The 71,026-nt window shown below is 44.7% G+C and overlaps 2 protein-coding genes and 1 long non-coding RNA gene across 7 annotated transcripts; 2 read left to right on the forward strand and 1 right to left on the reverse strand.

Annotated features, from left to right (window-relative positions):
* The first annotated feature begins 733 nt into the window (after nt 1-733).
* Nucleotides 734-34,382, forward strand: NOSTRIN (nitric oxide synthase trafficking). 4 transcript variants are annotated; one of them, XM_053287019.1, is made up of 15 exons: nt 734-794; nt 10,962-11,045; nt 12,341-12,403; nt 12,604-12,685; nt 14,678-14,740; nt 17,449-17,547; nt 18,585-18,710; nt 20,521-20,619; nt 20,707-20,832; nt 24,832-24,940; nt 25,674-25,762; nt 27,538-27,663; nt 28,779-28,893; nt 30,961-31,086; nt 32,862-34,382. In XM_053287019.1, the coding sequence occupies exons 2-15, from the start codon at nt 10,975-10,977 to the stop codon at nt 33,011-33,013; spliced, it is 1,446 nt and encodes a 481-aa protein (XP_053142994.1). In that variant the 5' UTR covers nt 734-794; nt 10,962-10,974; the 3' UTR covers nt 33,014-34,382. The 4 variants fall into 4 exon arrangements, with proteins under 4 accessions (XP_053142994.1, XP_053142992.1, XP_053142991.1 ...); XM_053287017.1 differs by lacking the exon at nt 734-794 and adding an exon at nt 10,111-10,148; XM_053287016.1 differs by lacking the exon at nt 734-794 and adding an exon at nt 10,455-10,524.
* An 831-nt stretch (nt 34,383-35,213) lies between these two features.
* SPC25 (SPC25 component of NDC80 kinetochore complex) lies at nt 35,214-49,349 on the reverse strand. Of its 2 annotated transcripts, none has more exons than XM_053287020.1 (7): nt 49,194-49,349; nt 48,074-48,222; nt 42,218-42,283; nt 41,108-41,254; nt 37,270-37,365; nt 36,259-36,357; nt 35,214-35,419 (listed from the first exon to the last, which is right to left on the reverse strand). In XM_053287020.1, the coding sequence occupies exons 2-7, from the start codon at nt 48,216-48,218 to the stop codon at nt 35,295-35,297; spliced, it is 678 nt and encodes a 225-aa protein (XP_053142995.1). In that variant the 5' UTR covers nt 48,219-48,222; nt 49,194-49,349; the 3' UTR covers nt 35,214-35,294. The 2 variants fall into 2 exon arrangements, with proteins under 2 accessions (XP_053142995.1, XP_053142996.1); XM_053287021.1 differs by lacking the exon at nt 49,194-49,349 and adding an exon at nt 49,146-49,165.
* A 56-nt stretch (nt 49,350-49,405) lies between these two features.
* LOC128341023 (uncharacterized) lies at nt 49,406-52,015 on the forward strand. The gene is made up of 3 exons (XR_008314150.1): nt 49,406-49,829; nt 51,279-51,324; nt 51,823-52,015. It is a non-coding gene; the product is annotated as an uncharacterized LOC128341023 (long non-coding RNA).
* The last annotated feature ends 19,011 nt before the right edge of the window (nt 52,016-71,026 follow it).

The raw sequence follows: 71,026 nt of genomic DNA on the forward strand, positions 1-71,026 counted from the left end.
AAGGTGCCTACTGCTAGTCAGTCTCTTGGTCTCTCTAGCTCAGTATCATTTATGCTGACTGGCAGAGGAACTCCAGGATTTCAGGCAAGGGTCATCCCCAGCCTGACCTGTCCTGGGTGTTCTCCATGCAGCAGGCTTTACTGCAAGTTCACTGCTAAGCTTCACTGTGAACTCAAAGTTGTTCCAAAAAATTGATGCAAATAGTGGATTTTTTTTTAAAACCCCAGATATAAATCGGGCTACACTAACGTGCAGTGGAAAACCTGAATTTTGTGTGGAGTGCTCCCCAATAGCTTGCAGGGACTTCAGGGTAAATCTGTCTGATATGTGAACGCAGAGAAGATGCAAGTGAACGGGCTTAAAAAGCCCTGTGTGGAGAATGCCTCGGAGATGAGAGAGGGATTGAATCTGGAACCTTCCAAGGGCAAAGCACAAAGTGCTGTGTGCCACTGAGCTACAGGCCCTGAACAAATTGTTATGCGAAAAAGTGTACCATTGCCTTGCATGTCTCATTTGCTGACACTAGCTCTGTGTAAATACCAAAATTGTAAAAAAATTCCTGTTGTGATGAATTGTTCTTCTGCACACTCTTCTGCTGTTCTGTATTCTCTTCTCAGAACTGTATATCATCAGGCATATGTTGGCAGGCTGAAATGCTGCCAGATCTTGTCCCTGCACAGGTGTCTCAATATTCATCTTGTGTTTCAGTGTGACAGAGCATACCAAGATCTGAAAGAGTTTTCCAAACACGGAGATAACTGCTGCAAGCAGCTCTTGTCTGTCCTTCAGCAGAGGTATGTATATACACTTCCCTGACAGACTCAACAGAGTTCTCTGCTAAAATGCTGAATTATTTTCCCAGATAATGGGAAGGGAGGGAAGCTGCTATCCTGTGGAACAGATTTTAAACCACTTCCCAACTTTCCCCTGAGTGGCTTGTTGAACAGCTTGTATCTGGTTTAGCCACATGTTTCTTTGAATCAGACTTACTCATCCAGTTATTACCAGGGAGTTTCCTGAAAGAAACAGCAGGGGGAATTTGGAAAATGCCTGACCAGTTCCAAGGGAACATTATGTGCGTGGATGCTCTCCCTTTTGCATAGAAACATAGGAAGCGGCCCTTTACTGAGTCAGACCATTGGTCCATCCAACTCAGTGTTGTCTACACTGACTGGTAGTGGCTCTTCAAGTTTTCAGGCAGAGGTCTTTCTCATCTCTAGAGAGACAATCCTATAGATTTTCTATCTGGAGATGCAGGGATTGAACCTGGGACCTTCTGCATGCAAAGCAGATGCCCTACCACTGAACTATGCTGATAATTTATATCTGAATTTAGGTCTCCAATCTTTGTGGGTCCGAATCCCATGTGTTTTGATGTTAATCTGAAGGAAAATCAATGTGAATTTCCCAAAAGGCTCTTAAACTCACAGATTGTCTTTTAAAAGCCTCTGTATAGAAACAACCTGTGAGGATTACTCATTTGAACCAGTTTGTTTGTTTTTAACCAAAGCTCCATGTGTGAGTAAGAATGGACAGAAGTCTCAGCTCCTGTTCACAGAAATGTCGGGGGCTACATAGGAGGTTTCCACATGGCAACATTCATGTGCTCATGTTAAAATATCTCCCTTGAGCTTCAAACATTTTGGGCCACTTTGGACATAATGCAGAACCAGGATTAAATCCTGGCTTCGTGCAACATCCCTGAGTTCAGATCCTAGTTTTGGTGTGTTTGTTTGTTTTGTGTAGAATAAGCTAGGGTTGCTTGGTTTGGATGAAAAAGTAATCCTCTTTTGTACTTAGCCAGAATCAGAAGAAGAGGAACAGTAGTACTTCTGATCTTGCATGGGCAGTGGAGGGAGGAACGCACACCTGCTGAGGCATGGGAGCATTGCCCCAAACCAGGATGGAATCCTGGCTCCCTGTTACTTCCAAACCAGCATTGTGACAGAAATGGCTCTTATTCCTCATGGTCTTAATTTTCAGAGCAATTGCATGGTGAGAAGTTATGGCAAAGCATGTCCAAATACGTGTGTGTGTGTGTGTGTGTGTGTGTGTGTGTGTGTGTGTGTGTGTACAAGCAGAGTGGCACTACTAACAAGTACTTGAATTATGGTGGTGGGGGGGAGGCAGGAGAGTCCTTAATAAAACCCACAAGACCCACCCCAGTTATCCCAAAGTATGTCCCTTATAGCCTCCAAAATGGAGCCATAGCTCAGTGGTAGAGCATCTGTTTTGAATACTGAAGGTCCCAGGTTCAGTCCCTGGCATCTCCAGGTAGGGTTGGGAAAGACACCTGCCTGGAATACCATGAACAGCTCCTGCCAGTCAGTGTGGACAATAATGAGCTAGATGGACCAAGGAGCTGGAGTGGGGAGGTGGTCCGTATAAGACAGCTTCTCTTTTCCTTCCTGTGTTCCTCCAGTAGCCAAGGGGGCTGTCACAAAAGCTAGGAGGAGGTCTCAGGCTTCCTCTGGCCCTCCTGTAACTTGAATGTTGCTGCTCATGCCATTGTGTGGAAAAGCACAAGCAGCCCAACATTGCTTGTTGCTCCAAAATAAAAACGCATTAAAGGACATTTATACTCTGCGGTTGATGGAGCCATTCCCTTGGCTGCATGCTTTGCTGGTAAATACAGCATATGAACTGGTAACCCATAACTGTGGTTTACTAAGGTGTATCACTTATATCTGAGAAAAAGTAATCTTTCAAACCACTTTTTTCTTTCACCTCGAAGAAGCATTTTCATTCAACTGACGGTTTGGTTTGTGAGCAATATTCCTGCCTTCAGTTCTGGCACACACACTTGTGATTATGTAAGCACAACAGGAGTAGCCTTATATCACTCCTGGGAGTTTTTGTAAGCACCAGCCTTTGTAAACTATTTCCATGTCCTTTTAACATCAGTTTTATTGATATTATAATAAGAGGTAAACCTTCTGGGCTGGGGACTCGGGGAGATCCCAGAGGCATGCAAAAACTTACCGATTAGTGGCTCAGCAACTTTGCTCTTTTATGATCTTGTTACCAGCACTTTGTTAGACAACGTATCCAAAGTATAGCCAAGTACCATATATTTTCTGTGAATAAAAATGAAGAAAAAATATGGGGGGCGGGGATCGTGGACTAGTTTAGATGATGCTTTAGATCAGGGATTCTCAACGTTGGGTCTCCAGATGTTATTGGACTTCAACTCCCATAATCCCCAGGCCCAGTGGCCTTTGGTTGGGGATTATGGAAGTTGAAGTCCAAGAACATCTGGGGGCCCAACGTTGAGGATCCCTGCTTTAGATGATGCTTCAAATTACCCAGCCACCTAATGGCGCAGTGGGGAAATGACTTGACTAGCAAGCCAGAGGTTGCCAGTTCAAATCCCCGCTGGTATGTTCCTAGATTATGGGAAACACATAAGTTGCTGAAAGGCATTATCTCCTGCTGCGCGGGAGGAGGCAATGGTAAACCACTCTTGTGTTCTACCAAAGACAACCACAGGGCTCTGTGGGTGCCAGGAGTTGACACCGACTCGACAGCCCACTTTACCGTTACTTTCAGATGCCCCATTCTAAATGAGTGGGGGAGGAGCATGGACATGGACGCCCCCTCCCCCACATGTCATTCCATTGCTGTCTAATTATGCTGGAGGCCTCAATGCACAAACAGATGGCCAAAGAACAGTGCTCTGGGTGGGTGGGGGATGTTTGCGCCCACACTTCTCCCCCCCATGTTTAAAATGGGCCAGTTCAAGTTTTGTCCAAAGCAGCCTGTGGGACATCTGATAGCTAGGTCTAGCCCCTCCCATGTCAGCCGACAGTCTTGGCAATCTGTGTGTGTTGTTTGATGGGCTTTGCTTGCTCCCTGTTAGTACCTTCATATGTTATGTGCTAAGCTAAAACAAAAGTATATGGAATTAGGATGTGTCATCGAGCTCTTGTCTTTGATTTCACAAGAAAGGGAAAAGTATCTGCTATCCTGAATTTCCATAGTCTGCAAGTGGTTATTTCAAGTACTCTCTCTAAGGACCCTTCCTTATGGAACCTTTATTGGCATGGAGGCCCCTGCAGCACAAAACCTTTCATAAGAAGAGGTCAGCAGGATCAGACCAAAGATCCATCCAATCCAGCTTCCTGCTTCCCACAGTGACCAACCAGATGCCTTTGAGAAGCCCACAAACAGAGCTTGAAGGCAATAACCCCACTCCAGCAATTAGTTTTCAGAGAGGTATACTGCCTCTGCACATGGAGGTTTCACATAGCCACCACGAATAGTAGCCAATGATACTTATACTCCATTAACTTGTCTAGTGCCATTCTTAAAGCCATCTAAGCGCTTGGCCATCTCAGTAACATTGTGTGTATGAAATCACATGGGAGGAGTCCACGTTGCAGCTCCTTCCCAAACTAGCATTGCTCCAGTTCCTAGGAGTGGCAGTCCAAAGGTGTGACAGATTTGCAGCATGGGCTTCCTCTTCCATGACGCTGGACTTCCAACCTTACTGAACAGCCATGTGGGCAGGTGCTGTGCTGCAGCAGCTCAAGTGCCTCTGAAGGTGGTGTCTGCAGGAGCCCTCCATGTTCTATAACCTCTCACAGAGCACCAATGTTCCTGAGTACAATCTAGGCAAAGTTAACCACTTTTACACCCTGTTGACTTCAACCGGAGATATTCTTAACTCCTAAGCATGTGTTGGAATCTCCTGTCTACATCAGTGGGACTTTAAAATGCTTAACTTGAGTGCGATCATGCCCCAAGTTGGCAGATGCACTCTTTGCAGCAACCACGGTTGATTTTTTTTACAGTCATAAACAAATTCCAGTAGATTTATTGAGATGCATTTCACCCAAGAAAAAGCTTTTAGTGGTGACTGGTTATTTCATCTTGGAAACCTAACTCATGTTACTGTCAGGCATTTTGAGTAGACAGCAAGTATTTCATTAGCTGTGTGTTCCAGAGAGAAATTGCCATCCCAGAAAAGATTTGACTTGCATCTTAAAACATTGCGTCTCCCTTTGCATACGAGAGAGAGAGAGAGAGAGAGAGAGTTTTTCACTGCTTGTACAGCAAAGCAAAGGGACTTCAGCAGCACAAGACCTGCATTCTGTAGAATGAGATCTCATTGTTACCTTGATACTACTTGGATAATGAAATGCTCCCAGATATCTCATGTGATGAACAGATGGATGAGAGTCTACGTAGTCATGTTCCCACTTTCAGCTGCAAGTCCTCATCAGATAACGATGATGATTTATTATTATTATTTTGCCTCGCTTTTCTGCTTTAAAATCCTCAAAGCAGCTCACAACATTAAAAACAAATAACAAGGGAATTGCGCAAACATTACAAAAGACTAAAAACAACAGTACAATAGCAGTAAAACAGATGTAAACAAAACCAGCGGTTTATATCCAAATTAGCAGCTCAACAAATGCATAAATTACAAGCCTGCTGAAATGCTTTTAAAGTATTTCATTCATTCATTCATTCATTCATTCATTCATTCATTCATCATTCATTTGATTTCTATACTGCCCTTCCAAAAATGGCTCAGGGCGGTTTACATAGAAAAATAATAAATAAATAAGATGGATCCCTGTCCCCAAAGGGCTCACAATCTAAAAAGAAACACGATAGACACCAGCAACAGTCACTGGAGGTACTGTGCTGGGGATGGATAGGGACAGTTACTTTCCCCCTGCTCAGTAAAGAGAATCACCACGTTAAAAAGTGCCTCTTTGCCAAGTTAGCAGTGGTTGGTCTTTAACCAACACTTGAAGTGACAACTCTGAGATTATTAGAGAAAGGCCTTCTCAGTGATGGAACCCAAATTATGGTGCTCCATCTTCAGACCTATTCGCCTAGGTGGTTTCCAGACAGCGAGCTTTACACTGCAAAAAGTGGTATAAACTGGGACATTTTGTGGTACCGATTTAAAACCGCAGTTGAAATCCATTGCCTTCTACAAAGGGCAAATACAGCTTTTTTTTTTTTTTTGCAATGCAGATGCAACATTATAGGGCTGTAACACAGCAATAAAACATGAAAGAAGGCATTGGAAATGTGAATGACACTTTGCTTACAGTGCAGGAACTTCGATTTCAAGACACAGGCAGTATGGAAGGACACTTAAGGGATACGTTGTGACACACTGGCAGCGTGCAATCTGGAAAGCGCCCTGGTACCTTTGCTATCTTTTAGGTGCCAGGTGACATCCATTCTCTTCTCTTGTGCCTTTAATGGTTTTTAATGGTATTGGAATTTCCCTTAATTGTCTCTTGTGCAGTCTGTATTTGGGCTTATAATCATTTGCTCTGCTCTTGTATCTGCTACTGCAGGTATGTAGTGTTCTTGTTTAATTGTATATTGTCCTAATTCAGTGCTTAACATTGCAAGCGGCCATGAGGCCATCTGGCAGAAAGAGGGACAAAATGGCTGTCTTAAATAAATCATGAGTAATAAGAAGTGGAATTCTGTACATGGATGTATGAACCAGCCCATGCATGGGGTTTGTGACTGATGCATGCAAGTTATCATTTTGTTACATGTGCCCTTTTGGCCACAGTGAGTCTATGCCTGGGACTTTGTGGGACTGTTTTGCAGTTTGAGCCCATTTTTTTGGATTGTGTGGTCAGCCTGGTTGCCTGTTCTTGATTCTCTTTCTTGCAGCTTTATCCTGTTCCTTTTTAAAAGCATCCTGTTCTGCTCCAGATATTGATAAATCACATTCTAGTAAAAGCCAGCAGGAGCAGCTGAGAGACGCAAACCAATTTTCTCATGTAAATTACATGAACATTGATGGCAAACGGGGCGTAACTGATTCATGATGGTACATTAGCAGAACACTTAGGAGAGGTGATGTCTGTTTCAATACAGCACTGTCGAACGGCATGAATTATGAACCAACGTGGGGAGCGCTACAGCTCCGAAATGACAGTGAACTACTCTCAAGGTTCCGGGATCTGCTCCTAAATTTGTGCATCATCAGAAGAGGGTTTCTGAAAATCTGTTCTTTAAAAATTGTAAGAAAGGCTTTCCTTGTAGAGCATCCCATCTAAGAGTCTATAAAGGGGGCGAGGGGAAGGTCATTTTTGAAACACAAGGTATAAAATCCATCTGAACCCCTCCTGAGTCAAAATAATCTGTGATGTTAATAGAGATACACCAGGAATGAGCATAAATCTTTACTGTTTGTATTATCATGTTCAAGGTTCTGAGTGGCTGGATAGGATGCTTTTCTTAAATTGGCTTACATCTAATTCTGTAAGATCTTATGTCTATTTAAAAAAAAATGTTGGAAATGTTGTTATCCTTATGGAAGCATACTCAGAGCATCTGCAAGTGAAAGGGAGATACTGGCAGACTGGGGGTAACCTGCAGATACATTGCTTTCACAAAAATCTGGAGGGGGGGGGAACCTAAGTAGGCCAAAAAAAAGGAAAACCACTACCCAACTGCTCCACCGAAGCATGAATGTTCAGACTCAAAGAGCACTTAACAGACAACTAGGTGGGTGGAGCTAATGGAACCCAGTGACAAGGAGGATGGAGGGTGAGCTTGAACAAAAAGAGCAGGAAATTTCTCAGCTTGAAGAATACTCCCTTAAGGCAGTCACAGCAGGATGAAAAGTTGCTGGGAGTGGACACAAGTGCCCCCCAAACAGCTTGGAAAACAGAAAAGAATGAAATGTGCATATGAAGTAAGGCCCAAGTTATATTTATTTATTTATTCTGTTTCTATACCATCCTTCCTAAAGTGGCTCAGAGTGGTTTACATTAAAATAAAAAACACATGTAATAAAACAAAATAAAATAAAAACATTTAAACCAAATTAGTACTCATTAAACTGAAAACTAGATATAATAAAAGCCAGGCTAAAATGATATGTCTTTTTATAGCAGGGAGTTCGTTTTTTCACCATGCTCAGCGCACCAGGGATATACAGCAACATTTTTCTGTGGGTTCATACTTGTATTTTAAATTACTGTTAATAAATATATTTATTTTGTGTGTGATGTACCGGCTTATGGGCTGTGACTACCATAAAAATACGGAGCAATGACACAGTGGAGATGCAGCTCCTGTTGGCATCAGCTCTTAGCACCAGCAGCTAGGGGGCATTAGGGGTAGAGACAGCCAGTAAGGGCATTCCCTCTCTGACCATATGTTCGCTACTCTGATTCCCCTTTGTCAAACTGATAGTCTCAGGTTTCATTCCCTCACCTGAGAGTGAGACTTCCTCCTTCTCCCTTCCCCGCTTCCTGTTTGTAGCTAGCAATGAGGCATGATAGGTCTTATCTATCTCCCTGATGGATTTCCCAAATAAACTATTTTACTTAGAAGGGTAACTCCATGTCTCCAGACAACATTAATTAGCCTTGATCCCCTTACCTGTGCACTTCCGCTGTAGCTGGGGTATATGTAGAAATCTTCCCTCCAAGCTGTCTAACAGGGTTGTGGGCTGGTAGTTTGGGAAAATCAAGACTGCATCTGCTCATTCTGATTGTCCTGCTTTCCTATCTTCTATCTTCAACTCTTTCAAACCGTTTCCTATCAGGGAAATGTTTTGAAAGATTCCTCCATGGGCTGATTTTGCTATTTGTAAATATTCAGCATCTATCCAAATCCTTATAAAGCAGGGAGTAGGAGATCTGTAGCCCTAATGTGGATTGGGTTGATCATCCTCTTATGTTAATGATCCAAATGTAAAAACTAAGACCCTTTTTTTGGCCTAAATTATTCTCTGCCCATTACAGTGAGTGGTATTTGAGCTGCTAGAGTCATGTTCAATTATTGGGACAGAAGCCTGATTTAAGTGATAATTTCTGACAGGGAAAAGCCACCCCAAGGTGACTTTTGACCATCATTTCCCCATGGCAATGTTGTTGATTGATTGTACACCCTTCGGAGACACTGATATATATTGCATGAAAAAAGATGGTGTAAGTGGTTCCAGATTGATACTGGATTAAAGGAAAGCTTAGGTGGCTGAAGTGTTCTGATGAAAAACTACTGTCGGTGACTGGAGAATGTGGGTGATGCCTTCTGGAAAGCCAAACAAGCTCATTATGTGGGCTCATGGAAATAATGAGCTCACTCCTAGCTCATGCCCTTCTTGTCTTAGAAATTAAAACTGGCAACACTGGCCATTTCCCAGTACGTAAGAGTGCTAGTTTAAATGCCACAAGGGCCATATATTGTGCTGCAAGTGCCCTAGTAAGCCCACCTACTCTCCAGTGTAAATCAGTGTAAAGGCCACTTCATGTCTCTTCTGGCCTTTTTGAAAGTTGCATGCAGGCTGGGAGAAGCACATACAAGAAGAATCCTGTTTAAATCCTACAACACCCAAGCTACAAGGCTGGCTCCTTGGGGGTTGTGGGAGGTAGGAGAAAGTGTCCACTCAGAAAAGTAAGGTAAGGGTAAAGTGTGCTGCCATCAAGTCGATTTTGACTCCTGGCGACCACAGAGCCCTGTGGTTGTCTTTGGTAGAATACAGGAGGGGTTTGCCATTGCCATCTCCCGCACAGTATGAGATGATGCCTTTCAGCATCTTCCTATATTTCTGCTGCCCGATATAGTAGCGGTGGGGATTTGAACCGGCAACCTTATGCTTGTTAGTCAGGCATTTCCCCACTGCACCACTTAAGGTAGTTGCCCCCATTTCTGTTTAAGAAATCTAACACCCAGAAATGAACTTTGCCCCTTCTGTGCTCCCCTTGGGTTTTTCTACTCTTTTTTGGTAGCTGCAGGTGGGGGATACTTGGATCAGGACAATGGGGGAGGGCAGGGTTGTTGTTGTTTGTTTTTTAAACCCTCCTTTCCACTGCATCCGCTACCCCCAATGCAAAACATAAAAACAGAAAAGCCAACTGAATGCTTAAAATAATGTCTGTTTTAACTTTAAAACTGTAAGGATTTGGTTTTGCAAGTGGAATTAAACTTCTGGTGCAGGTTTTTTGGTGCTGCCACTGCCAAGCTGGATTGCTTTTTCCTTTTTAATGATGATTGTTCTTAGCGTGTATACATTGCTTTTGAGTGCCCCTCATGTTTCACATCTTGTTAATCCTTAAATTTTTCTGTAGCGTAGGCTGCTGGTGTATATTACGGATGTGAGGCTGAGACAGTAATAGCAGGGGTCATCCAGCACATTTGTGGCTGAGGTGAGATTTAAATGGGAATGTTCCTGGTTCACATGAATATGACAAATATTTATATACCACTTTTCAACAGAAGTTCCCAGAACGGTTTAAATATGATGTGATATGATATAATTAAAATGGTTCCCTGTCCCCAAAGGGCTCACAATCTAAAAAAAGAAACATAAGATAGACACCAGCCACAGTCACTGGAGGGATGCTGTGCTGGGGATGGACAGGGCCAGTTGCTCTCCCTCTGCTAAATAAAGAGAACCACCACATTAAAAGGTGCCTCTTTGCTTAGCAGCAGTAGGTAGGCCTTTGGCCTGATCGAGCAGGGCGGTTCGTATGTTCTTAAAAGGTGCCTCATAGTCCAGCCCTGGCAAAGTCATTGGCCATGGTGTGTAAGCTGGCTTTCTACACCAAGAAACCCATGTCTCCCACCAGAGTAAAGGAAAGGAGCCTCACAGAGCCGGCAGCCGCAGGTTGCTTGGCTGGCTCTAGAGCTCCCACCCGAGGTCAGGGCCGGCATTAGCAGTGAGCCCTCATGGTAGTGCTCAGTCAGTGCTGGGCCTCGGCAGCGGCCCATGATTGCCTTCTGCCAACACCAGCTCTAAGTCGCTTCAAGCTGCCTTCATTTCTGAGGTGCCATGTTCTTACATGCTGCTTCAGAACAACAAACGGAATTGACAGTGGTTTTCGTGATGGTTTACTGTGAGAGAGCCTATTTTCATGTTCAGGAGGGAGCTCCCTTTTTTCTGATGCAGCTTTCCTCAAAAAGCAGTGTATAAGTGACAGAAGTGAATGCATAGTGACCTCTGGTTCCTTTGTTCACAGGGCTAACCTGGAGATGACCTACGCTAAGGGACTGGGGAAACTGGCCAACAAGCTCACCAAAGTGCTGGACAAAATGAAAGCCAAGTAAGTGGCCTGTAACAGATCCAAGAATGCATAAAGAAAACAAGTAGAGGAAAATTACTTCTTTTAAATTGCTGGGGGTCTTGCAGGGCGGGATGCACCAAATGTAGCCATGAAGGCTGCAATCTGTTTTGGGACATCTACATGGTTGGGAGGGGAGTCCTTTGAACCTTTCCCGTGGTTTTTCTGCTGCAGACCAGTCCTAGGCTGTTTTTCCTATCCCAAGGGGGACAGTTGCTGGTGGGCAATTTTCCATGGAAAAAAGCACTGAAGGGGGCAGAGGAGAAATAACAGAGCGGGGAGGGTTCCAGCTCAGAATGTAGCCTTCATGGCTACATTTGGGGTTTTTTTATTTAAAATACTGAGAGGAAAAACATGCAACTCAACATCATGTATAGTTTGGTCCTTAAGCAGACATCACAGCACAATGTTGAGACCGTGAAAGCATCTAGTGGGTGGAGGTGTATGGATCCTACGACTATCTATGGCAGATAAAGCTCCAGGAGTGCATGGGGCTCTTCCTTCCTTCTGGGTCCTGTGTTAGAGAATCCTTGCTGAGAGGAGTGTCGTCATGCATTCTAACCTAATGGTATGCATTGAGGGGGTTCTGGTGCATAGATAGCTGCCCTATTCTGTTCAGTGGCAGGGGATGCTCTGTGCGCATAAGTCTGCAAATATGGATGGAGGACCCTCTGGAGGCATCTTTTAAGTGCTGGCTCTCTTATATTTAGCTGGAGGAGAGCAACAGTCCCCATTAACCCATTCTTAGCATCCCTAACTGTGGTTGTTGCTGGTGTCTCCTTTCGGTTTCTCTTTAGATTGTGAGGAGCTTGGGGCCCAGAATCAACTTTTCTTTCCTTTTGTGATGTAAATGGCATTGCAAACTTTGTTGTTGAAAAGCAGTGCATAAATATTCTCTAAAAAATATTTTTGTGAATGGAGCCGTGAATGGATGCCTCACTGTGTGGAGCTCATGGCTGTGGTCGTTTTCCAAAATTATTAGCACACATTTCAAAAGTCTGCTTCTCTGCTTCTAAGAGGTGTGCAGTCAGTTTGATGAGGCAATGGATTGGTGAATACCTGTACATGCACTTGCAAAGCAACACTTCTGCAATGAATCCGGTTCTCAAGTTACGTAGTTCTACAAAGCTCCATCCTACCTGGCTGCAAATAATTCAGAATTGGTAAAAATGTTGTCTGAGAATCTGAGTTTGGGACCAGATTCTTGGGAGGCATCTTGATGTCAGAAGCTGAAACAGAAACTAAGGTCTACCTCTTCCTTTGGGGTCTCTCCTCAGTTACATCTGCAGTGCCTGGCTTTGTGTCTCTGAGGGGATGAAATCTGAATCTGATTTGCACAGGTAAGTACAGCGTGATACATTATTCAAAGTTCACTGCGGGGGGGGGGCTGGAAGGGGTTTTCAAACCAGTACAATAAACATTTCAGGTTTTTATTGCCTGCTCTTGGATTGCACAGAGAATATTTACAACTATTCCCACTGTGGTTGTCTAGCAAATAATTTCATGCAGCAAGTGTATGTGTTTTATGCTCTGTGCCCAGCAACCTTGGCAAAGCCATTCAGACCGAAGCAATAAGTCCAACAAACCGCATCCTGGAGGAACATGAGAAGAAGAAGAAAGCAGTGAGTTCATCTGATAATTTACTACAGCAGTGGTGTGTGTGGGGGGTGGGGGGTGGAATTGGAGAACCTAGAACAAACCGCCCTGAGCCATTTTTGGAAGGGTAGTATATAAATAAAACAAATAAATAAAATGCCACTCTTAGCTGCATATTTGAGCAGTGCCATCCATTGCAAAGAACATCCTACATTTTTCAGATGCATTTTGTCTCCAGGTTTGAACTTTTTGGAAAAATAGTATGAACAAATGGGACTTAGCACCGCTAGTGGTAGATAGCACAACATCCTTAAACACACAAATATGAATGGTAGGTCAAAATGAGGAACAGGAGTGGCCAAGATGAGGCTCTGCAGCTATTGCTGGTCTACAGTGCCCAACAGGGATGATGGGAGTTGTAGTCCAACAACACCTGGAGAGCCTCAGCTTGGCCATTCCTGTTTCAGAGGTATACGTCACCTGTCATAATAGGTTACTTCTCAACTGCAAGATTCAAGAATAGAAGCTTGTGAGAGTGTTTATTTTAAAAGAAACAAAAACAAAGGGCCTAATATTTTCTCTCTGTCACAAATTTACTTACAATGGCAGGACATTCTGATTTCATTTCTGAACGTTCTGAACATGGAATACACCAGAGTAATATACAGGATCAGAGAGGGGGGAGATCATTTAAGACTCTTCCATCATGTATCAGTTGGGAATGACTTTCTAGGAACTGTGTGGGTTACTTATATCTTCATCAAGTGAGCCAGCTAGATAACAATCACAATTATATCAGTTCTGGGCTCTTTGCTCAGGTATGTGAAAGTTTGTCCTTGAGAAACATCCAAAGAAAACAGTGTTTCAATCCAGATGGAAGACTACATGAATTATTCTCACCACGATGTGCAGAATAACAATAGTCAATTGTAATTTTGGAGTCCTGTGTTTTGTTTTGCATGACCACTATGAACCTCCTGGCAGTGTGTCTCTGTAGTGAAAGAAAACTGTGACAAGATCCTCCGTGCCTTGCATATTTTTTCACTGTGTGTGATTAAGTAAATAAATATGTATCCCAGTAAAAGCTGCTCCTTTTCAGAGAGACAACATTTCTTAGAAAGATGCCAGCATAAATGCCAATAGTGGACTTCTTATGCAAGACTCCAACCACTAAAATCAATGGGAGGTTTCCTATTGATTCAGCAGGAATAGGATTGCAGCTTAAAGATCCTAAAGTAAAGTTGTGCTGTTGAGTCGGTGTTGACTCCTGGCGACCACAGAGCCCTGTGGTTGTCTTTGGTAGAATACAGGAGGGGTTTGCCATTGCCATCTCCCGCACAGTATGAGATGATGCCTTTCAGCATCTTCCTATATCGCTGCTGCCCGATATAGGTGTTTCCCAAAGCCTGGGAAACATACCAGCGGGGATTCGAACCAGCAACCTCTGGCTTGCTAGTCAAGTCATTTCCCCGCTGCGCCATTAGGTGGCTTATAAAGGTCACACTGCACATTATTTTAAGCATGTGATTGGCCTTTGTATGCTTGAGGCTCATTATTTTGATTAGGTGGGTTTTGGGTTTTTTTTTGGCAAAATATGAGGGTGGGCATTAGTGCCAGTGGGGGCAAATGGTAGCTGCAGGTGGGGGATACTTGGATCAGGACAATGGGGGAGGGCAAAGGGTTTAAAAAACAACAACACCTCTCCTTTCCACTGCATCCGCTACTCCCAATGCTAAATATAAAAACAGAAAAGCCAAGTGAATGCTTAAAATAATGTCTGGTTTAACCTTTAAACTGTAAGGATTTGGTTTTGCAAGTGAAATTAAATTTCTGGTGCAGGTGTGTTTTTGGTGGATTTTTATTTTATTTTATTTTATTTTTTGCTGCTCCAAAATTTACATCCAGGAAGAATTTGAACCAATCCAGTGGCATATTAATCAGACTAATGCTCGAAAACAAAACCTTACCGTGGATCAATAATTTGTTTTTCAAATACTCTTGTGTTTCTCTTCCATAAGCTAGATAATACAGTTGAGAAGGCAGCAGACGTGGTTGTCAGCAACTGGCGTCAACAAATAAAGGCAAGTTCCCACCATTTTTTAACATGAAAATTCATGGGCACAGTTCTGCCAAAGTACACCCTTCCAAGTCCTATTGATTTCCGTTAAATGAATGAGAAGTGCTGAACTCTGACTAGATTGTGCCTTAGAGAGGTATTGCCTGGCAGTGTTATACCAGATATGTATACTGGTGTATATGGCTTAAATACAAACATAGTTTTATTCCTATATGGAGTGGAAAGGCAGTCCCATCCATCTTCTGTGGGGATTCAGCTGCTACACTCAATGGAAAGTGGCTGTTTGTGTAGCCCACGTTTATCTGAAATGCAGTCCAGTGTTTTTAAACCACCAGTCTGCAGATCTGTTAATCTACAGATTGCTTTCCACTTGATTCATTCCAAACCCACAATCCCAATCAAAATTCCTGCTAACTGGGCAAAGAGGCCTGTTGCAAAGTGATAGTGTGGATAGGAAGTGTGCTACTGTACATGTGTGAATGTGTATACAGATCTGTACATGGGTACATGGTATGCCCGTTGAACATGCCTTGAAGATAATGTGTAAATAGGGCTTTAGAACAAAGCTGTTCTTGCTAGTGACCATGAACCTGTCACTCTTGAGAGAAAGGCCATGTCTAGGCTTGGTCTGAAGGCACGTCAGGACCAGAATGAGAGACCACTTGGGAACTCACATACATTACCTTGAGTACAATGGAGAAGAGACACGATATACATGAAATTTTAAAAATAAGTTAAAAAAATAGGGGCTTGGTTACGTACTGTAGATTGCACAGTGTTGATTGCACAAAGATTTCCAGACCAATTGCTGGGCAGTTAAGACTACATGGCAGAGTACTTCTAAAAGGAGAATTATTAATATGAGATTTCAGCAGGTTTGGATAACAATCATCCTCATCCTGTTATGTGTTTATTAGTTAGTTAAAACACATACGTTTGGGGATAATGTGGGCATGATGACTCACGTCATCAATAAAGTCATCAATTAAGGCCATCAAATTATCCCAGAGTGTGATGGCCCAGCAGACCGTCTGAGCGGTTTAATATCTAGCATTCTGTAACCTTTATTGAACTATGTGCCAGCTCACTTATATAATACCAAACAGATGCTGGAAGCATTGCAAAATGTGGATAAGAACAATAAAGAAATGTGAATGAAGAGTTTTAATGTTGAGGCATTATATACAAATGTGGATAATGGAGAAGCAAAGCGGTCAGAGTTTATTCTTCCATACTAACTGTATTAAACAAGAAATAGAGTTATGGTCTAATTGTTAAGGATATTGATGGACTAATAGCAGTTTGTTTGGAATGCAATGTGTTCAGATTCAATAGTGAATATTATACACAAAAACAGGGCTTGGCAATGGGAAATCAGCCCCTTTGTTAGCTATAAGCTATATGAATTCTTTAGAGAAAAGATGAGTTACAGAACATCATACTATACAAGAGATATATTGATGATTTGATTATTACAAAGACTGCAGACCATGTGGATCATGTGTATGAATACTGAATAGATTCATAGCTGAATAGATTGGGGAGATTAAAATTGATCAGAGAACCACCAAATGATCAAGGGTGGTTATCATTCCTGGATAAAGAAATACGACAGAGGGGGTGGTATTGAGACCAGATTATATAGGAAACCAGCGAAGAAAGAGTTAATAATGAACAGCGTCAGCACACCCACAGGTGATTAAAGAGAGCAGTTAGTGATGAATATTATACAGAGAGCTGTGGAAGTTTCATCCACTGAGCAGGTTGAGTTTTGCAGGAGGAAAGCTGAAGAATTAGTTAGAAGGAATGGTGGTTATAACTTCCTAATAGATCAATTTAAGAGAACAAAATCTGAGGAAGGGTTACTTATATTTAAAGTTCCTTAGGTGACTGGCAGATTTACCTGGCAAACACAAAATATTTTGAGAAAACATGCCCAGAAAACTAATGTAATTTGTACAGCACCCATGAATCTGAAACAACATCTGGTTAAGTCCAGGCTTTATGACAATAAATGTGATGTAGTGGTGTTTGATTATAAGATCATATGTCTGGAATCTGAAGAATTTTACGTTGGGGAGACAGGGAGATCCCTGTGAAAAAGATATAAAGAGCATTTGGCAGACATGCAGCATAATAAAAACCAATTGAAACCCTGGGCAAAACATATGAAAGAAAAACATTAGGGAAGAGTTGTACAAACAAAGATGGGTGCTTTGGCTATTGGTGGGAATAGAGTAAAGTGTAAGATGAAAGAGGACATGTATACTGAACAGCTGCAACCAACTATTAATGTTAGGGAAGAAATGAAAGAGGCAGTGGCATTTATTGGTCTATAAATGGGTTAAAATCTGTTTTGTAGAGTCATCTCCTCCTCCCTCCTGTTCTTGGATTGGTTATTTAGCTTCAGTTGCTGTATTTAATTTTAAGAGTCGCCAGCTGTTTGAGATAGCATTGACAATGATGTTTAAACGTTGAAACACGTTTGCTCGAGTTTGTAACATCTTTGGCTTTTTATTTTATCTACGCATTAAAAGAGGTCTTAAATCTTGTCTGGAGTAGGGCAGTATGCGTATATCATCGCCACTATATTGTCTTAATCAAGACAAGAAATACAAACCATCCAAGAGATCACTGTTGCTGCTCAGCTTGAACATATCCAGCGAGTTGTCATGTATGTTTTGACTATGATTTCTATGTGTCTGGTGGTAGGCCAAGAAGAAGTTAAAGGAGCTTACCAGGGACCATGAAGCACTCTTCCGTGATACAGAAAGCTCCCAGCAGTTGGCTTCACCAAAGACCAAAAAAAAGGTAAATCTCCAGACAAGTGCATGCCTCCGAAAAGAATGAGGGTGGGTTTATACAACCAGTTTACCTACTTGCAGCCACATGGGGATGGCGCCATAGCTCAGTGGTAGAGCATCTGCTATGCATGCAGAAGGTCCCGGGTTCAATCCCTGGCATTTTCAGGTAGGGCTTGGAGATACTCCTGCCTGAAACCTTGGAGAACCACTATCAGTCAGTGCAGACAGTGCTGAGCCAGATGGCTCAATGGTCTGGCTTGGTATAAGGCAGCTGTCAGTGTTCGTATGGGATAGTGCAGGAGTTCCCAACCTGGGTGCTACAGAGGATGCTGAGCTACAGCTCCCATCATCCTCGGCCATGATAAGTTATAGCTGGGGGTGATGGGGTTGTAGTGCAGCAACATCTGGAGTACCACAAGTTGAAAATCCCTATAATAGTGGCTAAAAGAATCCCTACCCTCAAACTGTGGATTCCCACAATCCCTTGGGTCAGCTGCTTTAGGTCACATGGTAGAATGCAATTCCCTGCAGAATCTCATAGACTTACAGGCAGACATCTGCTCTGAGTGGCATCTAGACTTTTGGATGCAATGGCATGTTGGTGACGGAAGCACCTTCCATGAATAGTAGAAAAGTTCGGCTTGTGCAAGGACCACTTGCATGAGCCTAACTCTCCTTCCATTTATGGAAGGAGCTTCTGCTAGTAGCCCGCTGCTGCACTGAAAGCCTGGATGCTACCCTATTTATGTTTGTGAGGAGACTTTTCAGCATTGTGCAAGCCACAGTTATGATTTTCCTTCTAATGCACGTACAATTGTCTGCACATCATTACATTTGTGTTATATTGTTAACTGTAGTTGACCTTGTAGTTGACCTTGTAGTTGACCAACAAAATGTTGACCTTGCCTCTCCAGACCTCACATGGACTTAAATGAAAGGCAATTTGTACCTGCTAAGTCTGCACGAGAGCTGTGAGGACAGTGTCTCTGCGGAGCCAATTATCTCTCATGATTTTCCAAACACGCATTTATATTTTCGTTTTAGTTGCTCAGAAACCTGGAAAAATCTGCAACAAAGCTGACCAAGGACGATGAAGATTATTACAAAAAGAACTTAGCTGCCTGTGAAATGAGGTTAAAATGGGAAACTGCTTTAGAAAATTGCCACCAGGCAAGTCATTTGAGGTTCTTTTCTTGTCTCATGCTGTTGGAAATTTTCATACTTGATACCATCCATTTCATTTTAATTTGCAATTCAACAAAGATAGTGAGAAACCACCTGATTTACAACTGTATGTCCCAGACGATAAATCAAGGCCTGAAATATCACTGAACAACAACAACAAAAAGCACAAGATACAAAACATATGGGGAGAGACCATAACTCAGTGGAAGAGCACATGCTTCATATGCAGAAGGTCCCATGTTCAGTCCCTGGCCTGTCCGTTAAAGCAGGGGATCTCAATTTTGAGTCCCCATATGTGCCAGATTACAACTCCCCTCACCCAAGGTATTATATGAAGCAGCTTTGAGGGAACAGGAGTGAAAGAAGTCTATTCCTTATGTAAGCCCAGACTCATCTTTGCTCCTCTAGTTTACATGCATCTATGGATATTTATCTTTCAAGGGCGTAGAAAGGTTGGAGTGGGCCCAGAGACAAGATTTTAAAATGGGCCCCTCACTGATATACACACACAAACACACTTCACAGTATATAGTGCACTCACACTCACATCCCCATTATGAATACAGTGAATATCTAGTTCACATTGAATCTAGGTTTTTTTTAGTCTCTGCTACTGCCGATCTCCAAGAAACTCAACATAATTCATAGGGGGTGCAACACGGGTGGGCGGGGAGTCATGTGACGTGCCTCTGGGGGGCCCCTCGAGGCAGTGGGGCCCCAAGACGACAGTCTCCCCTTGCCTAATGGTAGTTACGCCCCTGTTATCTTTCCAAGACTAACCACACTGCATATTTTGTTTTGTTCAAAATATGTGTTTACCTGAATTGAAGACAATGCTGGATTTAAGACAATCCCCTTAAAAAATAAAGGTTACAGGTTATACCTGCATTTACTTGAAAAGAACAGGACTCCGAATTTAAGACAACCTCTTGATTTCCAATATCAAAAAACCTAGTCCTGGATTCAGGTAAATACAGTACTTGCGCTTAGCAAAACTGTCATGGCTGATGCAGCCTTTGATGCCAGAGACACATTCTATTTGTTTGCTACATTTTTGGCCGATATGGCATTGATCTGGAAGGAAGGAGGTTGGGTCACCTTATCCAATGAAGACTCGCAGAAATGAGATGGAAGGAAGGTGAACCTCCCATAGAAACTACCCGCCAATATCTCACCACTTCAGAAGCAGGGTCTTTTAAGACTTGTATAGCTTTCAGAAACGTTGGGGCCTTTAAAAATCATGGTTCCAGAGCTATGAGGTAAACTCTCTAAGGAGGTAGTCAGGGCAAATGTACTGTAATGTGTAGAATCTCCCACCGCCGCTGCCGCTCTGCTTTTAAACTGGGTCCCAGCGATTTCAGTATTGCTGAGGGGACACACAAGATTCGCAGCAAGCATCAAATACCTGCTCTTGGATATATTCAAGCTTAAATTGCAGACAAGCACTGGCATGCCTAACATCCTTTTTAATTTCAATGGGACTTCCTTGAGTAAATTTAGTCAGGATGCCAGTCAGTGCTTTTTCAGAGTGCTTCCTTGTGGTTTTTATTTTATAACTACAATAACAACAAGTATGAGTGCTGACGAGAAATAGTCCCATGCCAACTCCAACACAAATCCCTTTTCGCTTCTTCAGCCTGTGTGATCCTTGGCAAGTAACCAGTGTGAATGATTCATTCTGAGTCAACAGGAATCATTCAGGGAACGGTCCCATTGGAATTGCGATCTGTCTGTCACATGCTTACAGGTTGTTGTTTTTAAGCATGTGATAGTGTCATGTTTCACCTTTCAACAGAATGTGCTAGAACTCGAAAAGGAGAGGCTCCATCTTTTGTGCAATATGTTAAATCGCTACAGCCAGCATCTTTCCAGTTTTGGACAAAACCTAGTTGTGGTATGTAGTTGTAAGATCATCCATTCCTGTTTTAAGATTAGTAGGATTTGTTCCCATGGCTGATCGTGCTGCTTGTTGTTCTTCCAGTGCCATGCAAAGATTCAGAACACTGTGAGTGAAGCTGATGCTGAAAAGGATACCCAGAAGTTGCAGAGAGACATGTCCGTGACCATTGCAGAGGACAAATTGGAGTTCTTGTTAGCAGACTACTATGTAAGTATGCTACTCCACAAGGGCCTGCTGTCGTGATGGACAGGGTGTGTGTGCAGAAGCGTGGGCATGAACATCAGGTATGTGTGTGGGCTGAGATACGTCTTGGTGCGTGCTGTGGAAGCCATGTTATTGGGGACAAGTGTTATGGGGAACTGTCAAGGATTGGCTGTCCCCAAGTGCAGTGCTTTACATTTTCCTCAGGGCAAATGACACTCGTTCCTATGAAATACAGTAAATTGTTGCACTCTGAGAAACATTCACATGACAACTAACTATATTCTCTACCCTCGCTGACCTCCGCCACTGAGGAATGTTTATTGCTCTCTGTATAGCCCTGCCCTGTGCTCTGTTCTGCAGGCTGAGTTGTGTAGGAGGCAGGCCGTGACTAAAGCCCTCTAAGTGTTGCATGTGTGCCCAATCAGGTTATGCCATACATGCTATAGGAAGTGTAAGAGGACAGGTTTCTGCCCCCAAGTGGCTTACAATCTAGAAAACAACAGAAGGGAGAAAGCAGAAGAAGGGGAATAGGGGTAAACAGGGAAGAATAGAGGAGAACCCCATTATTTGCAGGGGTTCTTTTCCACGGAGGGCGGGCCATGGTTAGTGAATCCGCGAGCGTTGGATCATGAGAGCTATGGGAATCTGGAGGAATCATGAGGACTATGGGAAACTGGGGACTGCTGAAAATTGGCTGAAAATAGGTGTGTGTCCCCCACACTGCAAAAGTGCCCTACCATGCTCCCAAGTAGCCCACTATTCCGAAAATCAGCCAGAAATAGCTGTTTTTTAAAAAATGAGCCATAAAATGGCTCCCAAAACCAAAATGGTTGGAAATGACGTCTTGGGTTATTTCCAGCCACCCCCAACCTGGGGATACAGGGGTTTAACCCTCCCCCCCCCGGTCTCCTCCACCCTGACATATACCGAGTGCTAATTACCTGACCGTGGATATGCAAAATCATTAGTGCTGGACCTGCGAATAACGAGATCCTCCTGTATGCATTTATTTAATATGTGCATACTTAGGCTCTCTTACAGTAGGTCAAAGGGTTCATGGAGAAGGTAGAACAGGATTTGAAGTAAGTAAGAAAAGAGATCATGGCGGTGGTCTAGCATGCAGTTCCATGCATAAAGGGCAGCAAGGGAGAAAGGGTGAAGTTGTTTAAGGAAGCAGAAGATGTTTGGCCACTTCAGGGTGGTGGAGCTGGATGAGTGAAGGTCACAGGCAGGAATGTGTCAGGATACATGAGGTGGCAGGGGCAAAGCCGAGGAGGGTTTTGAAAATAAAGCTTATGCATCATCCAGAGGGTGACAGGAAGCCTGTTCAGGGACTTAAGGAGGCGTGTGATGTGATCAGATGGACAAGACATGGACATGATTTTGGCAGCAGTGTTGGATAGAGGCAAGGGGACTAAGACGCGAGGCAGAAGACCAGAGCAGAGAAGAATCCACTAGTCAAGGTGAGAGTGACCAGAGCACGGACAAGAGTTTTACCAAGGGAGGAGAGGCAGGCCTGTAGTTTTATGATATTGTAAGGGAGAAGTTCCATGATTTTCCAAGAGATTGAATATGGTGAGTGCGAGGAGAATAGAGACATAAATACTGTGAAAACAGCCATGGTTTATTCTGAGTATTGCTGATACTTTTATGACGATCTCAAACTCTTGATTTGTTCTTCTGCATCAAACACTGTTGCAATTAAATTCATACTGATAATGAAGAATACAAGCAAAGGATGAGCACCCAAATGATGAACATTTTAATCATTACTGAGCCACATACTAAATCTTTAAACATGGCTTGTGGTGTTTCAGTTTAACAAAATGTATCTGCTTCCAAAACGACCTATAACAAATTAGTGTGTGGAGCTAACTGGGCAAAGAGGCATTCTGACCCCTGCTAACTGGGCAAAGAGGCACTTTTAAACATGGTGATTCTCTTTATTTTAAAGCAGGGGGAGAGTAACTGGCCCTCTCCACCCCTAGCACAATTATCTTATGTTTCTTTTTAGATTGTGAGCCCTTTGGGGATAGGGATCCATCTTATTTATTTATTTTTTCTTTATGTAAACCACTTTGGAAACTTTTGTTGAAAAGCGGTATAGAAATAGTTTTTTTATTTATTGACTGATTGATTTATTGCATTTCTATATCACCTAGTATAGAAATCTCTAGGCGGTGTACAGATTAAAACATATATAAAACAAAACATTTAAAATTCATAAAAACAGATAAAAATCACAATGGATAAACACACATTAAAATTTAAGTGTCAGTTAAAAGCCTGGGAAAACAGGTACATCTTCAAGGTCCTCCTAAAAGCAAACAGAGAGGGAGATGCTCTTATTTCAGCAGGGAGCGTGTTCCAAAGCCCTGGGGCAGCCACAGAGAAGGCCTGGTCCTGAGTTGGTGGCAACCCTAACGGGACCACTCCAGATGATCTTAGTAGGAGAGGAGACCAGGTTCATGACAGAGAAGGTGCTCTCCTAAGTACCCTGGACCTAAGCCATTAAGGGCCGTATAGGTCATAACCAGCACTTTGTATTTCGTTCGGAAACCTATCGACAGCCAGTGCAGTTGCTGTTGGTGCTGGCGATGGTCCTTTAACCACACAGTTTCATACATGAGAAGCAAAGGTCTGCAGGAACATAAAATGATAGCACCAGAGAAAACATGCTTCTATTTTCTCCTGTGCCTATACTGTACGTTGCAATCCAGTGGCACATGATTACTGTGACACCATATAATGGCCTTGGAGGGCTGCTGCTTCAGCATTTGGAAGGGGCCTTTGCTAAGTGGCAGAGCACATGCTTCACATGCAGCAGGTCCCAGGTTCAATCCCCAGATAGCACTGGGGGAGAAACCCCATCTGAAACCCTGGGGAGCCTCTGCCAGTCAGTGTGGAGTCTGAGCTAGACAGACGGATAATCGGACTCAGAAGGAGGCAGCCTCTTGTGTCTCTGTCACAACATCTTATTCTGGTTTTAATCATGAAATTTTATTGGCTCAAGTCTGGTACACGTATGTTCCCAATAGTACAGCCCTGTAAACAGAACTGGAATATCTGCATAACAGATCTACTATCACTTGGGAACAGAGCAAGGAGAATATTTCAAATGTGTAGGTGTCAGCTGGTGTTTTTGGAGCAGTGTCAGATAGGTTTAGGTACCAACCATCTATGGTGTTGTAAAAAAAAAAAAACAACTTTCAAATTTATATGTGCTAGCATCAAATTCCTCAATGCTAGCCCTGTTCATGACAATTTATAGGCCAGATAGAACCAAGTGGTCTCTGTCTCTCTCTCTCCGAGACGCCTTTGGTTCTTAATGTGCCTCCTTTTCATTATAGTGGCTACCTCCAGCCCTTGAGGCATGGTCTAAAGTCATGATGCAGCAATCATGGCTGAAGTTAAGCATGTATGGGTCTGGTCAGTGGCTGTATTCCCAGGTGGTCACCTGGGAAATGGATGTATTTCCTTGATTCCCAAGATGGATGGAAGGCAGGATATAAAGTAATATTTATTAATCTAAGTGGTGTGCCCCCCAAACCAGTTTCTGTTCAGGGTCTTGGAGACAATATACAGTACAGGTGAATTTAGTGCTTCTAACTCCCACTGCCTTCCACTTTGATCAGAATCAAAGCTTTGATTAGCTCTGAGCTTTGCCCACACTAGCTAGTAGGGTAGTCTGCATTTTTATTCTGTATAAAATGAAGATGAGTATCCTAAGTGCACTGAAAGGGAACATCTTTTCCTTGTCATCAGTATTCTTCTGTTTCGGACTGACAATTGAAGTGTTTTGTAATGCATGCACTGCAAAGTAAAACGTGGTGCTTGTCACTTCAGATTTGATTTGCAGAGACAGAGCCTTTAGTATTCAAAGAACACTTGAGTTGAGTGTTTTAACAAACCAATATTTTGTTCCACGCTATCTATTTCTGCTTCAATGCATGGTATTCTTTTCCATCTAAACTGCATGTCTCAATGTTGTCTCCCATAAAGGAGGAAGATTCAACAAGTCTAATTGAAAAAGAGAGGAGACAGGATTCCATCAAAGCAAAAGTACTACGTCTGCAAAAGGACTTAGAGAAAGCTCTACAAGACAAAACAGGTTCTTATCATTCAGGCTTCTCCAAAGTACCTTGATAATGCTGTATGTTCTCATGAGTCACAATTTGGGCTCCATTCCTGGTGCCCCTACTTTAGACCAAGAGACAAATAAATCCACTTCCCAGATGGTACTAGGCTAGACAGAACCCACAGATTAATGATCCGACTTGGTGTTAGGCACCTCCTTATATCCCCAAATTATTTACGAGGGAAACTATACATTTCTGTATTTCAGGTTTCATTGTTCAGCTGTATCGTTCATGGTAGATAGCAAATGGAGGTGAACAAATGGACTAGCTATTCTTGGGTAACAAGCTAGTAGTCCAATTTGCAGTCAAGCTTGTCTATGCCCTAAAAATAACGACGAATAAAGCTCCACACTCAGAATGAAATCATGCATATTTGCTTATTTTGTATTGTTTGTTTTCACCAAAATGTTTTAACAAAGATCCCTATGGGTTTCTGAGCTTTGAGCATATACCTGCATATTTTTAGTCTTATCTCCCCAGCTAAGAGGTTCTCAGGAAGCTACAGAAAAACATAATCCAATTTCTGATAACTGGGGACTAGTGGAGAATATTGGGAGTTTTCTAATGGCAGCATAACTCATTATAGCTAAGAAGACAAACACCCACCCACACCCATATTAAGTCTGAAAATTCTGAAGCACAGGTGAAACAAACTTTTAAAAACATTTCTACAAATATCCATTACTTTGATAACTTTTTAAAAAGGTCTGGAGCGGATGCTTAAAGCTTACATGGACACTCCCCAGTTCTCAGATGCAAAGAATCGGAATGATATCACTGAGCACCTCGATGAGGTACACATTTGAATTGAAGATATGTTTTGTACCACTTACGTCATGTCTGCTTCTCTATAGTCTTCTTTTAGTTCCCATCCAGTTTTAACTAATATTGGTGTGAACTGCAATGTCTGAGTCTCCCCCAGTTATAAGCAGGTTATTTTTAACAATAGATTCTCATTTGAGGCAGAAGACAAAATGCAGCAGGATTGTGAAAAAGGAGAATGAAACTCCCCAGTAATCCACAGAGCAGCTTTGGGGTTTAAAACCTGCTAAAGTGCTTGTGTTAGTCTCATTTGAACTTTGCTTTTAGGACTAAAGACAGTGGCCAGCATCCAGAGCAGTGTACCATGGGCACTCTCAACCTGCCAGCATAAAGCGCTGGTCCCTGAAGCATGAGTGCTTTTGCACAAGAACACAAGCTCTCTGGAAGTGCTCTGTTAGAGCAGAAACACATCGCTGAGGGTTAAATGATGTGTTTCCACTTTATCAGAGCACTTCTGGAGTGCAGGCAAGTTTCAGAAAGTATTTGCGCTCTTGCATGTAAATGCCCATGCTTTGGAGAATGTGTATGCCACCCGGTGTTGGGAGTGCCCAATGTATGTTGCTCTGGATATCAGCCAGTGACAGGGAGAGAGAGCTTTTAAAACTGGGAGACTGATTGGCCCAATCAAGATGTAATGAGAAGCCAGGGTTGAATCCTGGCTTTGCACAACTGCCACCGCCAGTCTGTGTAGTCAATACTGGGCTAGATGGACCCGTGGTCTGACTTGGGATAAGGCAACTTCCTAATGTCCTCTTGCCTTGAGTGTGCATGCTCCCCTCTCCCCTTTGTGTGCAAAGGGAGAGAGGATTCTACTTCTGATCCTCGGCATAGAATAAGCCAGGTTCTCCTGTCAGGGGTGTAACAAGGCTGGAGTGGGCCCAGAGACAAAATTTTAAAATGTGCCCCTCGCTGATACACACACACAAGGAGGGAGGCAGGGAGAGAGGGTCGAGAGACAGAGAGAGATACTAGCCAGGTCGAAGGAAGAAATACGAAGGAAGGATCATAATGAAGGAAGCTCTGTGGGTGTTGGGGAGTCATGTGACTTGCCGCTGGGGGGCCCCTCGAGGTGTGGGGGCCCCCAAGCAGCCGCCTCCCCTTGCCTAATAGTAGTTACGCCCCTGTCTCCTGTAATATATCTCAGCTTTATATCCTGGTTTATCTTTAAACTTTGTCTAAAATAAGCTAAGATCATTTGATTCAAACATAACAAAAGAACCTGGCTTGTTCTGATCATGGCTTAGTAGACTCGTTCCTCCCCTAGCACATGAAGGGGAGAGGGGAGACACATGTGCCTCAGTTAGGGGATGGATGGATGGATGAAGTGCTGTCAAATTGGTGTCAACTCTTAGTGACCACATAGATAGATTATCTCTAGGATGATCTGTCTTCAATGTGGGATTTTAGGTCTCTCAGTGGTGCAGTCATTGTTGTCGCAATCGAGTTCATCCACCTTGCTGCTGGTTGTTCTCTTCTTCTTTCCTTCAACTTTCCCCAGCATTATGGACTTCTCAAGGGAGTTTGTTTTTTGCATAATGTGTCCGAAGTATGATAGTTTGAGCCTGGTCATTTGTGCCTTGAGTGAAAATTCTGGATTGTTAGTGAATATCACATGAAACCAGGAATCTGTCCTAACTCTGTTACATCTGAACTAGGACTCTGTGCTTTAAAAAAACATACACTTGAATTCCACATGCAGCAAAATACCATCTTACTAACAGTTTTCCCCCAATTTGCATAACTAAAGGTGACTCTGAAGGTTAGTCTTTTGCAAGCAAACCACTTCAAGTTGGCAAATGTGCTAGCAGAAATTGAACAGAAGCCTAAACCAACAGAACCCTGGAATGACTATATCTCAAAATGGAAAGAAAAGGTAATGAATAGAAAATATTAAGTATTGTGACTTTGCATTAAAAAATATTTAGGAGAAAAGCACACGATTATTTTGGAGGTCAGATGTATGTCCACAGTCCCGTCCAAGTACTCTTCTACCACATGTTCTAAACCTCCAGTTCCTCTCACTATTCTCATGGCTAATGGAAAAAGAATATCAGTGCTGCTAGTAGTCTGGGTTAGGAGAAACATTTTAAACATAGATATAGGTTTAAAAAGTGCTCTCTTGCCCATCTCAAGGACTTTTAAAGTGTTCAGTTATTTTCTTGCATCCTACCTCTGTACAGATTGGGAATATCCAGATTGCTGGATAGAAGATATTGAGCAGTATACCATTTTGCTCACTTTCAGCTGTTTTGGAAATGATAGGTTATTCTAAATTGTTCTGACATGTTTATCTCAATGTTTTTGTAAGCAGATGTGAATTTGAGATGAACACATGGAACAGAAAACAAAACTCCACAACATGACAAAGAGACTTCAAAACTAAGGAATATATAACTTTTCTCGTGTGATTTGTGCAGGCACAACAATCGAAGGCTTCCCACTGAAGGCTGCTGCATGTGATAGGGAAAAGACAAGTTCCTTTCTCCAGTGGGTTTCTCTCTGCAGTAGCCAGCATAATGTGTGGAGGAGAGACAAGTGTCCCAAAATCACATGGTCGATATATGCCCAAGAGCCTCAGCCACTTGTGGCTTGTGGACCTATTTGTGCCAGATCTTTTCAGGCAGGCATCAAGCCACACCTTATGGCGGCGGCTGGTTGCAGCAATGTTTGCTGAACAAATGGGAACTTACTGTACCTTTCCTAGAAGTGCTGAAAAAGAACTCTCAACTAGTTCCTTCTATGTGTCTCTCAATGTTACAATCTTCAGCAGACTTCATCTAAATATTACCAGTTAAAATGCTAAGGTTGCATCACAAGTTGGGATTTAAGTATAACGGGACTGTAATTTAAAGAACTGGTTCCGGTGATTTCATTTCCAGCAGTTTTGCCCCAAACATACCTTTTCAAGCACTTCTTTTGTCACAGATTAGAACCTGATCAAAACTTGGAAAATAATTGTATTTCTTTCTTTCCCCCAAAAAATGTTAGGACTGCATGCACAGTTCTGTGCTAATCCCTTGCCCTGTTAAAGTGAAGCGTTTTGAGCAAGTGGTGAGTGCTGGGGCTGCCAGTGAAGCAGGGACTAACCCAAGCTCTCAACCAGGTAACAACACAATTCACTGTTGGATAAGCATATATGCTCTCGGCTCTCTTTCATAATCACATAGCTGGCAACCATTTTGTTGAGCAGAATAGTAGTAGAAAACTAAGTAGCTAGCAATCAGAAAAGTTGGAGGTCAACAAAAGTGGTTAAAAGTGGTCAGAGTGCTGGACTAGAACCGGGGAGACCCGAGTTCAAATCCCCATTCAGCCATGATATTAGCTGGGTGACTCTGGGCCAGTCACTCCTCTCTCAGCCTAACCTACTTCACAGGGTTGTTGTGGAAGAGAAAGAGAAAAGTATGTAGTACACCGCTCTGGGCTCCTTGGAGGAAGAGCAGGATATAAATGTAACAACAACAACAAGAGATCTCATGGTTTAAGTCTGGATGAGTACAGGAAGGGCAGCTGTTCATGTGCCTAGCTGAGCCTGCTGAGGGTTTGAAATGCTCTGTTAACACACCAGATCCCATTCTATCCTCACAAGTCTTTTCTCACTCATTCTTCCCTTCACTACAGGTTTTCCAGTGAAGTTCCCAGTATGGAGTTCCCAGCTCCATACTCCTAGCAGTGATGCTATGGGCCAGATTTCATGTTGGTTGTTCCGCGTTAGACTGCCAAAACAGCTCTCATGTCCTCCTTTGGGTGGCAGGGGTGTGATGGAGTGACAGCTTGACTGTTTTGGGCTCCCTCTTCCAGCTGCCCCCCGCAAAAAACCTCTTTTATCTGGGCATTTTAAAATATGTCCCTCTCAAAAGTCCTTAAACACCCCCATAATTTCAGCACCTGTTAGGTGGACTGTAGGTAGACTTTTAACAGTCTGTTTGTTTATTATTTATTCGATTTCTATACCACCCTTCCAAAAATGGTTCAGGGCGGTTTACACAGAGAAATAATAAATAAATAAGATGGCTCCTTGTCCCCAAAGGGCTCACAATCTAAAAAGAAACATAAGATAGACACCAGCAACTGTCACTGGAGGTACTGTGCTGGGTATGAGCAGGGCCAGTTACTCTCCCCCTGCTCAGTAAAGAGAATCACCACGGTAAAAGGTACCTCTTTGCCAAGTTAGCAGGGGTTAAGCCTGTTTAGCCTGATGGACAGAAGTGGGGGCTTTCATACCTTGTTACTGAGGGCGATATGGGTGTGTAAATACTCTTAAATTGCATGTACAGTACATACACATTCTTCATCCACTCAGCCTATAGGAGGGGGAACATCCATTTTATATTCACTCCTCTTGTCAGTAGCTGATAACAGGAATGGGAGGTGGGTTTCATTCCTGTGTACCTAGAGGATGGGCACTGAGAAGAGTTAAAATCCGCAGAGCAGACATTTTAGCAACCTGATAAAGGTACATGACAGGTATTAACACCCCCCGCCCCGGCAAGAATTCTAAACTTCCACTGAAACAAAGTGAGATTTCCTCTATGCCAATAATTCTTTTGAAGAAAGAATCCCAACACCTCCTATTTTGATCAGAAGTTTGAACCTTGCAGCGATTCATGCTCATCCTGTCCTAAATGAAGTATTACCCACTTCTCTTATGATCTTAATACAGTGAGGTAACTATTGAGAGATGCCGCAGGGATGTGACCATATGAAAGGGCAACTCTCTCTTTGTCTTTCTGTAGGGATTTCCTTCTTCCTCCAAGCGTCTCATCCTCCATGCCTTCAAATTTGTCAAAGAAATACTGAGGCTAGGAGTGCTGATCGTGTTAAAAACATAAAGAACAATAGCCACGATGAAGTTATGGTGCTTGCTTTTCTAGACCAAGGCAAAGCTATCACCTGCAGGGGAGAGGGAGAGGACACAGGATTGCCAGGCTGAAACTGAAACCATTTTCAAACATTCTTTTTCATAAATAATTACAAAGGAGTCAACATACCTAAAATGGAACAAAATACTTCTGGCCCTTCAGAGCCAAGCTATTCTCAAATCTGTTCCTCTTAAAAATTTAATTCAAGAGTTGTAATTGGGAAGATACCAAATAACTGAACTGCAGAAGCACACAGTCACAGCTATTACTGCATCCTGTAAATATTATCTTTTTTTTGTTCTATTTTCCAGCAACTGTTAGCAATACAAAGGCAGCAACTTCTTTACATCCAGAGAACAGCGATTCAATTTGTGGCACCTGTATGTCTTTGTATGATTACCAAGCTAAAAGGGAGGATGAACTCTGCTTAAAAAAAGGTAGCTGTAACCTCTCTCTTTGCCTAGTCTCTGCGGAAGCACTTGTTTGAAAAACAGAAATGGTCAGAAATAAACATCAAATCAGACCCTGGTTGGATTAAGACTATTGCCACAACTGTGAGTCATAAAAATAAAGTTAATTAAGTTGTTTTCCCCAGCATATTTTCTGGGAAATGTCCATTGAATCCAGTGAAAGTCTTCTGAGTAATTGTGTGACATGCTTTGTCAAATTCAACTGAACTGACTTCCCCAAGTAGGTAGGTAGGTGGTCTATTTACATCAATGACAATTTGAAGGGTTATGTGTGTTAATTTGACTGCTTTCTCAGGGCTGCTGCCCATGGTGGTTCCCCCCCGCCTCACAATCTGCATGCTAAAAATACATGTGGGAAACCACCAGGAACTGGTCAACCAGGTAGAGAATCAAGCACCTGATGTACCTAGTAAGGCTCCTGAAAGTAGGGATGTGTGAATCAATTTGGGTACAAAACTATTTGTACCCAAATCTAGTTGATTTGGGTGATTTGTAGACAGAACAAATCACCCCTGTGCTCAATTGCCCAGATTCAGGTACAAAACAAATCACCCCAGATTCAGATCTGAAAAATTTGGAGTGATTGGGCAGAGGTGAGATTTATTAAAATGTTTTGAAGTTGGCATGTCTAAGCTTTTTCCCATAGGAAATAATGGGGATTTCATCAGCCATGTGGGGGGCACCAGTGTGGCCCAGAGCGGCTTGTGGTGGGTGGTAGTGCAAGCTACCACTCAACGGGTACAAGGAAGCTACCACCTAGATTTCAAAGAAATTGGGCAAAGGGCCACTTTGGTTCCCCCCAAGTGGAGTTATGGGGCTGCTGAAATTTCCCATTATTCCCTATGGGTGAAAAGCTTAAAGATGTGTGGACTTCAAAAAAATAAAATAAAATAAAAATCACCTCTTTGCCCAATTCCTTTGAAATCTGGGTGGTAGCTTCCTTGCACCCACTGTGCACAACCACCCAATGGGACTCCACCAGGAAGGACATAAGTGCCAAGGCACCCTCCACTGGTGCTTCTCTGTCCAGTGGGAAGCCTTGCTTAGTTGCCTAGCTGCCGCCTTACCTGCAGAGGAGGATGGGGACGGACCAATGAGGATTTGGGTGTGTGTGTGAATGTCTCCCCCACTTCTGCACTTGTTAACTAGGTGGACTAAGCCCTGGAAGGTCCAGTCTCAGTCCTTCCGAGCATCTGATCACGCCCCCTGCCCCATTTTTTATTTTTCCATGGTTAATGTTTGCACAAAACTGGAATGATGCAAGACAAAGTTAGATTATTGTTTTGGAACAACATAGTTCAGAAAACACGCAGGGGCAGGAGATCCTTTGCTTCTTCCACAGGTTTTTATAAGCAAAAACAGGGTTCTAAGCACTTGTAGCCTCATCAAGAAGGGTGAAAACCAGTCCTAGAAGATACGTTAGAAAGGATAAGAACCGATGATGAAGGCATGCCCTCTCGCCTGCATTGGCTCACCTGCAGGTGGTAGTCAGAGGCATTCTGTCTGAGCCTGGAAGCAGCAAAAACCTTCAAGACTAGCTGCCATTGATAGGCCTGTCCTCCACGAATTTGTTTAAACCTCTTTTAAAGCCATCTAAGCTGGTGGCCATTGCATGCTGTGGCAGTGAATTCCATAGATTAATTATGCACTGTGTGAAAGAGTATTTCCTTTTTCAGTCCTAAATTTGTGATGTGGTATACTCATCAAGTAAGTTAATATACTGTGTACATTACTTTTGCTAGGTGATGTGATTGTAATCTATCAGAAAGAAGAGGATGGATGGTGGTTTGGATCTCTAAATGGGAAAAAGGGCATTTTTCCAGCTACATACGTGGAAGAGGTCTCCCCCTCCACTCACCAGACCCCCACCACAGACAAGGAAACTTCCCTTTGAATGGAACCACCTAAATAGTCACAGTTGGGATGGATCATATGTGCATACCTACTAATTCTCCTGGATCTCTCAGCAGTTTTTGATACCATTGACAATATCTTTTGGAATACAGTGGTTGTAGATTGAAAGTTCTGCACTTTGGTGGTTTTGCTCCTACCTGGGTGGCTAATTCCAGATGATGGTGCTAAGGGCCTACTGTTCAGCCTCAAGGGAGGGTGACCAGGATCCATCTTGTCCCTCGTGTGTGAACCTCTACTTGAAACCACTGAGTGAGGTGCCACTGATGACACCCAGCTCCTCTTCTCTTTTTCACTGAATTGGTATGTGGGAGCAGGAATTGACAGGATGATGGCCAATAAACTAGAGTTCAGTCTAAGATAGAGGTTCTGTACCGAGGTGGTTTGTATGTTGGGGAAAGTGTTTCGCCTGTTCAAGGCAGAGTTATGCTCATCCTAAAGGTTCAAATTTACAGTGGGGTACCAATAGATCCAGTTATTTCCCTGGAGACTTGAATGACATCCATGACTCACAGCACCTCACCAGCTGCAGCTGCTACATCAGCTGTGACCCCTTCTGGGCAGAGACAGTATGGCTCCAACTACCCATGCTCTGTTATCTTTAAAATGAACTATTTTAGTGTGTGGTATACTACCATTGAGGGCTTCTTGGAAACTCCAATCCATACAAAACACAGCAGTCAGATTACTAAATGGGACTATTTATAGGAAGCATATGAAATCAGTGCTCAAACAGCTGCATGGATTACTGGTCTGTTTCAGGCACAATTCAAAGTACTGTTACCTTTCACTAGCTTGGGGCCGAGTTACCTGAACAACCACATTCTGCCATGAGTCTGCCCTGCAATTCATCAAGCAAGGTCCTCCTCAGAGTCCCTTGGTAGGTGTCCACATTGAGGGCATTAAAAAAAAAAGTCATGGCATTTTGTATCTGCAATGCCCTCTCTAGAGACACTCACCCAGCACCAACCTTGATGACCTTTTGATGCCAATTTGCCCAGCCTTCTAGCATGCTGAGGACCTGGTTTTGAATGTATCTTTTGGATTTTATTGTGTAATTATGGCTGCTGGAGACTCTTGCCTGAAACCCTGGAGATGCCGCTGCCAGTCTGTGTAGATTATACTGAGCTAGATGGACAATTAGTTTGATTTGGTATGAGGCAGCTTCCTATGACTGCATTGTTATAGTTACTGACATGAGAAAAATTGCTCCTAGTTTTTCTGTTGAAATTAAGCATTGATTAAAGTAGTTCAGTGGGACTAACTTTAAGCATTTTTCTCATGTCAGCCAATGTTTTTTTTATCTTTGTTGAAGATTAATTCATCTACCAAATAAATACATTACAATACGGTTTTATTTCATTTTCATCAAAAGGCATCACATCAAGTACCTCTAAATATCCCCCTCTCTGCTCAGACCCTTTCTTTATTTAAAGAAAACAAACCCCCTTTGAATAGCTTGCTTTATCGTAAGTTTTGAAAGGTTGAACATAAGACACAGATCTTTCCCTTAGTAAATATCACAGGAAAGTTAAAATAGTGATCATATCTAATCACTGCTCAGCCAGTGTTTTAGCACCTACACCAACCCTAAAGGGAACCCTGTCATTCGTTCCTTTAGTTACCTGCCTCTCCATTCTGGCTGACATAGGTCTTAACATGCACTGTACTAGAAACAAACCTCACCCAGATGAAATTGACTACAGTCCTTTCTCAGAGTGAATCTCTTCCACAACCAAGCTGTGTGTTGTAGCACTTAGTGAACTGTTGCCCTGAGGGAGAGCCTAGAAATGTTTACTTACCTATATCTATAAAATGTTCCTTCCCTCTTTGTTCTATCTCTTTTCTCACTTCCCCACAACTTGTGTGGAGGGAAAGGTGGGCTTGGGGGTGGGAGGGCTGGCTCAGGATGGCATAGTGAGTGGGTGGGGGGATATGTTTGCAAACCACATAATGCCTTTCAATAAAAACTGTTTTTTGTTTTTTGTTTTTTAAATAAAAGAACTGTCACCAGGGAGCAAGACCTCTGCAAATCCCTGTTCAGATGCAAGGATTTCAGAGCTTGCTCTTGCTCAGTGGAAGGCAGGGGCCACTGGATATAGATTGTGTGTTTTGTGCGCTCCACTTCCTGCTGCATTTTGAAGATTACGTACTGTACTTAAAATACTATCTGACCCAATAAAAACCAGGAAATATTTTATTTTTTTAATATAAAAAGCTAACAAGAATATGCATGAAGGCAGGTTTACAGATATGGCAACAAATCACTTGTAAGGCAAAGCAATGAAGGCTTTCCTGATGTTAGCAATAAATGCAGAAAAATTGTTGGTTTCTCTCACTTTCAGTTGCAGTTCTTCCACACAATCCAAGGGAGGAGAACAAGAGACCACTAGGAGAAAACAGTGAAAAAAGAAACGGCTGTTTTATATTGAAAAATTGTGCTCCATTGTGGCAATTCATGTTTAGACTACAGTGTCTTGCATTAGGTTTTAGTCCTTTTGTTTTTCCCCTTTTCCTCCTAAGCCTCAAAGTGCTAATACTTTGTCATTACTTCTGAGTTTCATGTGACTGGCCCTTCAGTCTCTGATACCCTGCCACACAGCACTGGTCAACATTACTAATCCCTACAAGAAGCTGAATTGATTAGTTATAAGAGCACCTGCCCAAAGGTAGATTGCTAACTCAAAGTACCAAAGGAGGAGAGCAAGGGCTTGTGTTGCTGCACACTCTTCTAGAGGCAGGAACAAAATGGGGGAAAAAAATAAAGACAGAAACGCAAAGTAGGTCTACAAGTTGGTTTCAAACTTTTTGAAGTGAAGATTAACAGTGGCCTGGAATGCAAAGAGATCACAAAACCTTTAAAATGAAGTAGGGCATACTGAAATGCAAGCCGTTACATAAGCTAGTACTTCCCAGTGAAGCTTTAGATTTAAGACCAGCAAAATTGCTACATTAGAACTTGGGTCTAAGTTGGGTGAGATTTCATTTGAAGAAAAAGACAAGTAGATCAAGCATAAAAGGCTGGACAAGTTACCAAAAGAAACCAGACAGAAAGGCCACAGCAAGAAAAGAAAGGAGAGGAGAAAAATGGCAAAGACTGTTCTCATGATGAATTAATAAAACAGCTCGAGTCTTGGATAACTAGATGTGAGGAGAGAGAAAATGAATGCATGCAAGTCTGATTTATTTAAGTTAATCTGACTGAGAACTCTCTAATTTCACACATACCTTCATAGGCTCCCTCTTCATTGATGGAAAGAGTAAGCATGTATGGCTTGTCAGGATCTTTGTGGTCAATACAGCGAAATATAAACTGCAAATGATTAGCTAAGGCAAAAACAAAAATTCATTAACTTTTCATTCAGTTGTGTCCAGCTAATTTCAGAGTGGTAATCCTTTATTTCAATAAGTTTAAAACATCAGCTATATTGTGCGAAGTAAAACAAATCACCTGACATGGAAGACTCTCTGTTCTGCCCAGATAGTACCAAGCCTAGTATTTTGTCCACAAACTAGGCTTCTGAGACAATGACTTATAACAGAGTCTATCATCGCATTAAGTGTTGTGCTGTTAGTTCTTTTAACCCTGAATAATCAGCATCGCACACCATATTGCTCCATCAAAATCTTGATTCCCTCCATTTCAGGAACTGTAGCTTAACTCTGAAGGAAACACATTTGTATCTCTTCCCTACGCAAGTGCACAAAAAGAACAAATCAAGATAGTGCTAATTGACTGGATATATCAAAGAATTATATAGAAAAGAGAGGCAGAAATTATTCTGTATCTAGAAAACTGACAGGACAACCACATGGTATGAGGTTAGATCTGATACCATATAGACCAGGGATTCTCAACCTTGGGTCCCCAGATGTAATTGGACTTCAACTCCCATAATCCCCAGTCCCAGTGGCCTTTGGTTGGGGGTTATGGGAGTTGAAGTCCATCAGTATCTGGGGACCCTAGGCTGAGAACCCCTGATATAGACCATCTCTGAAGACTAGTTAGTGAACAAAATACATGATTATTCTTGTTGCCATTAAGAGGTAAAAGAAAAATCATACACTGGCTGCTGACTTCCCACCCATATATCAGCATTGATGTTAAGCAAGGCATATTCAGTACACGAACATGTGCGACATGCAAGGCTTTCTTCTCTTTGCACTGGCAGCAGAGCAGACCTGTTTGGAAAACTTTCAATGCAAACCCACACTTAGTGCACTATACATGAGTCTTACCACAAGTTTTACGAATTTCTAGCCCAAGCCGCTCTTTAAATAGTTTTTCAGCATTCTTAAGTCGCTCCAGTCTTTCTTCTGTGGCTTTGTTTTTCACTAAGATTAAACAAAAAAGTCCAGGTAAAGGACTTGCTATCTTTCTTTTTTTTAAAAACCACTGATCAAAACTCAAGATCAATATTTTTTAAAGTATTTTGTAAATATTATCAAATCACAACATATTATATTTTTCAAAGTATCAGTATCTACACTTTACAAGCTAAGAGTTAATACATGCCAAACTTTAACTTCAAACTTTAAATACACAATTTAAAAAGCCACCTGCCATCACTAAAAATTTTCATTTTCTTAATGTGGCTTGTTTGCTCGATATAAAATACCTCCCCGATGCAATCATGTCTCTCCCAACTCGTACAGCTCCCCAGATTTAAGATCTTTTTTGTCTTTAAGCAAAAGCTTTCAAAGCAGCTTACAACAACCACAACCAGAAAACATAGCAAACAAAGCCATAACAAACAGCGATAAAAGCAGCAGTCAAGAGAGATAAAGCAGCAACATCAAGAAGCAGAAACAAATTTCACCTGATTTAACATATTTTTGCCTAGTAGCAAAAGAGCTAAAGTTGGCACTAGCTGAGAGTTCTTGACATTTCACCCAGTCCCATTACCCCTCTAACTGCTACTTCCACAGGAAGCTGCCTCATACCAAATCAGAGAATGGGTCCCTCTAGCTTAGTATGGTCCACACTGACTGGCAGCAGCTCTCCAGGGCTTCAGACAGGTATTTCTCAGCCCTGCCAGGAGATGCCACGGATTGAAGCTGGAACCTTCTGTATACAAAGCAGATGTACTACCACTGAGCTATGGCTCCATCTCAAACTTCCATCCCACTAGAGTAGAGCTTATTACCATGATTCTTTTATAGGTTGCCAACCATGTACATGGTTCTTAGCAAAGACTAGAGGACAGACCCCTGTGGCAAAGGGCTGAACAATCTAGAATTCAACATATGAGGGATGGGAGGAAATAGAGACAGGAGAAGAACATGTGATAGGGTAGAGCAGGGGAACCTATGCTTGGGAACTCCTGAAGCAGGGAAGTAGAGTGCTGTGTCAAAGGCTTCGTGGAAAATGAGTCCGTGTTCGAAGCGTCTTATATTGTGGTAGGTGTAGCTCAGTAGTGCTATCTTGGAGATTCCTCTCCCACATACAGCTGATAAATGTCATCTGAATATCATGTTCCATCGATATACACAAATTAAACTGTTCCAAATATAGAGCATTCATAATAATCACCACCTCAACTTCAGACTCTCAGGCCAGAATTAATGAGTGGCTGAACTAAATGGTTCAGGAGAGCTTCAGCTATTCTTTCCCCCAAATAATCATTAATTCCTAAGAATGACCCAAGCTGCGCAGGTATCATCCCTGGAACTTCGCAGCTGTTGATTAGTGTTTTCGCATATAAATGCCTTTTCATTTGTTTCTTTTTGATAGAGCGGGCTTTAGAAGTTAGATATTAATGGCACTTGTTTCAACTGCCCACTGTGCAAATTGACACATGCAGACCTCTCAAGCTATTATTCTAGCTTTAAATAATGCATTCCATTCTATGGCTAATCGGTGACATGGTCAATCAGGTATGAGACTAGACAGGTTTGGCCATTTGTAGGTCATGGGGCAGAGGTCCTGAACCTGGATGGACTGGACAACCAGAATATAAATTCTGCTGATGGAGATTGTATTGAGTCCCCCAGAGCTGCTTCATTCTTGACATAATTATCAAGCATTTCTTACCCATCCTGACCACCTGCTTCTTAGGGTGGACCATATTCCAGGCTCCAGGGCATTCCAACCCCACCAACTTCTCTCCATGCTTGCCTCTGCTGTCTTATTTTAACTAGGTCTGTTCATCTCAGTCATTTCATCATTCCTGTATTCTTTGCTATCCAAATGATTCTGGTGTTAGTGTTCCTAGGCTCTCTGTGCACCTCACCACTGAGGAACCAGCCTTTGGAACCTCATACTAGGTCGTAATCCTTCAAGAGCTCAACCTGATCAGCTTCAGAAACTCCGACATCTTTCTTCCCATGCCACTGCTTTAAGACGCAACAGGTCTAAACTTCTCGTGAGCCTCAGTATGAGCACTGGCAACTTGTGGATGAATCTTACCCAGAGGAATAACTTTTTAAATAAACGTTACGCTTCCAGAATGAGCAATATGAACAATTGTTTTAAAATTACTTAATCCTTGGTCTTGAAACCCTGATAATGAAAACTGCATTTTCAGGAGTGAGCTTTCCAACAGCACTGAAGATCTGGGATCCACTTGGATGACACTTCCCCTCCACACCTCTAGGAACATAGGAAGCTGCCTTATATAGAGTCAGATCATTGGGTCCATCTAGCTCGGTTTTGTCCACATTGACTGGCAGCGGGTCTCCAAGGTTTCAGGCCAGCCCTACCTGGAGAAGCTGCCAGGGACTGAACCTGGGACCTTCCGCATGCAGACCAGATGCTCTACCACTGAGCTATGGCCGCATCCCCAACAAGCATAGTGAGGTCAGGAGAGGCTCGTGGGCTCTGATGCTTTTTGCCCAACTCCCTTCACTGCATACAGAATGTAAAACCAAAATTAGAATATTCTACACATAGAAGCAGAAGATCTGGCATTCAAATACACGAAGGTTTGGGCATTACTCTTTGTGCAGGATTGCGGAAAGAAGGCAAAACACATGTGTGATACTAGTTAACCAAGCTCACCACCAAGCCCCAGAAAATCCCAGACTCAGTTGTTCAGTTGCCTAGAATTAGATGTCGGCACCTCAAAATCTGCCATATGGAACTCAAAAATGTGATGCTTGTTCTTAGCAAGTTCATTTTCCAAGCCCTCAGTCATAATCAGCAGCGCTGCACGTTCAAACAAGCACAGACACTTGTTATGCTCCACTCTGGGAAGGAAGGGAGGGAGGACCTGGGATAAGCCCAATATGCTCTTCCTATCTCACCTTGGGGAAACCCCAGCAGCCAAGTAATATCTGAACAGACCTTTAAATCTGGCAGCAACGAATAGACGAATATTAAATTATATCCAGCCCCGCCTTAAAATACCTAAGAAATCCTTAACATAAAAGCACAACTGAGATAGTTCTTTTATTTGAAAAGATGCTAGGTATGCTGCCAAAAAAGGCGGGGGGGGGTGCGCGAGGGTTGATGAATCGACAATGCTAAGTTGTTTAAAACAATCATTGTCAAACTTTGCACTGGAAAGGACGAGCAAGACAACAGTGTGTCTATCAGGAATCCACTAGTATAGACCCTGACCTAGAAAACATGTCTGCTTAGTCGTATCCTAAATGTATTTGTAAAGCTCCTATGGTCCCTCCCTAAGTATTCAGAAATTATACAAGCATGCTATACAGGCACCTTTTAAAAGTGGCGATTCTCTTTATCTAGCAGGGGGAGAGCAACTGGCCCTATCCATCCCCAGCACAACATCCCTCCAGTGTATATCTTAGGTTTCTTTTTTTTATTGTGATCCCTTTAGGAACAGGGAGCCATTTTATTTATTTATTTCTATGTAAACCACTTTGGGAACTTTTCTTGAAAAGCTGTATGTAATAATTCATCATATTTGTATGAGCTCCCAGATTGGTATAAACTGCCTGAAGCACAACTGCACCACATATTATGGCACACACATTTCTCTGTATCTCCATATCAGAAAACAAATATGTGAAGGAGCCTTAAGCTGTGCATAAATAAATACATCTAAAACAGAATGGAACATTCCTGTGTGTATAGACTACATATTCCTGTATGACATTTGCTGAAACTTACTTTTACTTTTTCTGATCAATTCTTCCTTAAGCTCTTGAATGCTCTCCATCAAGTCTGTCTCTTGTTTTTTGCCATCCTTAATATTAGCAAGAACTTGGGATAATTTCTGCTCTTTCTCTTCAATGGATTTGTTCTTTTGGCAGAACTCTGTATTGAACAGGGAAAACTGGATAAATCTGGCTTTACTCATGAGTTTTCCAGTTAAAGGAATACTACTTAAAGGCATGCAAACAAAAATATTACATGGGCAACAAGCATTAGGACATGTTCTATTTTAACCTAATAAAAAGAAACACTTGTGTCTCCCTACTTTGAACACACTAAAGGACTAAATAAATGTTTAGTAGTATCCCTTTCAATGAAAATTCAGAGTTCTAAAAATAAATATAACCACCATATGTAAGTGAAGAAGACTAAAGGTTCATTTCTGGGTTACTTAGCTGCACATCACCTGGGTTCATGTCATATGTACATTATCCTATAACACAGTGGTTCCCAACCTGGGAGCCTCCAGATGTTGCTGAACTACAGCTCCCATCATCCCCAGCCACAATAAATTGTAGCTGGGGCTGAGGGGAGCTGTAGTTCAGCAACATCTGGAGGCTCCCAGATTGGGAACCACTGCTATAACAATACTGCCATAGCCTGTGTGTAAAAGCAAACATACAGGCCTGGATCAAATAATCCAACAAACCATCACTTTTTGAATCCCCCTCCACTTTCTTCCTTGACTTGGGTGCAGAGCTGTGATGGAGGAATTTTGGTTTGTTGAAGCATAGGTCCCCTTGTTGGCTGAATCTGAAAGCTGTGGCTTACAAACCAGGATATGAAACCAAGATCAAATCATGGTTTGTAAACCCTGGTTAAGCTGCAACTCCCAGGTTCAGACAACACAAGGACCCGTGGTTTAATCCAGGATTCATTCACACACAAAGAGAGGAGGAAAAGGGATATGGGTAGGCACAAACTCAGTGCTCCTTCAATGCTATTCCAGATCCATGCAAAAACATTTCAAGTAAAAGCTGCTATTTTGCTTTGTTTATGTTTTAGTATCACAGTTTGTTCATGCAAACATGTTTTAAGAGCAACAAGAATAGACCCATACTGTACCATCTGTATACTCCTGGAATTTACTGATGATTTGGTCCCCTTCTTTTAACCTCTTGGACCACTTGTCTGTAATTTAATATAAAAAGTTCATTTGGCACAATTGAAACAATTGTGCATGTTTACAGCAACCCATACAAAGCAGTCCCCATGCATCATAAAGATCACTTTCATGATCTGTACGAGCAGTCCAACCATCAACGTTCTGAACCCTTTATTACGAGCTGTGAGAGGGGCTTGAAAGGGCAAGGGAAGGAGGCCTCTGCAAGAATCCCAAACCCAAGCCCAGACCATCTGAGAAGAGACTACAGCTTAGCCATGCCTCTCTGAGCCTCGTGGACTGAATGGGCTTAAAATTTATTTATTTTTGAAAAAGAATCTCTGGTAGATTGTCCTGCTGCCACCAAACATTCCTTAATTAGCAGAGTTACCTCTGACTGGAATGGGAACACTAAAACTTCCATGCCCCTCTTTACTTGGCTAGCAGGCAAATATTAAAACGTGGTTCCACTTATATAGGTTTAACTGGGGAAGTAGCAGGCTTTGCTATCCTGTTTGAGGGCATGTGGACTAGTTTTTCCCTCCCCCTCTTCCAGAGTCAGTCAAACACCCTGAGAGGGCTTGTAAAAACAAAGAAAACTATTTTATTTATTTATTTTAAAAAGGATAAGCCAGTTCAGGATTTCACACATAGCTGTTGCAAATATTAGCTTAGAGCAGGGCTGCTCAACTTCAGCCCTCCTGAAGATGTTGGCCTACAAGTCCCATAATCCCTGGCTATTGGCCAGTGGCTGGAGATTATGGGAGTTGTAGTTCAGAAACAGCTGGGGGGCCTAAATTGAGCAGGCCTGGCTTAGAGGTTACGAGAGTTTTCCAAAATGCCCAGATGTTCTCAGGTGGCACTTAAAGTAATCAGTCCCAAGTTAGGGTTGAAGATAGTTAGTTACAATAAGCAGATACTTGGGTATACAAAGCAACACACACACAAAATAAAATAAATTCTAACTCAAGTCTTACTAAAACACTTTCTCCTCAGTCTTACCTTCTGAAGCCATAAACCTTAGCTTCCTTCCCTTGGACCTCACCAGGACTTAAGTGAGACAAACTCTGCAATCCCTGACACTCAGGGACTTGCAAAAAACTCACCCGGTGAGAACTTGCCAAGACTCCATTGCTCCCCTCTCACCTGGGCACACCTTTCTTCTTCCCAGAAGACCCTCAGGAGCCCTTCAGACTGGCCCAACTTGTTAACCAATTGGGTCATCCCCCCTGGTAAGCGGGATAGCACATGCCAACACTAGGTAAGGGACTTGGCATATAGGTGTCTATATACCAATGTCAGAAGCCTCCAAGCAAAGATGGGTATGCTGCAGTGCTTGGTTACTAATGAAAACATAGCTATAGTGGGTGTAACGGAAACCTGGTGGAACGGTGAGAACCAGTGGGCAACCGTTATTCCTAGATATAAACTCTACAGAAGGGACAGGAAGGGGAAGATTGGGGAAAGGTAGTGCTGTATATCAAAGAAGGGATAGATTCCAACAAGCTAGAAAACTTAGGTGGACCAGAGTCCTCCACAGAATCATTATGGGTAACATTACAAGGACTGAAAGGAAATGTGTTACTAGGGACGTGCTATCGCCCTCTGGATCACAATGCTGAGAGTGACCTGGAGTTGGAGAAAAAAATAAGAGGCGGCAAAGAGAGACAGGGCAGTAATAATGGGTGACTTCAACTACCCACATACAGACCGGGTAATTCACATTCAGGTAATGAAAGAGAGGCCAAATTTCTAGACATGCTAAATAACTGTGCCTAGGAACAGTTAGTCACAGAACCAACCAGAGGAATGGCGACCTTGGACTTGATCCTGAGTGGTGTCCAGGACCTGGTGAAAGATGTCAGAGTTGCAGAACCATTGGGTAGCAGTGACCATAGTGTGATCCAGTTCAGCATTAAATCTGAGTGGAGAATTGTCAAGGAAGTCCAACACAGATGCATTGGACTTCAGAAGAGGAAACTTCTCAAATATGAGGGGACTGGTAAAAAGGAAGTTGAAAGGGAAAGTCAGGAGGGTCAAATCACTCCAGAAAGCATGCAACTTATTTAAAACCACAATACTAGAAGCTCAGTTGGAATGTACCGTATTTTATGGACTATAAGACTCACTTTTTTCCTCGAAAAATATCCGCCAAAATTCAGGAGCGTCTTATATGTTTTAACAGTTTAATATGTTAAAACTCTGAAAAACTGGATTAAAATTAATGTGCGTCTTATAGTCCGTAGCGTCTTATAGTCCGTAAAATACGGTATACCAAGAATGAGGAAAGGTACCAGCAAGTTCAGGAGGATGCCAGCATGGCTAACAAGTAGAGTGAGAGTTTGAGGAGCATATAGCTAGAAATGTCAAGGGGAGTAACAAAAACTTCTTTAAATATAGAAGTAGAAAACCTGCTAGAGAGGTAGTTGGCCACTGAGATGATAAGGGCCTGATCAGGGTTATTAAGGAGAATAAGGAGATTGCAGAGAAGCTGAATGAGTTCTTTGCATCTCTCTTCACGGCGGAGGATACTGACCATGTACCATCTCTGGAATTGAGCTTTTCAGGTTTAGTAGCTGAAGAACTGGGCCAGTTTGAGGTGACAATGAAAGATGTTCTACACTGTCTTTAAAAACTAAAAATTAATAAATCACCAGGGTCAGATGGCATCCATCCAAGATTTCTGAAGGAACTCAAATGTGAAATTTAGGGGTGTACACGGAACCGCGGAGCTGCGGTCTGGCACTGGGGTGGGGGGTTCCTTTAAGAGCGGGGGAGGGCTTACTTACCCCTCCTGTACCCCTAGTTCTGTTAAAAATTGGGGCGGCAAGATATCTCTCTGCCGCCCCTTCTTACACTTTGCTGCTGCTGCTGGCTACACTCCAAAAGGCTTCAATAAGCCTGTAGCGCACACGTACGCCACGCGCTTCACGTCTCCGCGACATGCGCATGCAGCAGCAAAATGTAAGAAGGGGCGGCAGGGAGGTATCCTGCCGCCCCAATTTTTAACAGAACTGCGGGAGCTGGAGGGAGAAAGCGGTGAGAGGGGTAAGTAAGCCCTCCCTCCGCTCTTAAAGGAACCCCCACCCCCCCCGAATCACCCAAACCGCCCTTGTCCGGACCGGTCTGGAGGCCTTTAGAATGGTCTCCGGAATGGTCCGGGCTCATCACTAGTGAAATTGCTGATCTCCTAGCAAACCAGTGTAACTTGTCCTTACAATGAGGCTCTGTACCAGAGGACTGGAAATGTTGTGGGTAAGAAGCAAGGTGCCCAAATTTGCAGATGACACCAAACTCTTCCGGGTAGTGAAATCCAAAACGGATTGTGAGGAGCTCCAAAAGGAGCTCTCCAGACTGAGTGAGTGGATGACAAAATGGCAAACGCGGTTCAATGCTGGCAAGTGTAAAGTGATGCATATTGGGGCAAAAAACCCCAACTTCACATATATGCTGATGGGATCTGAGCTGCCGGTGACTGACCAGGAGAGAGATCTTGGGGTCATGGCAAACAGCTCACTGAAAGTGTTGACTCAATGCGCGGCAGATGTGAAAAACGGCTAATTCCATGCTAGGAAGTGCATTGAAAATAAAAATGCCAATATTACAATGCCCTTATGCAAATCTATGGTGTGGCCACATCTGGAGTACTGCGTACAGCTTTGGACACCATATCTTAAGAAAGATATTGTAGAACTGGAAAAGGGGGGAAAGAGAGCAACCAAGATGATCAGGGGCCTGGAGCACCTTCCTTATGAGGCTAGGCTACAGCATCTGGGGCTCTTTAGCTTGGAAAAGAGGCGACTAAGGGGAAACATGATCAAGGTGTATACAATTATGCATGGAGTGGAGAGGGTGGACAGAGAGAAATTTCTCTCTCTCACAAACAACACTAGAACCAGGGGTCATCCCACAAAACTGAAGGTTGGGAAATTTAGGAACCACAAGAAGTACTTTTTCACACAGTACATAATTAATCTATGGAATTCCTTGCCATGCGATGTGGTGATGGCCACCAGCTTGGATGGCTTTAAAAGAGGCTGAGAGAGATTACATAAGAACATCCCTGCTGGATCAGGCCCAAGGCCCATCTACTCCAGCATCCTGTTTCACACAGTGGCCCACCAGATGCCGCTGGAAGCCACAGGCAGGAGTTGAGGGCGTGCCCTCTCTCCTGCTGTTACTCCCCTGCAACTGGTACTCAGAGGCATCCTGTCTTTGAGGCTGGAGGTGGCCCACAGCCCTCCGACTAGTAGCCGTTGATAGACCTCTCCTCCATGGTGGACAGGTCTATCAATGTCTACTAGTCTGGTGGCTGTGGGCCATCTCCAGCCTCAGAGGCAGGATGCCTCTCAATACCAGTTGCAGGCGAGCAACATCAGGAGAGAGGGCATGCACATACCTATTGCCTGTGGGCTCCTCCCCAGAGGCATCTGGTGGGCCACTGTGTGAAACAGGATGCTGGAGTAGATGGGCCTTGGGCCTGATCCAGCAGAGCTGTTCTTATGTACAGACTGTCAATCAAGGATAAACCCCTTTTCCAGTTAACCCTATAATTGCTGACTGACTTTTCATCTCTGCGGAATGAGTTTTGTTCTGGGTGGCAGTGTCATGTCACTGTGTGCGCACAGAGTGGGGCCTTCCTGATTCAACCTGAGTGGGATCTAAAATTAATTGAGCGGACATCAGAAAACTTGTGAGCGCACACACGAGCATGCCTTAGAGGGAACAGTGCTGGCTGGCTGCCCACTATAGCCTCGAAAAGCTTACTTCCCCCACAGAGCTTATACCTCCTGAATCACCCACCCAGACGATTGTTGGCTTCTACCAGCAGCAGGGAGGTTTGGGGGCTGGGATGCCCCCGGAACTCCCATAATGCACCGTACATGTGGTGCATTATGCAGAGTTGATGCTGGCCGGGAGCCTGCTGGTGTGTGAGTGCCATGCAGCACCGACACACGATCAATTAGCCTGGGCTAATCCCTGCATAATGCACCACATGTGCGGCGCATTATGGGAGTTGCTGGGGCATCCCAGCCCCCAAACCTCCCTGCTGCCCAGTTTTGCCTGTGTGTGAGAATAGCCTCTCTCTTTACAGCTCTTACCCCCAGACCATGGGGCCTCCCACTGCCGCAAACCCGAACTGCCGATCTTTGAAAGTATTCTAGCTGCCATGTGCACAGCCGGGCGGTGGGGGGTGAACCTGAGCAGGCCTCCCCCCATGGTGGGTGGAGTGGGAGCAGCCGCTGGGCTGACTGTCCACTGAGGCTGTTCCTGCTCTGCCCACCACCGCCATGTGGGGGAGGCCTGCTTATTTATTATTTTTATTTATTTGATTTGTATACCGCCCTCCCAAAATGGCTCAGGCTCACCCCGCACACAGTGGCTGGAAGACTTGCAAAGAACGGTGGTTTGGCCTCATGGCGGCAGCGAGGGACTCGTGGCGGCAGCTTGCAGCGGCGGTCCAGGCGCCCAGATTACCTAAGTGTGCCACTGGATGTACCTTTCCAGCAACAGTACCAAGGGGTGAGTGAAGGGAAGGGGATCACAGGTGACTTCTTGGAGTAAATTGCCAGGGAAAAGGGGTGGGGGAAGATGCAGGACATACCTCTGCAGCAAAAATAATCCTGGGGTTTTGAAGGTACAGATCCTTTCACTGGGTGCAATCTGGCATTTCTATTTCTGGGCAGGAAACTATTCTCTCTACACTTGTTAGGTCCAATAGATGCCCATTTCTATTTCACCACATGTCTGTGTAACAGTCACCAAGTGGATATAAGATGCATTCCATTATTACAATAAGCCATATAACATTATCATACCTGAAAGCTTGCTTATGGTCTCATACCATAATTCTCTTAACCCCAGTGTCTGGTCAATGGATTCACTGCAACCAGTGGTTTTGAATTTAGTCCAAAATTCATTGATCTCTGTTTCAATTATTGCCAATTCATTCGCCCGGGCCATCGTTCTAAAAACAGATCACAATACCATCACACTGAAAATTCTGCTTGTAGATTAAGTGCAGGCTTGCTGAGAAATATTTTCAGTGTCATTAAAATATAACTTCTTCACAAAGCTTACATTTCCAAGTCATTTCGGTTTTCAGATACCAAAAGCGTATCTGTCAGAGCCGCTGCAGTTATTTACCATACAGGTCAGGATCTGGACTAAGCTTCATTGAAATAAATGAGAAAAGTTAGTAATAACGACTAACTTAAATCTCAGTAATGTCAATGGGACTTAGTCATGCCCAAATTATTCTGGATCCTGCCAAGAGTCTACAATTAAACCCATTCAACTTTCACACATCAGAAACCCCAGTTTGTTTTGTAAAAAAAAGTATTTTAAGAAACCAACCAGTAAATACAAACAGGGCACATAAACAATGAAACAGGCCAACCAGTTTAACCACCTAGGATTATAGGCAACCTAATGGTGCAGCGGGGAAATGACTTGACTAGCAAGCCAGAGGTTGCCAGTTCGAATCCCTGCTGGTATGAACACCTATATCAGGCTGCAGCAATACAGGAAGATAGTCAAGTCTTATTTACGGTCCTAGAACAAACAATCCATACATGCCAAAGACAAAAAAACTTTATAAGAAACTCTATAGATTCTCATTATAGAGAATTCGTGCTGAGGCAGGCAGGCGGGCGGGGGGAATCCCATAAATATGCTGTGAAGCAAATTACTAGGAAAACCCCAAGTTTTTTTTTTTTTTTTTAAATTTTCTGCAAAGAAGAGTTTCTAGTCCTCAGAATGAGACGGTGGGGAGAGGGGAATACTGTTAGCAAAGACTTCATTTGAGGCGCCTGCCCTCCTAGCTGCAGGGTCCTCCGAGCTGCTAGAGATTCCTGCCGGCGATTCTTGGAAATTTGGGGTCACACGCACCCCTCCCCATGGGCACACCCGTCGCGACTCCCATCCTGCAAGACTCACCACCATCATCCCGTCCGCTCTCCGCTGTTTTGTTCAAAGCTTCCACCGCTTTCGCGCCGGCGACTAACTGCTGCCTGCCTGATTGGCTCAGCCCGTGCGCGGCTCACGTCACTGGAGCGATATAGGACAGAGGGCGGAAGCGGGGGGAGGTGGCTCTGGGATTCTCCTTTGCTATTGGACAAGAGAGGAGGTGGGTTGAGCATGATGGGAATTGTAGTTTCAGGTCAGGAGACGGCCGCTCTCGCCCTTTTATGGCAGGGGTGCCCCAACTCGAGGCTCCAATTGTTGGACTACAGCTCCTACCACCACCACCACCCCCGCCACAATGGTTTGGGCCACCCTTACATCATAATTTTTTCTTCTAGGCAGCGTTTTATAATCCTCTGCATACTGATATATGAAAACAGAGCACTAAAAAGTCTTTTCTTCCTGGGACGACGATAGACAGCGATGGTGCTGGCAAAAGTTGATAAGTTCGAGGACAAAGATACAATCGACTTTTATTATCGTTGGCTTTTCTGTTCGTTTGGTTTTGCGCTCCAATTGCGAGAGCGAAAAGGCAGAGCAGGGAAGGGCTTGATTGTCCCCGTCCTGCCTTTATCATCAACTGCTGCTTGACAGGCATCCATTCAGCAGGTGGCGTTTTTCTGGCATGCAGATTGAGGGAGGGGGAAAAAATGTTTTCTTTTAAGACTCTAGGATTTCTGCCTGTCATGCAGCACAGGTGCCCTGCTAGAGGTGGAGGATAGAGGGTGGCAACCATATCTGTTTGCAGAGAAAATTCCTCTATTAGAAGGGGCGGGGGGAGAGATTGCATATTTTATTTTTAAAACTTTCTGTCTTCCCTTTCACAAGGTACCAAGATGGCTTACAAAATCAAAGATAAAAGCAAACAAATGCATTAAAACAATAAAAGCTGCAGAGCCCCGTAAAATGCTGGACAGAAATTATTGAGCTAATCTTAAAACCACTCTATCATGTGTTTACACCAGCTTCTGTGTCACATGAATAAACATAGGCCAAGAACATAGGAAGCTGCCATATACTGAGTCAGACCATTGGTCTATCTATCTCAGTATTGTCTTCACAGACTGGCAGCGGCTTCTCCAGGGTTGCAGGCAGGAATCTCTCTCAGCCCTATCTTGGAGAAGCCAGGGAGGGAACTTGGAGCCTAGATGCTCTTCCCAGAGCAGCTCCATCCCCTGAGGGGAATATCTTACAGTGCTCACACTTCTAGTCTCCCCTTCATATGCAACCAGTGGACCCTGCTTAGCTAAGGGGACAAGTTACGCTTGCTACCACAAGATCAGCTCTCCTCTCCAAAAGGCAGAATTGTGCCTATTGGCCCAGCACATTGTGCAGCATCCCAACAGCCTAACAGGATCAGGTTAGTAGTCCTGCTGCTGCTACTCCCATCATTTCCACAACCATGAGCAAAAATGTGTAGTAAGAAGCCTAGTAGAGGATTTCTAAGATGATGATAATGATGATGATTTTAAAAAGAGAACAGAACTGCAAGGTTACTGTATTGGTGGCTAATTAAACAGATGCAGCTGGCCTTTAAATAAAACTGATTATTTGTTATATTATCTACTGTGACCAAAGGTAATTGTTTCAGAAAGGATGGCCAAAGATGATATGTTTGTTATGAAAAACTTCAACATAAGTAATGATAAGCCTTCCTTCAAAGACAGTTGCTAAATGGCCTATATTTCTGGAACTGGTTTATCAGCATAAGGAATACATATTTAATGGGCCCATAACAACTATTTTGTATTCAGCATGCTTAAGGTCATAATTCCCCAAACAATACAATATTTTTGTTAGCCTGCCATGAAATATTCAGCACAAACTCTGTCATTAAAGAGAAGCAGAGAGACACTTCATGTTGTGCAAAGCGTGCATGCTATGTAGTGTTTCTTCTCTGACCTTCTCTGTCAACATTTCAGGAGGTAAGCTATTCTGAAATCTTGGGGGGAGGGGGGTTTCCCCAGGGCAAGCAAAACAATCTAAAAGTCTAGTTGCTTAGAGAATAAAATAAAAAAGAAGCTAATACTGATTTTTTACTTTTCCATTTTATCTTAGGCTCATGAAAATGCTAGTCTTCAGAAACCTCTTATAAGTTGACAAGGTGATTATTTTGTACCCATCATAGACCTGGACCAGAATGGGTATAGATTGCTAAGACAAAATAAACTGTTTCGCAGTCTCTAAAAGCCACTTCATAATGGTCACAAACTGTAACTGAAATGTTATAATAAAAAGTAGGCTTTATCATTATAGACTGTGTACTCTGCAATTAGATTTTCTTCAGTGCCTGTAGGCTGAATATTTCATGTCACCTGCCTCAAGTTTGGGAACATACACAAATCATTCTTTTATTTCTTTTATTACAGTTTGTTGCTTGTTAATGAGCACCATATGCAGTAGGATGAACAGAAGCCATTCATTTTGGCTTGTTGCAAAAATAGTTCAGGACAACAGGCATTGATCTCCAGCGCTGCTCTTTGGAGGGCTTCTTTTGTGTGCTCCCCTGGACTTTTTAGATCCAGAGTATTATATTCTCCTATTTCCACATGTTGTCTAGCAAACTGCCAACACATCTTATTCCCATTCTCTGTCTGTGCAGGTGCTGATTAGAGACCACAATGACATACAATAATGGTTGCCTCGCTGCTCTGTTATTTTCCTTTTGAAGAAAATGTAACCACAGTACAGAAAAAAGAGCCACACTCTTTTAAAAAGAGTTTGTTAGCAGTTCTCAGTTCTTTTATTAGGAATCCTGATCTCCAATTAAAAAGACCATCTGTTCTATGTGACAATGACAGAGTGTTATTTCTTGTCTCCTGGAAGAAGGATGAAAAAAGTTGCAAATTTCAAGGCTGCTCATAAGGGCCTGTTCATAAAACTCTGCCTCCGAGGGAGAATCCAGTTTAGTAGTCTGCCATAGGCTAGACAGATACATTTCCTGTTGTTTGGCAAAGGAGTATACAAGGTATGTTTGTAAACAGATATTTTTACAAGTAGCCCAATGTATATATTAGCTAGGGTTACCACACTTAACTTGAGCCCATGTACTACACATTTGTGCACCAAACCATACTGTGAAATTTTGGACCAACAAAAGAAAGCACTTTCCCACACAGTGCATAATTAATCTATGGAATTCTCTGTCATGGGATGTGTTGATAGCCACCAAATTGGATGGCTTCAAAAGACAGACAAATCCATGGAGGACAGGGCTAGCAATAGCTACTGGTCTTGATGGCTATAGACTACCTTCACGTTCTGAATACCAGTTGCAGGTTGTGCTAGTGGAGAGGGGCATGCATTCATTTCCTGCATGTGGGCTTCCCAGAGGTATTTGCTGAACTACTGTAAGAAACAGGATGCTGGGCTAGGTAGGACTTGAGTCTGATCCAGCAAGGCTCTTCTTATATAAGCTGAAGTGGAAAATTACTTTGGATGCTAGGGCAAGGTTTCTTAATCGTGGGCCCCCAGATGTTGTTGGACTACAACTCCCAGAATCCCCAGCCAAAAGGCCATGTCTGGGGATTCTGGGAGTTGTAGTCCAACAACATCTGGGGGCCCAAGGTTAAGAAACCCTGTGCTAGGGAGAAACCCTTTCCTTATCACATCCAACCTTAGTACTTGGGAGAAACACATGGGTATCTGCCCAGTAGAGTGAGCCCAGAATTACTAGAAGCAGAACTCCAAATATGAATTACATACGGATCTCTGGCCAGGCAGTGCTGTGTCATGTTAAAGTACTCCAGAGAGACAAACTGAGTTAGGAACATAGGAAGCTGCCATATACTGAGTCAGACCTTTGGTCTATCTAGCTCAGTATTGTCTTCACAGACTGGCAGCAGCTTCTCCAAGGTTGCAGGCAAGAATCTCTCTCAGCCCAACGTACTGTATGCTTTGGTAGTTTGTTGGTTCAATTAAAAAAAAAATCTTGTCCTATTTTTAAAATAATAATAATAATCTTGTCCTATCTTGAAGAAGTCAGAGAGGGAACTTGGAACCTTCTGCTCTTCCCAGAGCGGCTCCACCCCCTGAGGGGAATATCTTACAGTGCTCACACTTCTAGTCTCCCATTTATATGCAACCAGGGCAGACCCTGCTTAGCTAAGGGGATAAGTCATGCTTGCTACCCAAAACAACTGTTTATGTGGTACAAGCAAAATGCAGAAATCACTTAGGTGGCATACTGTTGATAACAGGAGTAAATGTGGTGAGGGAGAGTCTTGGAAAACCTCACTGCTGGTTGCGAAAGTGGAAAGTTGAGAAGGAAGGGGGACAGAAGGATTGTGGCAACTTGATTCCTTTCTTAGAGTATATGTGACCGTGAGAATGACACTAAGGAGGTGGATCTTATCGGGAAGGTCCAAGGAGTTCTATTTGCAAAGGTGTTGTCAAGGCAGGAGGCAGTAGAGCATTTGCTTGGCACCAAGTTGCAAACAGCGAAGGTACTCTGTGTGTCAAGAGTCAGTCAGGGAAACATTGGGCTTCCAAGGCAGTCAGGTACAGCATAGCCCATAGCAAGCCCACATGTGGAATGGCCTAGCTTCAGTGAACCAGCAAAAGATATCCATTGATTTCAGCTTAAAGGTAAAGTTGTGCCTTCGAGTCAGTGTCGATTCCTGGGAACCACAGAGCCATGTGGTTAGCTTAGGGATGTCCAAAATAGTCTTGGGAGTGTAGGGAGATCCACAGTTAAGCCCACATGAGAACACACCCCAAGACAATGATGCAGCTCTTTGGGCTCAATGACCTCCCTTGGGGAGTGGAGGCAGTATTCTGGCCTTTTAGCTAGAGATTCCAGGTCATAAGCTGGAAATCTGTGCACAAAGCACGAGCTATTCGCTCTGTCTCCATTGCCTGTCATTCTTTCAAATACAGTGCCTGACAGAACTTCAATATATATTAAGGCTCTACACACGATCTGCGTGTAGAACTGAAAGGGGGTTTGCGGGGAGAGCGGGCTCTCCCCACACGACCACTGGCCCGTTGCTGCGCAGGCAGATTGCCCGCCCAGACGAGAGCCGGCTTCGCTCGGGCGCTCCAGTGCCCAGCCACGGCTTGTCCAGCAGCTCTTGGGATTGGGCAAAGAGAAGCACCGCTGCGTGGTGTCCCACCCCCTGGAGCCCCAGTAATGCACAGCGCAAGTGCATGGAATGTTTCTGGGGCACCCCTCCCCCCCTCTGCGAGTGTATCCACCGTGGCTGCAAGCAGCTGTGGCAGACACACAATCAGACAAACGGGGGCATTGCGGGGGAGCATTTAAGCAGGCTTGCGCTGGGCGCTGCATGGCTCCCATTTGCAGCACATGACCAGCCGAAACCGGGCTGGGCTTCCTTAGCCCAGTTTTGGCTGGTTGTGAGAATCGCCTCATTGAGGCTATTCACACACACATGCCAATGGAGCCACCCTCCAAAATGAGGTTAAGGGAGCAAGCACTCCCTTAACCTTGTTTTTCCAATCAGAATTTGTTGGCATTTGGGCGAGAAATAGGCAAAATCATGCCTTCAATCCATACACAGGTCACACCTCCTTGTTTTGGGGGCTGACATCCATGGTTGACACAAGAATTCATATTGCTGGATTCAATCACTGGCAGGTGTGATCGTGGTGAACAATAAAGTGAAATGGTTTGAACAAGTGGTATGGGCTGGAGCGAATGGGCAAGCTCAACACTTATCGGGCACACCAGGAAGACCTTCCAGGTGGGGTGATAGAAAATCTTTTGATACCAAGGACTTTTCCTCCTGGTCCATGCCAGGCGCAATGATAATGGCGTGGGAGTTCTCAGCCTTATCTGAGTTCCTGTGAAGACAATTAGTGAAACATATTTTATGCCCAAAAGGGAGTTTTACTATTCCCTTGAGAAATAGCCTCTCTCCTTAACTAGTATCTGCACAGCCAGCTTCCTTCTCTGAATAGAAAGAGGCCTTAGGGTTACACCTTGCATTTGTTTACTGTACTGACCTTGGGTAATAGTTGCTCCATGTTCCTTGTGCTAAGCGACCAACTTGAGAGTTTTGCCAACTATGAGCATGTGCAGAGATGGAGACTGCAAGCCTGCAGTTCCAAATCAAATCGTGGGGGACTGTTTGTAGCCCCCAAACAGACTGTTCTAGCAACAAATATTGCATTCGTAGGTGTATGTGCACAGTCAAGATACTATAAAGTAGGATAAAATTATTGCATTTTTATTATTGCAGTGAACCAGCAGCTCTACATATTTATATTAACAGCTGAGGCCAAGGAAAAAGTAAAAAGTAAAAGATGTATAGTCCAGCTCTAAATCAGCTTAACTCAGTGGAAAATAGGCACTGCATCTAATGGAATACAAAATCTATGCTTATTAATTTCACTGTGACATGAATATAATTCATTCAGTTTAACATGACATATACAAAGAGTGCAATATTGGGCCACTGTGCTTATATTATATTTAGGTTAATGAAAGAAATGCAATGCATTTTAAAAATATATTTGGCGAATGTAGCTTATCTATGAGCCAGTTCATGTATGGACCCAGCAAGTAATTGTGTATGTAGCAGGCCATCGGAATAGGCCGTTGGCTCATGCGTCCTCCTGCTCATGTGTGGAACCTTGAATGTGAACCAGGGTCTAGGCATTTGTATGTGCAGGCCCTGAGGCATGCCATGGATTCTAGGCATGCTAAGGGAGAACACGTGAGTACAGGGCTTGCTCACACCCCAGGGGTGTGACTATAATTGGGCAGATGTATTCCAAGAACACACACTGCCCACTGCCACCCCACAAAGGGAGGCTGCCAAGGGCCTTCCAGCTGGCGCTCAGCTCTTCCCCACTTCCACCACATGCCCCCATCCCGTTGTTGCTTGCCACCTCCCGCAGTGGTCAAGGACTCCATGTCCAGCAGATGGCGCTAAAAACACGTGTGTTGTCCTTCAACGTCATCCCAACGTGTTGGCACAGTTCCCTTGAAATTTGCACTGAAACGGAAATAAATGGCCATCTGGACAGCCTCTATGCGAGATGGGCTTGGATCCTTTTGCTGTATGATGTCCACCTTTCTGTTTAAGCTGACATCCACATGCTTTTCTAGCATGGCTTTTGTAAAACGGCTTTTATAAGCGAAAAAGACTGCTTGTGTGGAGTGGGTTGTAGGACTGGCTTGCCGGAGTCATGTGAAACAAGCTCACGAAGAGCTCCTCAGATCTCTGTGTCTGCCTTGCACTCTCTCTGTGCTGCTCTGGTAGCTGGCCCTTCCCTCTGTATCCCTGAGTTAGCCCCCTTGTTTGCTTTCCCAACTCATCTGTGTACTTGCCCATACACTGAGACAGCATGGATGCTCTTGAGTGCGGTCTACCATTCGCGTAGTGGATTCTGTTTCTTGTTTTTTGCAATGGTCTATCCCCCCCCTGAATCTCCTGTTTAAGAAATAGATGTGTCGTCATGATTTATTTAACAGCAAAGATATTACACCGGGACCCTGACCACCTCCATGGTGCACATGCAGGCAGGTGCTCACATATCCCCACCACCACCACCGCACCATGTTGCCTGGCCACCTAGGAAAGGTGGAAGGGAAATGGATGGACTCGCTTCCTTCCACGCCACAGTGGTGCTGAAGAAGGAGTGTCCATCCTGTGCTCCTTTTATCTTTCCCAGCTGGCCAGGCACTGCAGGAGGAGTGGGGAGTCGGGGTACCCACACCTGCTACATCCCCTCCCTCTTCATGGTCTTCAGGATTGCTGCACAGTGAAGGAGAATAAATTATTGAGATGTTTAAAAATATCTCACTCATCCACTGACTCAGGGCCACTACCACAGCAGAGTAGATAATTGATTTGTTATTATTTATTATTATTATTTTTTACATTTTATATCCCGCTCTTCCTCTAAGGAGCCCAGGGCGGTGCACTACATACCTAAGTTTCTCCTTACAACAACCCTGTGAAGTAGGTTAGGCCGAGAGAGAAGTGACTGGCCCAGAGTCACCCAGCAAGTCTCATGGCTGAACGGGGATTTGAACTTGGGTCTCCCCGGTCCTAGTCCAGCACTCTAACCACTATACCACGCTGGCTCACCTCTGAGTTGCGTCCTCTGAGTTGGTCTGCACACTGTCACTGCAGTTACATTCAGAAAACAGCATGCTTTTTTATATTTAAGACAACAGCATCTGATACTAGTGAATGGTAGCCAAACTCCTTGCACCACCCCTTTTTTTAGGACAGGGAGCCATCTATCTATCTATCTATCTATCTATCTATCTATCTATCTATCTATCTATCTATCTATCTATCTATCTTTTATTTTTCTATGTGAACCACTGTGAGAACTTTTTTGTTGAGAATTTAGTAGTAGTTGTAGCAGTAGCAGCAGCAGTAGTAAATAATATGCACTATGGTAACGCTGCCCATCTGCTATGGGACTGGCTGAAGCTGTACTATCACAGCACTGATCTACTGGTGCAATGGAGGATAGAATGAAGCAAGGCTTCATGACATCACGAAACTCAAAACAAGAGAGTCCTCCCACATATTTTCCAGGAGTGTGTTACCATGCTTCTTGTGCTGTCCTGAAAGTCAAGTTTTGCAGCTTTCCTACTGGATTAAACAAATTCTCATCTAAATTTGAGATCATGTTGAACAAAGCAGATTCACTGGGTTTTGTACCTTCCTTGTTTCCATTTCAGCTGTTCTTGAAAATAGACTTTAATTTCTCCACTATTCTACTCTGAAACTATTATTCACTGCAACAGGATAAAATCTACTGTTGCTCTACCTTGCAGAAAAACACCCTACATTTTGCCAATCGCTAGCTAACCTGTGTCCAATGGCGGTGAACATGATGACGTCTGGAATTAATGTTGTTGCCGTCTTGAACAAAAAACACAATGTACCAAAGGTAAGTGGACTTCAGCTAATACTGTTAGAGAAATCATTTGCTTTGCTGGCTTTCCTTTCTCCTTGCAAACATTTGCTTAGTGTCGCCTGACCTCAGTTATCACATAATGTTTACTTTGATATTTAGGACTACAGTAATCATGGACATTTTATCGTCCCAGCTTGCTTTCATGGGCTTTCAAGCTGTATTCCAGGGAACCCTGGGATTCCTCAGTAGCTTATCAGATGCTCCTCAAGGAAAAGCCTAGTAATGGTGAACAAATTTCGCTGAAAGGAAGCTTACACACCACTACCCATCTTTTCCTGCCATGCATGGCTACAGTGAAGTGTTGGGTGTATTCTAGAATGTACTGTCAGTTCATATAGGGTGACAGCGAAGCCCAGTAGGCCTGGCTAGCAAGCCATGTGAAATGCATTTGCACCCCAGAATGTGTCCCAGAATCCTATTTGGTTTACAAGTATGAAAGCCTCAACTTTAGATAATCAGTTTTTGGTTGTTGGAGTTTTAAAAATGTCCATTCTCTCCTAGCACCTGGTATTTAGGGGCATACTGTCTCTGAATTTGGAGGTTATGTTAGTTAGCTGGCCTAATAGCCATTGGTAGACTGCTTTTCATGCAGAAGGTCCCAGGTTCAATCCGTGGCCTCTCCAAGTAAGGCTGAGGGGAAACTCCTGTCTGAAACCTTGGAGAGCCTTTGCGAGTCAATTTAGGCAGTACTGTGGGCTAGTGATATGACTCAGTATAAGGCAGCTTCCCGTGATCTTAACATAAGGGACACTTGGTTGATGTTCCAAAATCAGACTGTTGTCAAATGAAGTAGATTATAAGCTTTTGTACCAAACCCATTTGCCAGAGGTGTCCATGGCCCAGCAGGCAGCAACACACAGCCAAAAGCTCCCTCAGACAGAGACATGAATTCTCTGGCAACCCACCCCAGACTGCATCAGCTTGCCAACAACCTTTCCACCAGGAAAAAAGCCAGAGTTCAATCAGGAAGAAGGCTTGACTTTCCAACTCCAGCGACCAATCATTTCCACAGACCAGTGGGTAGGAGACCTGCCTGAGGAACCAGAGGAAAGGCTTCCTAGGAGAAGGCTTTGGATCCCATTGGGGTGCCAAAGAGTCTACACAGACTCCAAGTGACTGAACAACCATAGTTTGTTGAATCGTGTCTGAGTCAAAGAGCCCATTCATGCCCTCCTCTCCTTTCCTCCTCTTTTCATATGTCTGGCTAAATGCAAAGCTTCTGGTTTTGCTAAAGAACTGCTTGCCAAACTGGTTTAAGCAGTCCCAGCAAACCAACATACTAAACCATGGGTCCATCCAGGAGCTGAAGGTCAGTGGATCAACAACAGCTTGTCCTGTAAGGAGTCCCGGGCTCAGGTTTCCTGCAGAAAAAGCTTGGAACGAACACACACACACACACACACACACACACACACACACACACACGTTGGAGATGAACTTCTAGTGCATCGACCTGTTGCACCAACTGTCCTAATGAGCACTAGGGGCATTGGGAGTAGAGACAGTGAGTCAGGGTCTCCCTATCTGTCCCTGCTCTATGACCCCTGAACTGACTCTGCAGCACTTCCTGTGCTGAGTCACAATCCTTCCTTTCCTCCTAGAGAGCAGATTGAAACATCTCTTTCTCTCCTTACCTATCCATTATGTAGTCCTTTAGATTAGATATAGATCTTTCCTATCTAAGTGTATTTAACCAATAAATATTTAGTGTTTAGTCATAAAGGATCTCCATGTGTTTTCTCTAAATAGCTGCAATATCCAAACCATCCTCTGCTACCTACTCGGTAACTGAAAGTGTGTGCTCATTCCTTAGTGCTCTGCTGTTTTACCTATTGTGGGTAAAAATCAACAACCTCTAACAACACACACACACAGCAGCAGCAGCATATGTGATAGCCAGTCAGGGTGACTGGCACGTTGACCTAATTATCCAGCTCATTCTTATTTAGGAAGGCATTTAAAATATTTCTGTCAGAAATATAAAAACAAGAAAATACAATAAAAACCAACAGTTAGAGCAAGGAGCAACAACATTTTAAAGCAACAATACAAAGACTACAATTGATTAAATTTGGAAAACGGATTGAAACCAGATTTAAAGTGCCCCTTGGAAAAGAAAGGGGTTTCAAGCTCTTTTTAAAGCTCACCAGGAAGGGGAATCTCGAGCAACTCACTCAGGACACCTATTGGTTCATGTTCATTTTCAAGGTAATGGCAAAGTGTGCTGTCGATTCTGAGGCTATTCCCACGATCACTGGAAAGCGGGCTAAGGGAGCTCGCAGGTGAGCCCGGTGCTCCCAAGGTGGCTAGCCCACCTAATTCCTCCGCCCCTTAAATGAGGTTAACGGAGCAAGCGCTCCATTAAGCTCATTTTTTGGCTTGTGTGTTGCTGCGACACGAGTAGGCCCCCTACCGGGAGGCTGCAAACAACCTCCAGGACTCGGGGGTCTCTTCAGGGTGCTCCACTGCTCGTGCAGGGCATCTTGGAACTTCTGGGGGCTGCGCAGCACCTGATCTCCACAGCCCCCGCTGCCTCTGTGTCGAAGCCGGCGGCTGAGTGGGCGGATGATCCGGGCACCTAGGGCTGCCTTTTGATCATCTGCCTTTTGATCACCCCGCAGACCCAGAAGAAGCTCTTCTTACCGGTCATGAGAAGAGTTTCTCTGATTCCTGGCGCCCACAGAGCCCTGTGGTTTTATTTTGGTAGAATACAGGAGGGGTTTACCATTGCCTCCTCCCACGCAGTCTGAGATGATGCCTTTCATCATCTTCCTATATCGCTGCTGCCTGATATAGTACCAGTGGGTATTCGAACCAGCAACCTTCTGCTTGTTAATCGAGCATTTCCCTGCTGCGCCACTTAAGGTGGTTGTTCATGTTAGAGTGGGCAGCAAATTGTATATAAAGGCTTCATGCATATTTTTTCATAAGTAAGTGTTATCACAGATGTAAAAGAAACATTCTACACTGGAGGCAAGGGGTAGCCAGCAAATACGGGGGCCATAGAGCATAGCTTGCAGAACATCTCTCAGGTTCAATCCCCATCTCCAGCTAGTGGGGCGAGGAAAGACCCTCATCTGAATCCCTGAAGAGCTGCTGCCAGTCAGTGTAGACAACACTGAGCTAGATAGACCACTGGTCTGGCACAGCACAAGACAGTTTCTTATGTTCCTGTGAAGATGGGGTACAGATTTTTTTCTTTTAAAAATACATACTTACAACTCATGGCCTTTTCCTGGTTATTTCTACCAAACAAATGGCAGAAGTTTAAATTTATTGAAATAAATTGCCCTGTCCCAGTGAAGGAATTCATGAGCTGAAACCCATTTTCATTTATGGAGTTGCTCCTATATTTATTTATCTATCAAATTTTTTATACCACGCTAAACTTACATCTCTGGGTGGTTTACAACAACATAAAACAAATTAGTTGATATACTGGCGATGCAATACGCACAACAGATCTACAACAATACTTCTCTTCAGACCTTTTTATTGCACAAATTAAAAGGGGAAAAACTGCAACAAAGAACAAACATTTCGACATACATACGTCAGCTTCAGTATTCTATGTACTGTTTAAAATCCACATTTTTATATCCAAAACTCTCCCCAAGCTAATCAAGCACCTGGTTATCACATAAAGGAGGGGTGGGAGAAGGCAAAGATTGATGACTCACAGCTATGCCTGTTTAATGTTGACTCAGAGAAAAAACCAAAAGAGGGAGGATATAAAACAAAATACTGCTTGCACTGTTTAATGGCCTACTTTAAGATTTCTTTCCATTCTTCCTTGCCATTGACCTCAGGCCGTAACTTATCTAAATATAATGCTTCCCTTATCTTTCTTTTCACGTTTTGAACGTTCTTTTCAACGTACAAAAAAATGCTTACTTTAAGAGGCGTTGTTATTCCATTGTGTTTATTTTTCATACGTACCGACCATGGTCTTTCCCTATTTATGTTTGTTTGTTTGATTGATTTTTATACCGCCCTTCCAAAATGGCTCAGGGTGGTTTACAATCTGAATCTGCTAGGTTATAACACAAAAATAAAAACCTTAAAACAATTTAAAACACAGTTAAATTAAACTGAGAAAAGATAAGTCCTTAGGGACCTTTAAAAAGTTGTCAGAGATGGGGAGGCTCTTATCTTGACCGGGAGTGCATTCCAGAATCTTGGGGAAGCAACAGAGAAGGCTCACCTCTGACTGGCCATTAGATGAGCTGGTGGCAACTGCAGATGGACCTCTCCGGATGATCTCAATGGATGATGGGGATCATTGGGAAGAAGACATTCTCTTAAATACCAAGGACCTAAGCTGTTGAGGGCTTTATAGGTTATAACCAGCACCTTGTATTTTGCAGATTAGTATAGTGGCCTGGTTCACACGTGCAGTTTAACTGTAGTTAGCACTAACTGGAGTTAAAATCCCTAACTCCAATTTGTGCCACAGATGTACAACTAACAGCTGTTAGGCTAACTGGAGTAGAGGGTAGCCCCTTCCTGCTGCACAGCCTCCTAGCCCGATACTAGCCAGCTCCGTGGCCAGACTGTGGGCAAAGCATCACCACATCAGCGGCTTGGCCATGATCACCAGCAGGGCATGACGAGTACAATAGTGCATTTTTGGAGCGCCCCACCTACCCTCGGCAGGAGAAGCGCATCAAAAGTCTTTTAAATGCCCTGCAATGCAGTGTTGTTTCTGCCAGCTATGGCACCGCTGTCCCCCTCAAGTGTCCCAGCACCTCGAAAGCACCACTCAAACGCCGATGGGAGTGGGGGGAATGGAATCCCACTTTATTTGCGGGATGTGAGGGGAGCACCCACATTCGCCAGAATGGGATATGCAAATGGAGCTTGGCAAAGGATGCCGGGGAGGTCTGTCCCACCATGAGCAGTGGAGATATTGTGAGGGGAGGCCCCAGCAGGGCATTCCGGGCACAGCCATCCCAAAGCCACTGCAAGCAACTTGCTGCCCAGTGGGCTGACACTTCCCCACCCTTTCTTTGTAAAAGATAGAGTGGATCCCCCCCTAAGCTCCCCAGTCTCTTCCTCTGTGTGTCCCTGTAAGCTCCCAGAGGGCATCTAGACAACCCTCACCCTGGCACATTCATGGCGTTGGTGGAGGGATGGACATAGGCAAGAAGCTTTCTGCCCATTGAGGACTCCCTCTTCCCAGTCCGCCCTACTGCAAATGCAGATCTGCTGGTGTGGGGATGGATGGGGGAGCCCCCATGCTCTCTGGACAATGCTGGAGAGTGGGGTTGCCACTCTGGGGTGCTGGAAAGGGTACACCTGTGCACATGGACATGCAGGCAGGAAGGGGGCATGGTATTACGGCAGCTTGCCTGTGGTCCCCAATACTAGGAATGTGTTCCCGGGGATAGCAGTTTCCACGGCTGCAAGCCAAAAACCATCCTCGCTCTATTCAGAGCAATCATGTCCTGACACTCTGCTGAGGGAGGTGTTAGGTAGAGAAGGGGATGTTTTGCCATCTGGTATCATGGAAGATTTGTCTGGGCAATTCACTTCTTTCTTCTCCACTCTGATGGTCCCTCTCATGAGCTGTCTGGGGGTGTTCCCATGGCCTGTCACTCTCATGCCCGGCCACTGCACTCTGGATTGGCTGGTGGTTTCCTTGAAGAAGGATCTCAGCTGACCCATGACTGTCCTCAGTGACCTGTCCTGCTCATGAGCTAGTCTCTGTGGGCATCTACCCCCAAAAGGCTGGTGTCGGAGTCTTCCATCCCCGACGTAGGCAATGATGAGGACAACGATGGGCTTCCCCGACCTGATTGCATGGCACAGCTTCTTTGGGGCCTGACGGAGATGGCCTAGTTTTGTGAGAACGGGGCCAGCTCTTGCGAGATCTCAGCCCGAGATTTCGTGAGACCCAGCGATCTCGCAAGAGTTGCCCCATGTGTCAGGGGCTATATAAGGCTGGTCTGGCCAGTGATGAGGGGCCAGTCAAGGAGGAGGGCTGCAAGCTGAGGGAACCTAGTGACTCCTAATGCAACAAACAACAGGAGACATCCAAAGGGCTGCCTGTGAAGCAACAGGCAGGCTCCGGGAGACTGACAATTGCTGCTTGCCATTAGTAGTGTGCATGGAATTGGCAGGCCTGGTTCGGTTTGAGTCCAAACTAGACTCGAACCTGACTGGCCAAGTCCAGTCGGGCCCCCATCGAACCCACCCACCCCCAGTCCGGTCTGGACAAGTCCATGAATTTTTTAAAAAATAAAATCAAAATACCTCTAGCTCCTTTGGAGGGCTTCCTGTAGGCCGCGGGGTAGGGGTGAGGGTGAGGGTGTCCACGAAGGTTTTCCCTGCCAGCCCCTTAATTCACCACTGTGGCCTGGGAAAATGCTTGTATTTGGCCTGTTCAGGTCTCTGTAACTGTGTGCGGTGGCCATTTTGGCCACCACCGTGCATGTGTAAATGGCCCCTGTGAGCCCTGGCATGACCCAGGGCTTTGCAGAGGTCATTTGCACATGTGCGGTGGCCATTTCCCCCCCCCAAAAAAGATTTTTTGGAAATTTTTTTCAAGGTGGACCCCTTCCCCACCTTTTATGAGTGAAAACCAGAAATTGGCTGCTCTCGAATCTTTTCCAGGGGTCTGCCCCCACAAAACCAATCGCAAAGATGATGCGAGCTGTGGAGCTGACCCTTCCAGCAATTCAAAATTCCCGGGCCAGGGCCGGCATTGTGGTGTATGTAAATTAGAGGCAAGGAGATTCCCAGGAGTAGAGAGCCTCAGTTTCCAGCCACGCCAGGATAGCTGCGTTGCATGCTGGGGGCTACGGGTAAGGGTGCACATCTCCACAGTGGAGGGTGCGTTGGTAGAGAGCAGGGTTTAACAGTGGTTTGGCGACGGTCGCCAGGACCAGGAAATCACTTGCCCAACTGCCTGTCCCTGCAGCTTTCCCATAAGGAACATCCTCCCTCGCTCCCCTTAGTCTGCTGCTGACATGAGATTGCAATCTATGGAGTCACAGGCTGGCCTAGCAGATGGGTTTTCTCATTAGTAAGGAGCAAACACCAACACCACCCCCAGAAGGGGCTGGGCCCTCCTTCCCCACCCTTACTTGGTGAAAAACAGCACTTGGCTGCTCTGGAAGCCCTTCTGGGTGTCTGCATTTCAGACCCCGCCAATAGCGCCCCCATACAAACCATTTGCATGGATGGTGCAGGCACTAGGCTGTGGAGTGGGTCCTTCCAGCAATTCCAACTTCCCGGTCCAGGGCCATCATTGCAGCATATGTCGATGAGCCACCGCGGGGAACCCTGGGCTGGGGGAAATGGCATTTCTAGCAATCCCTGCCAAGCCGTATGGCAGAGAAAATCCATGCATATGTGCAGTGGGGCGACCTGACTGCCGGGTGAGTACTTGCAGTCCTGCAGTCCACCATCCACCAAGACTGGGGAAGTTGTTGCTGGGGCACCCTTCCCCGGGGCTTGCAGGGGCATAGTATCCCAGCTGGGCATCTTCAGCCTCCGGCCCACATGTGTGCATCCATGGCCTGTCACTCCCATAAGAGAGCAGTCCTGGTCTGTGATGGCAGGGCAATATCTAGATGCCACATGTGCATCATATGTGAATTCTGATTGCTTCCCCTGGATGGTTCTTCTCATGAGTAAGTCTTAGGGAGCAAAATGCCCCCCTTCCCACCCTTTCTTTGTGAACAATAGAAATTGGCTGCTCCAGATCCCCCCGTTTGGGTCTGCCTCTCGGCTCCCCCTGCCTTGTTCCCCTGTTTGTGTTTCCACTTGGTGTGTTTGTGGACACCCATGACTGTTTGCCCTGAGCAGCTTGACAGGATGGCCATTCCGGGATGGGACATGTTTGCATCCTTGTAACCTGGCAACTCCACAGCTGCGTGGCTCACAGGACGGGTGCAGCTGGTTTTCCAAGCAGCTGCCAGAAGTGGTGAAAGCATGGAGCGGCCGCATCCTCGAGTGGGTCTGCACTGTCACTTCTTTGACTAGAGTTAGAAATGTTGGGGGTTGTTAATTTTACCCCCAGTAGTTAAACAGCAGAGCACTAGGGAAGAGCATACACTCCAGTTACAGAGTTGTTAGCAAAGAGTTTAATTGTTGCAGCTATTTAGAGAAAACACAGGGAGATCCTTGTAGAACTAAATACTAAGTATTTATTGGTTAAGTACACTTTGGATAGGAAAGACCTAATCTTAATCTAAAGGACTACATAATGAATAGGTAGCAATAGCAATAGCACTTACATTTATATACCGCTCTATAGCTGGAAGCTCTCTAAGCGGTTTACAATGATTTAGCATATTGCCCCCAACATTTCTGGGTACTCATTTTACCGACCTCGGAAGGATGGAAGGCTGAGTCAACCTTGAGCCCCTGGTCAGGATCGATCTTGCAACCTTCTGGTTACAGAGCAGCAGTTTTACCACTGCGCCACCAGGGGCTAAGGAGGGAGAGAGATGTTTCCATCTGCTCTCTAGGAGGAAAAGAAGGATTGTGGGTCTCAACGGGAAATACTTGAAGTGTCAGATCAGGGGTCATAGAGTAGAGACAGGTAGAACAGTTAGGGAGACCCTTACTCAATGAGGCAATTCTCACGATCAGCAAAAAGCGGGCTAAGGGAACCTAGCCCACTTTTTGCTGATTGTCTGCTGCCACAGGAGCATTTGCTGATCGTCTGCCGCACGGCTCTCAGCAGCAAACCCTCCTAATTCCCTCCTAATTGCCCCTCCCCTTAACCGAGGTTAGCGGAGCGAGCGCTCCACTAACCCCTTTTGATCGTGCATTGCCGCAGCGCAGCAATGCACGAGGAGCCCCCCATTGGGAGGCTGAAACAAGCCTCCCAACCCTGGGGGTCTCTCCAAGATGCCCCGCACGCTTGCGCGGGGCATCCTGGAATTTCCGGCAGCCGCGCAGCCCCTGATCCCCACAGCCCCCACCGCCTCTGTGACAAAGCCAGCAGTTGTGTGGGCGGCCAATCCAGCCTCCCTGGGCTGTCTGGGGATCGTCTGCGGGGAGAGCGGGGTAAGCCCGCTCTGCTCAAACCCCATTTTGGCGAGTCTCATCGATTGTGCGACTCGCCTCAAGATCTCTACTCTCAATGCCCCTCGTGGTCATTAGGATAGTTGGTGCAAAAGGTCGATGCACTGGAACACCATCTCCAACAAGGAAATAGGTGCTTAACTGGACTTACGGACGAGTCTGGCTTCAGGTTCAACGTTCCAGCATAACTGCAGTTATCGGTGGCGAACAATGGAGAAACTCTTAGGTTGAAATTGGAGTTTGTTGTGGTAAAATGGAGTTAACTTCAGACCCTTAACAGAGGTTTTCCGAGTTCAGGCTTACTACAGTTAAAAGCTCTGTTAGCTTTAACGGCAGGTAAACTGTACATCTGAACTGGCTCAGTATCTGCAAAAAGATGTGACAGAGGCACAGGGGTGTAGCAAGATTGGATTGGGCCCAGAGACGAGATTTTAAAATGCCCCCAAGTCCAGGGCCTTTGCACACCCCAGGCCCCCAAGGATTTAAGTCTGATATTTCAAAATAAGTATGCTGCCTGAAAATACATTTCACTGAATACACACGTGCACACTTCACAATATATAGTGATATACACTGGACTGGGTCTCACGATCAGTGAGACCCGGTTTTTCCTAGTGAGCAGGAAGAGTGGGCTAATCCTGCTCTCCCTGCTCACGAGCGGGCAGGGAGCCCTGGGTGGCCGGATCGGCCGCCCACACGATGGCTGGCCCCGTGACAGAGATGGTGGGGGGAGCGGGGGCCACACGGAGCGAGCGCGCAGGACATACTGGGGATAGGGGTGTGCACGGAACCGCAGAGCTGCGGTCCGGCACTATGGGGTGGGTTCCTTTAAGGGCGGGGAGGGTTTACTTACCCCTCCCGCCGCTTTCCCGCCTCCAGCACTCGTATTTATTGTAATAATTGGGGCGACAGGCTACCTCCCTGCTGCCCCTTGTCCCTCTGCAATGCCGCCTCCAGGACGGGGTGGGCGCGTGTGCGGCGCGGCTCTGTGAAGGCGGCGAACGAGAAGCCGGCACAGCACCGAGCTGGCCTCCGGCGCCTCTCCGTCCGGCGGCTCCCCCATCCTGAGCTGCTGCCAGCAGCCACTGAGAGGAGCTCCGCCAGGGAGGATGCGCCGCCAAGCACAGCCAGCCTGCTGAGCGCCTCCTCCTCCGTGCAGAGGCGGCAGCAGCAGCAGCAGTAGCTGCCGCGCCCAGCCCACCCTCACTTCCGGCTGCCAGGTGACTTCCCCCCACATGCAGCATGGCTGCCTTCCTTCTCCTCCTCCCATCGGGCCACGCTGTATGTGGGGGGAAGTCGCCTGGGAGCCGGAAGTGAGGGTGGGCTGGGCGCGGCGGCTACTGCTGCTGCTGCTGCCTCTGCGCGGAGGAGGTGGCGCTCGGCTGGCTGGCTGTGCTCGGCGGCGCATCCTCCCTGGCGGAGCTCCTCTCAGTGGCTGCTGGCGGCGGCTCAGGATGGGGAGCCGCTGGGTGGAGAGGTGCCGGAGGCCGGCGTTCGTTCGCCGCCTTCGCAGAGCCTCGCCGCGCCCACCCACCCCGTCCTGGAGGTGGCATTGCAGAGGGACAAGGGGCGGCAGGGAGGTATCCTGCCGCCCCAATTATTACAATAAATACGAGCACTGGAGGGGGGAAAGCGGCAGGAGGGATAAGTAAACCCTCCCCACCCTTAAAGCTACCCCCTCCACCCGAACCAAACTGGCCAGGTCCGGACCGGTCCGGACGATCCGGAGGCCTTTACAATGGCCTCCAGACCGGTCCGGAACCATCCCTAACTGGGGAGACCCCCAGAGCCGGGAGGCGGCTTTTCACCTCCCGGTCAGGGTTCTACTTGTGAGTAGGCACGGCGCGAAGGCGCACCGCGGCTACTCACGATTGCAAAAAGCAGGTTTGCAGGAGCGCTCGCTCCGCCAACCTGCTTTTTAGCAGGGGTTCTCGAGCAGGTTACCCACTCAAGAACCACCGGGCTCAGCTGCGAGCCCGGTGGTTCTGACGGTCACCAAAAATCGGGCTAGCCTCTGCTGGCCCATTTTTTGGTGATTGTGAGAAGCGCCCCATTGAATACCATCTATTTGTGCTACTTTTAATCCCTAGAACCCACTAGAAACACTAATTATTAAAATTGGTCCCTCGCTGCAGATTAGCAAAGGAGACTGTCAGCCATGCAGTGTGAGCCTATGTATGATTTCTCAGAATTCTGAACAAATTCAGTCAAGTTCGATTCCAGGAGGTTTTTCACATGGGGCTTTTAAAGCCCTTTAGCACACATCTCCTCTGGAATGGAGGTGCTGCATTCACATGTTGGCCAGATTTACCCTGAAGTCCCTGCAAGTTATTGGGGAGCAGTTCACAGTCAATTCAGGTTTTTCACTGCTCGCTAGTGTGTAACCTGATTTATATCCAGAGTAAGAAAAAAAAAATCCACAATTTTGCGTTGGTTCTTTGGGACAACTTCAGTTTTGCAGTAAAGCCTTCCAGTAAACTTGCAGTAAAGCCTGTAGGAGTGTGCACGGTTCGGTCCGGCACAATTCAAAAGACCGCCGGACCGGTCTGTAGGTCCAGCAGTCCGGCTGGGCAGGGGACTGTTGCTTTAAGCGGGGAGGTGGTAGTACTTACCCCCCCCCGCCGCTCTTCCCCCTCCGGCGCTGGTCAGTTGAAAAATCTTCTTGGGGCGGCAGAGGTCCTCTCTGCTGCCCCTGCCCCCATTGTTGTTTGGAAAGCCTAGAACAGAGACGAGCGCTAGCGGCGCGCATGCGCGTTGCGCGCGCTTGTCTCTGACACTGGCGCGCGTGCACCGCATACGTCACGCGCGCGGCAGCGTCAGAGACAAGCATGCGCACCACGCAGGGCGCATGCACACCGCTAGCACTCGTCTCTGTTCTAGGCTTTCCAAACAATGACGGGGGCAGGGGCGGCAGAGAGGACCTCTGACGCCCCAAGAAGATTTTTCAAATGACCAGCGCCGGAGGGGGAAGAGCGGCGGCGGGGTGGGGGTAAGTACTACCCCCCCACACTTAAAGCAACATTCCCCCCCGTGCCAGACCGGGGGTGCACCGGACCGTGCACACCCCTAAAAGCCTGTTGTGTGTAAAAGTCCCAGGTAAGTGTGTGATTAATTGCAGCCTCCGGCAGCAAATCTAACCACATTTAGCTGGAAGTACATTTCATTGAAACCTAAAGGACTTACTAGCAAGGAAAGCATGTCTATTTAAAAATAAACTCCATTGCATTCAACTGTCTGAGATCCTTCCCTGGTAAGTGCATATAGGATTGCAGGTGCTCAGGGACGTAAAGCAAACCAAACTAATTTGTGCTCCCAGCATATTTTGCTCCCTATAGGTGTCCAGTAAATCCCACTGAAGCAAGGAAGATAGGTGGGGAGAAATAGAGAAAAGAGCAAGAATTAATACCATTCCTCAGGAGAAAAGGAGGGCGGGGGGGGGAGAATGAGGAATCTGCCTCTTTTTGGTAAAATTTTAAGAGAGATGAGACATGTTCTCTGTCCTAAAAGTCATTCTCCCGGCTCCCCAATGTGGAAGTAGGGCTGGTTGTGGTGGTCTCTCACTGTACTGAGATAAAAACCACTCTCTGCAGGTGCTCAGAAGCAGGGTCATCCCTAGTGGGGTGCGGGGCAAATCAGCATGTTCAGGGCCTCCTTAACATTTCATATCATTACATACTGATTGATGACATACAGTGTAAATAGTGTGAGTGAGGTTTTTGGACATGTACAACCAGCTTGGCATTTCTAAAGAAAAATAAAATAAAATAAAAGCACAAGACATGCTTCACAATTCTCACTCAGACCTTCTGGGTTGCAAAACAACTTGAACATAAGTGCATTTATGAATGAATGAATGAATGAAT

The sequence above is a fragment of the Hemicordylus capensis genome, chromosome 1, assembly GCF_027244095.1.
Source record: "Hemicordylus capensis ecotype Gifberg chromosome 1, rHemCap1.1.pri, whole genome shotgun sequence".
Taxonomy (NCBI): Eukaryota; Metazoa; Chordata; class Lepidosauria; order Squamata; family Cordylidae; genus Hemicordylus; species Hemicordylus capensis.

What these genes read in the sequence shown, in the direction of transcription:
- SPC25 (XM_053287020.1), bottom strand. Translation starts at nt 48,218, where the DNA reads ATGGCCCGGGCGAATGAATTGGCAATAATTGAAACAGAGATCAATGAA. An exon ending in ATTCCAGGAGTATACAGATG is followed by an intron (nt 41,255 to 42,217) that starts GTACAGTATGGG and finishes TGTTCAATACAG; the next exon opens with AGTTCTGCCAAAAGAACAAA. An exon ending in ATTGATCAGAAAAAGTAAAA is followed by an intron (nt 37,366 to 41,107) that starts GTAAGTTTCAGC and finishes GTTTAATCTTAG; the next exon opens with TGAAAAACAAAGCCACAGAA.
- NOSTRIN (XM_053287019.1), top strand. Translation starts at nt 10,975, where the DNA reads ATGACCTACGCTAAGGGACTGGGGAAACTGGCCAACAAGCTCACCAAA. An exon ending in TCTCAAAATGGAAAGAAAAG is followed by an intron (nt 27,664 to 28,778) that starts GTAATGAATAGA and finishes AAAAAATGTTAG; the next exon opens with GACTGCATGCACAGTTCTGT. An exon ending in TGAACTCTGCTTAAAAAAAG is followed by an intron (nt 31,087 to 32,861) that starts GTAGCTGTAACC and finishes TACTTTTGCTAG; the next exon opens with GTGATGTGATTGTAATCTAT.